A 72,089-nucleotide genomic window follows, 5' to 3' on the forward strand; every position below is an offset into this window, starting at 1 on the left:
AGATAACTGTTTTTAAAAATAATAAATAAATAAAAAATACGTCCAAATAAAAAATGGGCGACTTTCTAAGAAAAACACGGATCTCCGAGGTGGAGACGTTAACCTTAATATCGTTTAAAAATCAATAAAAAAAAAACTATATATATATATATCTATAATACTAAAACTCTGTCGTTCTTGGTTGTTTGCTTGTTTGCTTGCGCAATTTCCTCCTGCTACTACTACTACTCTGCCTCTTCTTCTTGCTACTACTATTACTTCTCCTCTTTACAACTACTACTACGCCTCCTCTTCCTCCTCTTACTACTACTACTACTACTACTCCTCTTCCTTATTACTACTACTGGTTGACATGTATTTACCCTACTACTACTACTACTACTACTCTAAACAGAATGACTCATAGAAATCTATCTATATTTTTTTTCATTTTAATATACTTTCATAGAAATGTTTCTGTTATGTCAAAAAAAACCCTATTTTCTTTACGTCACAAGTGTCATGCTCATACATTAATTCCATAACTAATATAACATACTGACCCCTTAGGGGATGTTTTGCAACTATTCTATATTACAACTATACTGTCACATTTTTCTCACAAATAAATAAACCTGTTGACAACGTATTTTTCTTTTACTGTGTACGTTTTCAGCGGCCTAATTTTTTCTTTTTGCGTTTTAAATTATCCAAATAAACAATTGTTAATACTTTCTGCATTATTTTAAATCGTTCATTTTCGTATTACGTCTACGTTATTTTAACGCAACTTATAATTCAATGGCTGTAAGTTTTTTTTTTGTTTTTCCAAAATAAACAATTATAAACAGAACGACTCATAGAAATCTATCTATATTCTTTTTTCATTTTAATATACTTTCATAGAAATGTTTCTGTTATGTCACAAAAAAACTATTTTCTTTACGTCACAAGTGTCATGCTCATACATTAATTCCATAGCTAATATAACATACTGACCCAACGGGTCACGGGTAGTCTAGTATATATATATATATATATATATATATATATATATATATATATATATATAAATGTAAAGTTATTAGACTCTTATCTTATAAGATGTAAATCTTAAGCCTGTCTTCGATCTACCATTATTTTCACGGCAAGTGCTCGTCTCAGGTACATTTAATGCCCCTCGCCAAACTTTCACAAAACACTCGTCAAACTACAACCACTACCAACAATTACACCCATTCTCTATCTGTGCCTAAATCTAAACGCAAATAATATGAACAAAACTTCTTTCTTAGAATTTCCCGCTTGTGGAACTCTGTTTCAATGGTCTGCTTCCCAGCTCACTACAACAGGGTCGTCTTCAAGTTTAATGTGAACAAGATATTGCTATCTCGCCCCCTGAATTTATCAAAAATTTGGTTCAGTTATCACCAAAAATGATAACTGAACACCATTATCCTCCAGTGGCCTCTGGGCCTTGATAAGTGGTGATTCTATCGTACCCCCCCCCCGAAAAAAAAAAACGATTATCTTTGTTGTCGGTAACTTCCCTTATTATTGGTGGCTTCTGTGAGTGCCGGCGCCCCCACTTTCGCTCTCTTTTGCGACCGCTGATCGCTACCGACAACAACAATGCTGCCAGAGTCAGTACACAGTTCTTGTCATTATGCGTTGATAATCGTTCGTTGTCGAACTCGCACGTTCACGCTCGGAAACACCTTCGCCCCCGCAACAAATAATGCACGTCTCGGAAGGAACAAAACAAAACAAACAAAAAAAACAAAGAAAGAAAAAAAAAAACACACAACAAAAAAACAAACAAACAAAAAAAACAAAAAAAACACGAAATGTAAAATGGCGTTTTTTTCTTTGTTGCTGTTGCTGTTGTTGCTGTTGTTGTTGTTGTTGTTGTTGTTGTTGTGTGTGTATGCCTATGTGTGTGTGTGGGGGGGCGTGCGTGATTTATCGGTGGATTATGAAAAACAACAACAAAAAAACAACAGCAAAAAAACAAAACAAAAAAAAAAACAGCCGTTTCGTTACTACGGAAACTAACGCGTAGGATGAAACTAACTAAAATTTCCGCTGTTGCGCAGATCTACGTCGTTTGCTAACGGATTCGCGCAGCTATCGTTTTATCATTTTTTTTTTTTTTTTCAAATTTTACTTTTTATTGTTAGATCATTCTACTGCTCCAGAGATGCAAGTCTCTACCAATATGCCAAATACTCCCAAAGATGACAGACGACATTTCAAAGCACACTGACGATCAAGATCTCGCTTGGGACTTGAGGTGTGTGTTGCAGTAGAGAAAAAGTGTCTTGTTACATTTCAAACTTCAAAAACAAAGCATCTCTCCTTTCACTACTAACGCTCAGGTCCCTGTTTTGCCGCATTTGAGAATATCTCTCTCTCCCTCTCTCTCTCTCTCTCTCTCTCTCTCTCTCTCTCTCTCTCTCTCTCTCCTCTCGAAGAAACCTCTTATTATGATAATGATTTTGATTCCTTCGAGATCGAAAATGGAAGTTGGATATCCAGTCCATTGCTAAAGTTACGGCGAGGACAAAAAAAAAAAAAAAAAAAAAAAAAAGAAAAAAAAGATTGGATCATTCTCTCGCTCCAGAAACTACCTAACTTTTGATACAAATCTTCTATCTCTAGCAGAGCCAGCTACGCTCATAGATGGAATACCGCTATCACACGCGACACTCTTTCCTACTTTGACAAAATCGATTTTAACATTTACCAGAGGATGATCCCTTATCTTCACTACAATCCAAGAGACGTTACTAATCATCACTTTGGTCTATTGCCATTTCCGGGGATGGTGCTCGACTGAGCTCTAATCTCTGATTCCTTTTTGTAAGCTATTCGCAGAAACTTGTTCTTCTACCACACAGTTCCCCTCTAACTTCATGTATCTTGTTTTAGGAGAAATGGACAGAGCTTCTTTGTAAGGTCTTCCCGTCTATAGAGTACATTATAAAAGGACTGCTTCCCTGCAAGTTACAACATAGTTATCTTTAAATCCAATGTCAACAAGTACTTGTGAAGAACTGCCTCATAAGTAATAATCAGTTCATATTAGCTAGTGATGGGACGATACCATCCAATACAATTTCCGATTCTGTACTAAATTCCCGACTCCGATACAATTACCGATTCCAGTTCCGATTCTTATACAACTCTAAATATTTAACTATAGTGTTGTTATTTTTCCCTGATTACCGTAAAAAAAAAACCTGTTAAATATGCGGATATTTTATTAAACGTAAAAATACACTTGTAAGAGATAACCTATTAAATTTTAGTTTAAAATTAATGAATATTTATTATTTTGCTATTAGTACCAGAAGTGGAAGATTTAGCAAAAAGAGTTAACAAAATCAATTAAAAAACTACACTTAAAGGTCTCACGTTTGGCATCGGAAAATAGCGAAAAAAAAAATTTTCTTTTCTGATTCCAATACCGATCCCGACACCCCAAAAAGTCTCAATTGTTTCGATTCCCAATTCTGATTTCGATTAATCATACCAACACGCGTAGTGTCCATTCACCTTTCAAGCTCGACTAAACACAGGGAAAGAAATAACTACAACGCAAAAGTAAAATAGAACAGATATATTGAAAGCAAGAAAGTATCTACAATATTTACATAGCGTCCATTGCTATAGTCATGGAGAGACCATCCCTGAAGAAGGTGTCGGCTGGGTGGTCGTCGACTCTCGGTCTCGTGTCCGTCTCTCTCCCTGAGTCTCTTGATGGGTCTCTCCCGACTTTATAATACCAACCATATTTATATAGTTGATACTCCACATATGCTAATTAGGTAGATCCTACCACAACATAAACCCTTATCCTTGAGTGGTTCTTGGCTTTGATAAAGTAAGAACTCAATATAAAAAACAAACAAAAGAAACAAATAGGCATATTGCCACCGAAAACGCAAAGGGTTACTATGGTTGGAGCCAGATTTATGGAGGTAAATCTAGTTGAGAAGTTAGATGTTTGCTCATATTATATTGAAATTTCTTCTTATTAATGCGGTTGGAGATGCAGTGAGCAGGAAGGGAGCTACAATGGCAAGCGACACTAAGTAAAGGTTCAAATTCACCCCCTCCCCCGGGATGAATTTTGGGTCCTCTGAGAGTGGGGGATTTTTCAACCCATTTATAGTTTTAATTTTTCTTGTATTTATTTACAGAATTCGGAACCCATCATGAGTATAAAAAAAAAACAAAAACAAAAAACAAAAAAAACAACGAAAAGAAAAAAAAACGATCACTCATATATTGAATATGTGCTATACCGGCCTTTCTATGCATAAGGGAAATTACACCGGTTCTCACTATATATATATATATATATATATATATATATATATATATATATATATATATATATATATATATTTCCAGTAATGTCTACACCGGTGAGAAGGAGCGACAGTACTCCACTGCCTAGCTGAGCGCTAGTCGTTATACCCGTATTCCTACCTTTGTACCTGTGATGTTAATACACTTCGTTTGTTAAACCAACCTCGATGTGATTTTCTTCTTTTACTATTGTGTTACGACACTACACACACACACACACACACACACACACACACACACACACACACACACATATATATATATATATATATATATATATATGGATCCACGATATTGATTATCGATCTACGATACTGAATGTCGATCTACGATATTGAATATCGATCTACATCCATCATCATAAATGGAGAAGAAAGGCCCCAGTGTTTTATTTGTAATAAAGTTTTGCCAAATGATTCTTTGAAACCAGCAAAGATGAAGCAACATTTGCAAAATGTTCATACTCATCATTAGAGCTAGGACAACAGCATATTCTTTTCATTGTTTTGACTCTCGAGTGTGTATTCGTTGATATCTTATATGCTTTTATGTAGAGTAATGTGGTTCTCAGTTGATTAACTGTGTCTAACTGTGTCGGATATATTAGAGAGGCTCCTTCAGTCTTAAAATAATTCGTTGTCCACTCAGACAGATTAACGCCATTTGCTTGGTCGCAGGTGCGTAATAAGATGCTAGTCTACCATTAAATAGACATATATACTCATATTCACATTCAAACAGACACATACATACATACATACATACACGCATACATACACACATACATACACACATACATAGATACATATATACACACATACACACATACATGATGACTGCAACGTCTTGTCAGAGGAGTGCCACTCCCTCGGACACTTAAAGTCCATGAGCTCAAAAATGACTTCCATCGCCACAGGACCATTTCAATAGACAAATGCCTGAGGTAGTATCTATACACAGATGATGTTACAGAGTCTTAGCTTTGTACGACAGCTAAGTCTCTCTATCGATACTCACCGTATAGGTGCCTGCACATGAAATTTTTGTAGTATGAGTTTTTTTTTTTTTTTTTTTACACAGTGGTCACCATTTATCAAGGCCCGGAAGCCACTCAGGGATAAGGGTTATTGCAAGTACATTACGTTGGTGTGGAGATTTGATGAAGTGTTTACTTAAGGGGGCGGTTCATTAGGAATTTGTTAACGTTGGACTTGAACACATCCAAGTTGTAGTCAGGTGGGGAGCAGGCAGACGGAACAGAGTTCCAGAGGTGTGCAGTTCTAAGAAAGAAGCTTTGTTCATGGAATCCACGTTTTGAGTTAGGCACAGATAAAGAGTGGGGGAAATTTTTGACAGTGGATTCAGCTAGACGGGTGTTTTTCGTGAAAGATTGGCGAGGGGGGGACAAGAGATTGAAGTTCAGATGAGCACCTGCCATGGAAATAACGATAAAACAAGGATAGGCTCGCAATGTCTCTTCTGTGGAAGAGAGGTTGCAGGGTAGAGAAAAGGGCACCCCCACTAAGCCACGAAGTCTATTTTGTACTCTGTCAGGGCAGGATAGGCTGTTTTTAGCAGCTCCTGCCCAGATATGGCAGCAGTACTCCATCCTTGGATGAGGTTGGCAACCTCCAACCACACCTCTCCTGAGTCAACATTAGTGGCAAGTGAAATGTATGTTCAGGACAACTGGAAACAAATGCCGGGATAAGCAGGAAGTACATACAGCGCTTAGAATTCCCAAATGGTCTCGAAAGACAAAGGATACCCCCTGTACAGTAACCTGGAAGTCCCAAATGGTCACTCATCTGGTACTAACCAGGCTCAACGTTGCTTAACTTAGGTGATCTGATGAGAACCGGTGTGTCAACGCGATTGTGTCGGATATATACTCGAGAGTCAAAACAAAGAAAAGAATATGCTGTTTTCCTAACCCTATTCATCACAAAAAAAAGAAAATTGTTTTTGAACACCGTGGAAATGATTTCAAAAAGATGAAGCTGTTTTCAACAGAAGATTTGAACTAAGAAAACCAAAACGTTACTGGAGCTTCGTGTCTCGTAGCAGTTGAAATAGCAAAGGAGTGCACTTTTTGGGACAGGCAATCTTGGAAAGGGCAGAAAATGGGAGGGGGGAGGCAAGAAATGACATACTTACAAATGGCGAAAGGGTGTGTAGGCCAACCAAGGTTGAGAACTCCTGCCCTAGAGTGAAAGGGCTGGAATGTTTCTGTCAGTTGGGGGCGGGTATCTTCGTTGAAAGGGTACAACTGCAGTTAAGTTTATCCGAGCAAATTCTGTGGAATTTCCTGTGAACGAAACACAGAGATGAAATCCTGCTGCGATGCGACAGGTTCCGAACCTTGGAAGAGAGCGTAAGACTTATTATTTGTAAAGACTCTTTTTGTACAATCTATCCATGCGCTGGTTGATATAAAGCCCACATGTGACAGCCACGCGTATTAAAAGTATACTATTATAGAGTGTCTGAGAAAAAGCAGTATATTATCTATCTATCTATCTACATATATATATATATTAGTCCTCACGCGAAAGCGCAGGACACAAAATGTTTTAAATAATAATAATAGAATAACAATAACAAAGTCTTTCGCTAGCGAGGACTACTATTGAGCATAACCAGTTATATACTCCGTTCGAAATTTTCATCTCTATTTTTTTCGTTATCTACTGAATATTTTTGATGAAACCTATATGAAATATGTTCCTTATTAAATTGTAAAGATTTTTTATTCTGAAAGACGTTTAAAAAAAATTAATCTAAAAATGTTATTTTAAAGTTTTTGTTAAAAAAAATTCAGATTTTCTTATTATTCAGACATGTATGACAAAGAGAGAGTTGCAAATAAGAGTTGTGCAGTGAGGAGAATTACAAACTGAAACAGAGAGAATATTTAGACCTGTAATAATACAAAAAGGGGGTTGCAAAAATGAGTTGTGGTTTGAGGAGAAATACAATCTGAAATAGTGAGTAGGAGAGTTTTTATACATACATACAAAATCACATTCATCTATTTTTAAATCCAAATTAATAAATTAAATAAAATATAATCTTAAAAAGATAGGATACAAGTTAGAAACGCATTTCATCCAAGGCATGTATGTATGTATATATGTATGTATGTACAGTGTGTAACGGACAGTTGTCCTTGTGTGATTAAATTTGCATACCTTACTTTGTAAAATTTATAAAAGTACACTTTGAAGATAAATAAATTTCAAATTGAATTTTGTACCTTTATTTTTAAAGCCTATAGTAAAAAACATTTTGTTTAACAATTTTCATGCCTTGGATGAAATGTTTTTCTAACTTGTGTGTGTATATATATATATATATATATATATATATATATATATATATATATATATATATACATACATACATACATATATAATCATTTATCTAGTTATAGTTGTGTGGACAGGTGATGTGAAGCCACGTTTTGACAGGTTATCAAAACATGTCAACCTGTGACCTGGTCAAATTTGCATCGGAAAGTATCCGAACAGATGATCGAAAGTTGATGTGTCACATATCACGTGTTCCGGTTTGCTGAAGCACCGTTGAATTAGATTGAAGACGTGGGAGGAACAAGATGATCTCAAATGGGTCTCCTCGTGAGAGGGGGAGAGGTCTCAGAATGGAGACGTAGAAGAACCACCCCAACTCCTCTGTATATATATATATATATATATATATATATATATATATATATATATATATATATATATATATAAATTGTAGTCATTCAATGAATTTAAAAAATTTATGACGTGAAAATATTTCTAATATATTCTTTGTCTTATATAGAATAATAAAAATCTTATGATCTGAAATTCAAACATTTCACGTCATAAATTTTCAAATTTATTGAATGACTAAAATTTGATTTATTTGCTCTATCTTGTATATCGAGCAATTTTTATTTAGGTAAGATAGTACTTATAGAATATTACTCCCAGTAATATCTTGTAAAATTTATAATCACAGGTTTCCATACCAGCTGATTGTTGGATAATTTTATTCTGAAGTATATATATATATATATATATATATATATATATATATATATATATATATATATATAAACATACAGCATCTTGGTCTGTCTTGAAGCGTCTTTGTTTGAATAGAATCCATCTTCTGAAGATGGCTGAAGAAACTCCCAGAAGAAACAATAGCAGAACAGGTATGTCGTTATATATGTTAGATGTAATTATGTCGACACGCACGCATCAACACCACTAGACGAGATGAATCACACAAGGACAACTGTCCGTTACACACTGTACATACATACATACATACATACATATATACATACATACATGCATGCATACATACATACATACATACAAACAGACAGAATACATTCAAATATACACACCGTACGTTATTTAGATGTGGTTGTTTAATAACATTATTGCATTTAAATAGAACAGTTTTATTTCACAACTCTTAAAAAAAGCCTGTACTAAACGGGCACCTCAACTTTTAAAACCATACATATCGGAGTTTCATCCATGTTCATAATAATAATAATAATAATAATAATAATAATAATAATAATAATATATATATATATATCTTCTTATTATAAATTTTCCTAATGTCTGTGTGTGTGTGTGACACGGTTTATCTCAGCCTACAGGCAACCCACCCAGGCAAGTAAGGTACCGAAATGAAGTTTATGACCCAGCAGATGTTTTAGTGATATTTATATCCATGTTTTGGTGTATAGAAATGAAAAAAAAAAAAAATAAATAAATAAATAAAAACGATTTACTAAACAACGTTTTATTTACTGGATATTTTTCCGGTACAAGGACTCAAGTTTGCCCAGCTAGGTAAACTTGGGTTCTTGTATATAAAAACGGATAAAAACAATAAATCTACCGAACTTCATGTCATTTGAGAAAGCAATGGAGTTTTTTTTTGGATTCCGAAAGATATTAGAAATTTCATATTAGCGTATTTCAAATATACCAATTTTTATGATTTCAGAGTCAAATGAACGGCTATAGCAGAGATTGGAATACACCCTACTAAAGCCTGCTTGTCATAGTTGGTAAATTTCAAAAATACAATCTGGACGTGAGGACAATTAGAAGAACGATATGCAATAAAATTCTGTTGTAAACTTGGCAAAACTGCCACAGAAACGTATGGAATGCTTCAGACTGCTTTTGGACCATCTTGCATGAATAATGTATAAGATTTTGAGTGGCATAATATATTCAAGGAAGGCAAAGAGTCTGTGAGGGGTGATGAGAGGAGGGGGAGGAGTAAAGAAGTCAGAACAGCAGAGTTGATTGGACAAATAAAGAATTTCATGGATAAGGACTGTAGTGTATCAATAGAGACAATAAGTGTACAGTTTGATGTCAGTGTGGGAACTGTATGCACAATTATTCGTGAAGAATTGAGGATGTGAAAGATTAGTTCGAAGTTTGTCCAAAGGGTATTCAGATATTGTTATAGTAGTCTTCATCTTTCTATTACAGATAGCAATTGATAAAATTGAGATGCAAGTTTTGATTCGTTACTGCCAAACCACACACTGCCATGAAGACCAAAGACTAGTCGGAGGAGCTGGACGGCGTTGAGACTCTACCACATCCAGTCTACAGTTCTGACTGTGCTTTATCAGATTATGAATTTTCCGCTCAATGCAACACTTTTCGACTCGTTTGATGAAGTCTAGGAAGCATGTCAAGAATTCTTTGATTCGAAGCCGGCTGAATGGTACTTTGACCAGATCTGAAAGCTTGCAAATCGATGGCAGAACATCTTGGAAAATGATGGTCCTGATTTTTACGTTGAATTTTTGTTTCTTTTTTTTGTTATTACTTGGTGAGTAAAATTTATATTTTTTGCAAGTGTTTCCGAACTTTTGGGACAACCTAATATATATATATATATATATCTGCGAAAAACAAACACTGAAACAGTGTGAAAATGTTTCCCCAGCATGTAACTGATATCATTTCATATCTACCTTTTGAAAGTCTCTTACTTTATCCAAGTTGTGATCATTTGCTTCTTCAACTCATGCTGATTCAAAGAGGAATCGAAAACATTTGTGATACATATGGAAAATATCTTATTTTTTATGTTAATTTACACAAGAAAGATCATACCGAAAAATATAAAGTATAGACTCTTGACAATTGATCACAAAGAAAGATGTGATGACAGCAGGGAGATGGTCAGGCTGACCAATTAAGGTCCCGCAGTTCTTGATCATCTGGTGACCTGCGATGAAAGCTGGATCTACTGCTATGACCCAAAACTAAGAGGCAGAGTTCCCAATGGAAGCATGCTCGCTCATTCAAACCCAAGAAGGCCAGACAGAACAAATCCACCTAGCAACTTATGATGATTCTTTTTTTTTTTTTTTGATCTGCATGCACTGAGTTCCCACTGGCCAACCAGTCAACAAGGAGTATCATGTTGAGATTTAAAGGGAGTTCAGGAAGAGATTTCGTCGAAGAGGCCAGCACTCTTTAAATAGGGTCAGTAGTATTTCCACCAGGACAATGTACAACTCCATCCTTGTTACAGACTATTTGACCAAGATGGCCATCAAGACAGTTCCTCATACTCCCTATTGTCCAAACCTTGCTCCATGTGACTTTTGGTTATTCCATAAGCTCAAGGAGAACCTTAGAGGTTGTCGTTTTGAGAATTGAAAGAGGCTGTGAAGAGGGTCATTGAAACGCTCACACAAGAGAATTTCCATAGGGTCTTCCAAAAGTTGTTGGAACGGAACTTTGCATTGCAGCCGGAGGAGATTACTTAGAAGGGGGACTAGAGTTTCATGTGTGTACTATAAATAAAAGTGCCCATACGAAAAAAGTCTGGAAACTCATTGAAGGCACTTCGTATACATCATATATCATTTCTCACAGAGGAGACGTTGCAAGCCTGTCTCTGCTTTATCGTTATTTTAATGGAAAGTGCTCGTCTGAGCTCTAATCTCTGGTCCCCCATCGCCAAACTTTCACGAGAAACACTCGTCTAACTGAAAACACTATCAATAATTTCCCCTACTCTTTATCTAAACATAGATTCCATGAATAAAGTTTCTTTTTTTTAGCACTGCACACCTGTGGAACTCTCTTCCATTTTCCTGCTTCCCGACTGACTATAATATGGTCGTCTTCAAGTTCAATGTAAACAAGTTCTTGATGAGCCGTTTCCCATTAAGTAATGCAATTTACCAAATCTCCACTAACAATTACTTCGACATTGTCCCATTGACCACTGTATGCTTATTAACCCTTATCCTCGAGTGGCCTCTTGGCCTTGATAAGAGGTGACTCCTTGTAAAAAAAGCATATATATTAATATATTATGTATATAATTAATATATATATATATATATGTATATATATATATACATGCATATTTAAAGTTTCTCTTTTTCTCTCTCATTCTTTCTCTCTCTCATATATATATATATATATATATATATATATATATATATATATATATATATATATATATATACGTCCAAATAAAAAGAGGACGACTTTCTAAGAAAACACCTGATCTCCAAGGTGGAGACAATAACCTTAATATCGTTTTAAAAAATCAACAACAAAACTACGTATATATATATATATATATATATATATATATATATATATATATATATGAATAAATTTTATGTCGAGGCTATGAAAGTTGGATCAGCCTTAATTTGCAAGGTACCCGTGTGTTTGTTGGTTCTGACACTGATTCCGCATGGGATTAGTTTCGGCTGGTTGGCTTAACGTGAATAAAACAGTCCTGTGCGCTTTGACACACCTTCCTTATCTGCTTAACACGACTAACAAATAACGAATCAGCAAAAAAGAAAAAAAAAACTAACAGTCGGAAGGGGGGGGCGATAGAGAGTAAGGAGTGATTAATCGACACAATAATAGGGGAAGGAAGGGTGAAAGATAAGAGTGAATGTGAGAAATAGGGAGAGAGGGAGGAAAGAAAAGAGGAACAAAAAAAGGAAAGCTGAGAGAGAGAGAGAGCGGGAGGGAGGGAGGGAGGGGGAGAGGGGGTGGTATATATCAGATTATTTGATAACCCACAGGACAAAAGCTTCAAAAAATCCAAAGGAGATTACTGAACAGTGTTAAAAAATAGCTGGTTCATGGACAAAGACATACCTGCAACATAATAAAAAAAAAACCCATGTAGAAATAGCAGCATTATTTGGTTTAACCCACCATATAATAAAAGAGTAAAACAAACGTAAAAAACATATTTCTTAAAGTGATGAACAAATTGCAGTTTTAAATAATGGTTCACGAGGAACTATTTCGGGTTAAAATCTATTTAGCATTACGCATGTAATTTTAAGAACAACACGCGTTAAATGCTGAAACAAATACTAACGACCACTTGCATGAAAACTCAATTTTTAAGACGCACACACACACACGCGCACATACACACACACACACACACACACACACGAACGCTACTACTTAATATAGATAGATTGCATTTTATAAAGAATGCATTTAATTATTTTATATTATTATTTTTTTAATCTTAAAACCACAAACTAATAAAATATGTTTACATTTTTTACTAATAAAGTATTTTTTACTAATAAAGTATTTTTTACTAATAAAGTATTTTTTACTAATAAAGTATATGTTAATTTTTTTCATTATTGTTATCCGTTGTATCTTCTCAGCCATCCCTCTGATTCCAATCTCTCCCATTCTTCTTTTCAAAGTTTTTCGATATTGTTCCTGGTTCCTCTACTATTATTGGTGCTATCTTGACTTTCTCCTTCCCCAAAATCCTTTTCAGCTATCGAGCTAGTTCCATATTCTTTCCCCTATGGTTTGTTGAAACTACAAAATCTACGAACTAACGGGACTTTTCGCTCTTGATAACTATTATTATATCCGGTATTCTTGCTTGGATGGGTTTATCTGTTTGTATATTCATGTCCCATAGGATTTTGTGACCTTCATTTTCAAGTACTGCTGCCGGTTTGTTCTTGTATCATTTTTGTGGATGTTCAAGATGCAGGTGTCTGCATAATTCCCAGTGTACTGCTTTCCTATTATTATCGTATTTATTTTTATATTCTTTTGGAGCTACTTTGCCTCATTCGCACATTATGTTGTTTATTGTTTCGTCTCTTTGTCCACAGTGTCTGAAATTGCTGTTTGCCTATATCGTTCTTGAGTTTGGCTTTAATGTAGTTGGTTATCTTGTACGGCTGTTATTAGCGATTAAGTTTTCCTTGTGTAGGTTTTCTTTTTGCAGCCATTGGTAAGTGTTTTGTTAGTCTAATCTTTAATCCTCATGAATCGTCCGTATTCTTTTCCCACATTTCTTTTCTCGTCTTTTCCCTCGTCTTTTCTTTTTAGTCTTGTTTGTTTTTTCTTTTCAGTGTCTCTTACTGCAGTACTTATTCTTTTGGTGTTTTGCATTATGTATTTTTCTAATTATATTTTGTGTGTTATTTACGCAGTTTTCTGTACAAACCAGCCCTCTTTCTCTGTCTTTCGTTTTCACATAAAGTAGGTCAGTAAAATCCTTTGGGTGTAGTGCATTGTCATGAGTTCCTTGGTCTTCTGATGGATACGCTTCAGTTCATCTTTTGGTCCAACCTATGAACGATCCAGAGTATCTTACTAGTGATACTGCCTATGTTGTTTATACGTTTCATTAGGTTGCTATTAAATAAAATTTCGAGGAGTTTTTTTGTTCTTCTAAAGTATTCCTTTCCAATTTTCTCTTCCATATATAAAGTTCCGAGGTGTTTTTTTTTTAAAGTATTCCTTTCAAATTTTCTCTCCCATATATAAAGTTTCGAGTTTCTTTTTTCTAAATATTCCTTTCCAATTTTCTCTTCCATATATAAAGTTCCGAGGTGTTTTTTGTTGTTCTAAAGAATGCTATCCAATTTTCTTTTACATATATATAGGTTCGATGTGTTTTTTGTTCTAAATTATTTTGTTCACATTTTTCATTTGCATAAATAAAATGTCGGGGTGTTTTATTGTTCTTCTAAAGAATTCCATCCAATTTTCTCTTATATATATATATATATATATATATATATATATATATATATATATATATATATATATATATATATATCGTTTCGAGGGGTTTTGTTCTTCTAAAGTATTTATTTCCAATTTTCTCTTCCATATATAAAGTTCCGAGGTGATTTTTTTTTGTTCTAATGTATTCCTTTCCAATTTTCTCTTCCATATATAAAACCTAGAGGTATTTTTTGTTGTTCTAAAGAATGCTATCCAATTTTCTCTAACAGATATATAGTTTCGAGGTGTTTTTTTTTAAATATTCCTTTCCAATTTTCTTTTCAATATATAAAGTTCCGAGGTGTTTTGTTTTTTTTAAGTATTCCTTTCCAATTTTCTCTCCCATATATAAAGTTTCTAATTTGTTTTTTTTCTAAATATTCCTTTCCAATTTTCTCTTCAATATATAAAGTTTCGAGGTGTTCTTTGTTCTAAAGTATTCCTTTCCAATTTTCCCTCCCATATATAAAGTTTCGAGGTGTTCTTTGTTCTTCTAAAGTATTCCTTTCCAATTTTCCCTTCAATATATAAAGTTCCGAGGTGTTTTTTTTTTGTTGTTCTAAAGAATTCCATCCAATTTTCTCTTACATATATATCGTTTCGAGGGGTTTTGTTCTTCTAAAGTATTTATTTCCAATTTTCTCTTCCATATATAAAGTTTCGAGGTGTTTTTTTTTGTTCTAATGTATTCCTTTCAAATTTTCTCTTCCATATATAAAACCTAGAGGTATTTTTTTGTTCTTCTAATAAATGCTATCCAATTTTCTCTTACATATATATCGTTTCGAGTTGTTTTTTGTTGTAAATTATTTTTTTCAAATTTTCATTTACATATATAAAATGTCGGGGTGTTTTATCGTTCTTCTAAAGAATTCCATCCAATTTTCTCTTACATATATATAGGTTCGAGGTGTTTTTTGTTGTAAATTATTTTTTTCCAATTTTCATTTGCATATATAAAATGTCGGTTTTTTTAATTGTTCTTCTAAAGAATTCCATCCAATTTTCTCTAACAGATATATAGTTTCGAGGCGTTTTTTTCTAAATATTCCTTACCAATTTTCTCTTAAATATATAAAGTTCCGAGGTGTTTTTTGTTTTGTTTTTTTAAGTATTCCTTTCAAATTTTCTCTCTCATATGTAAGTTTCGAGTTTGTTTGTTTTTTTCTAAATATTCCTTTCCAATCTTCTCTTTCATATATAAAGTTTCGGGTTTTTTTTTTGTTGTTCTAAAGTGTTTTTTTCACATTTTCTCTTTCATATATAAAGTTTGGAGGTGTTTTTTGTTCTTCTAAAGTATTCCTCTCAAATTTTCTTTTCAGGATATAAAGTTTCGAGGTGGTTTTTTTTTGTGTTTTTTAAGTATTCCTTTCCCATTTTCTCTTCAATATATAAAGTTCCGTGTTGTTTTTTGTTCTTCTAAAGTTTTCCTTCCCAATTTTCTCTTCAATATATAAAGTTCCGTTGTGTTTTTTGTTCTTCTAAAGTTTTCCTTTCCAATTTTCTCTTCAATATATAAAGTTCCGTGGTGTTTTTTGTTCTTCTAAAGTTTTCCTTCCCAATTTTCTCTTCAATTTTTAAAGTTCCGTGGTGTTTTTTTGTTGTTGTTGTTCTAAAGGATTCCATCCAATTTTCTCTTACATATATATCGTTTCGAGTTTTTTTTGTTCTAAATTATTTTTTTCTAATTTTCTCTTACATATATATCGTTTCGAGTTTTTTTGTTCTAAATTATTTTTTTCTAATTTTCTCTTACATATATATCGTTTCGAGTTTTTTTGTTCGAAATTATTTTTTTCTAATTTTCTCTTACATATATATCGTTTCGTGTTTTTTTTTGTTCTAAATTATTTTTTTCAAATTTTCTCTTACATCGTTTCGTGTTTTTTTTTCTAAATTATTTTTTTCAAATTTTCTCTTACATATATATCGTTTCGAGTTTTTTTTTTTTGTTCTAAATTATTTTTTTCAAATTTTCTCTTACATATATATCGTTTCGAGTTTTTTTTTGTCCTAAATTATTTTTTTCAAATTTTCTCTTACATATATATCGTTTCGAGTTTATTTTTGTCCTAAATTATTTTTTTCAAATTTTCTCTTACATATATATCGTTTCGATTTTTTTTTTGTCCTAAATTATTTTTTTCAAATTTTCTCTTACATATATATCGTTTCGAGTTTTTTTTTGTCCTAAATTATTTTTTTCAAATTTTCTCTTACATATATAATGTGTCGGGATTTTTTTTTTCTAAATTATTTTTTTCAAATTTTCTCTTACATATATAATGTGTCGGGATTTTTTTGCTCTTCTAAAGTATTTTTCTCAAATATTCTCTTCCATATATAAAGTTTTGGTGTGTTTTCTTTCTTTCTTTCTTTTTATTTGAATATTATTCTTCTTTTTTCCGTCTTTCTTTCTTTCTTTTCATCTGAATACTTTTCGTTCCTTTTCCCTCTTTTTTTCTTTCTTTTTTATCTAAATATTTTTCTTCCTTTTCTTCCTTTCTTTCTTTTTATGCGAATATTTTTCCTTCTCTTCCCCTCTTTCTTTTTTCTTTCTTTTTATGCGAATATTTTTCCTTCTTTTTCTTTCTTTCTTTCTTTGTCTCTGTCTTTTTCTCTGAATATTTTTCTTCTTTTCCCCTCTTTCTTTTTTTCTTTCTTTTTATCTGAATATTTTCCTTCTTTTTCCCTCTTTCTTTCTTTCTTTTTATCTGAATATTTTTCCTACTCTTTCTCCTTCTTCCTTTTTTCTGAAATATTTCCTTCTTTTTCTTTCTGTCTTTCTTTCTTTTTATCTTAATATTTTTCCTTCTTTTCCCTCTTTCTTTCTTTCTTTCTTTCTTTCGTTCTTCTTATGTGAGATTTTTTCTTTTTCCCTCTTTCTTTCTTTCTTTCTTTTTATCAAAATATATTTCTTTCTCTTTAATTCATTTTCTATCTATTCTTTACAGTTTTCATTTCTTGCTCATAAACACGAATTCGTAGACGACTGGCGCTCACTACAATTAGCAGACCGTAACCATCTTCAAAATCGAAAAGGAAAAAAAAAATCAGACTACGTAAAAGAAATAAAAAAAAAAATAAATTCTCAGGTCAACCCGTTGTCACGATTTGCCTTGCCACAAAACCGCATTCCTCAAATAGTCGTGACTTTCGTCTAAATCACGGATATTTACCCTCCGGAAAATTTGGCCAATTATTTTTCTAAGCAATATCATTGACGATTAGTTTATCCCGCGTTACTCGGGTGGAGATCAGAGGCGTAGCTAGAGTAAACGTCACCCGGAGTGGTCTGCTCAAATGTCACCCCACTGCCATTGTGTCACCCCTCTTTTGCTGTTACCCAGGGCGGATCGCCCTCCTCTCTCTAGCTCCGCCACTGGTGGAGACAGAGCCAAAAGAAAAGTAATTCAGAATATATTGAGAGACGTTACTAGTCTGTCTTTACTCCATCGTCATTTTCATGACAAGTGCTCGACTGAGCTCCAATCTATGCCGCCCTTGCAAAACACTCGCCTAGCCAAAATTACTATCAATAACTTTCACCACTCTCTATCCGTATCCAAACCTAAACGTGCACTCCATAAACAAAGCTTCTTTCCTAGAATTGTCCGCCTGTGGAACTCTGTTCCGCTGGTCTGTTTTCCAGTTGACTACAATATTGTCGTCTTCAAGTTCTTTAATAATCTAATCATGCCCAATTTCCACTTTTAACGATTAGTATGCTATTGCCCCATTGACTATCGTACACATATTCACATATTAACCTTTATCCTCGAATAGCTTCCGGGCCTTGGGGTTGACTTTCGAAAATATCAGCGAAAAAAGCGATCCCTCCCTGTAAAAAAGTGCCCAGTTGAGGGTGAAGCAACTAAGGCTTTAAGCCAATTTTCCAATATTTGTCATTCAAATGGTCGAGCTTCAAAACGATACCAATCTCATACAAATCTGTCGCCTCTGTCGACATACATACATACATACATAAATACATACATACATGCATTTAAACAGACAGGTGAGATTTATATTATAGACTAGCCTGGATGCCCGGCGTTGCCCGGGTGTTTGGAAGTGTGCGTTGAGCAAAAAAAAAAAAAAAAAGAAGTTGTAGTTGGCAGGCAGGCTCGAACCCATACCGCGAATGAGGAAATGAAAATGAAAAAAAAAGGCACGTGTTAGCTGTTGCGCCTTATCGCCAAACTGGAAGTAACCTAGGTGTAAATTAAGGCAAGACAACGGAGAAGAGGCGATGACTTTCGAAAATATCGGCGAAAAAGCGACCCCTTCCCGTAGAAAAGTGCTCAGTTGAAGGTGAAAGAATGAATGTTTTTAGCCAATTTTTCGATATTTGTCATCCGAAAGGTGGAGTTTCAAAATGATACCGATCTCATTAAAATCCGTCGCCTCTGTCGAAAGTTTTAGGCATACATACATACATACATACATTTAAACAGACAGGTGAGATTTATATTATAGACTAGCAGGGCTACCCGGCGTTGCCCGGGACCGTATAAACAATGAAAAAACAAAAGCAAATATTGAACATATGTTTTATTCTTAGGGGAGAGGAATCTTTAAGGGTGAGAGAGAGAGAGAGAGAGGATAAAGAGTGTGAGAGAGAGGCAGAAGAGAAAGTTGTTCCATCCTCTTTCCCAAATTTGACTACTGTTCACGTTTGAACTCTTATCGTCGAGTTGATCCTCGAGTTGCATATTGGCCTTGATAAGTGCTAATATAGAGAGAAGAGAAACAGGGTTAGAGAGAGAGAGAGAAGAAAGAGAGTGTGAGAGAGAGGCAGAAGAGAAAGATGTTCCATCCTCTTTCCCAAATTTGAATACTGTGCACGTTTGAACTCTCATCGTCGAGTTGATCCTCGAGTTTCCTATTGGCCTTGTTAAGTGCTAATATAGAGAGAAGAGAAACGGGGTGAGAGAGAGAGAGAGAAGATAAAGTGTGTGAGAGAGAGGCAGAAGAGAAAGTTGTTCCATCCTCTTTCCCAAATCTGAATACTGTGCACGTTTGAACTCTCCTCGTCGAGTCTATCGTCGAGTTGCCTATTGGCCTTGATAAGTGCTAATATATAGAGAAGAGAAACAGGGTGAGAGAGAGAGAAGATAAAGAGTGTGAGAGAGAGAGAGAAGATAAAGAGTGTGAGAGAGAGGCCGAAGTGAAAGTTGTTCCATCCTCTTTCCCAAATTTGAATACTGTGCACGTTTGAACTCTCATCGTCGAGTTGATCCTCGAGTTGCCTATTGGCCTTGATAAGTGCTAATATAGAGAGAAGAGAAACAGGGGTTGAGAGAGAGAAGATAAAGAGTGTGAGAGAGAGGCAGAAGAGAAAGTTGTTCCATCCTCTTTCCCAAATTTGAATACTGTGCACGTTTGAACTCTCATCGTCGAGTTTATCCTCGAGTTGCCTATTGGCCTTGATAAGTGCTAATATAGAGAGAAGAGAAACAGGGTGAGAGAGAGAAGAAAGAGAGTGTGAGAGAGAGGCAGAAGAGAAAGATGTTCCATCCTCTTTCCCAAATTTGAATACTGTGCACGTTTAAACTCTCATGGTCGAGTTGATCCTCGAGTTGCCTATTGGCCTTGATAAGTGCTAATATAGAGAGAAGAGAAACAGGGTGAGAGAGAGAGAAGATAAAGAGTGTGAGAGAGAGGCAGAAGTGAAATTGTTCCATCCTCTTTCCCAAATTTGAATACTGTGCACGTTTGAACTCTCATCGTCGAGTTGATCCTCGTTGCCTATTGGCCTTGATACGGGCTAATATAGAGAGAAGAGAAACAGGGTGAGAGAGAGAGAAGATAAAGAGTTTGAGAGAGAGGCAGAAGAGAAAGTTGTTCCATCCTCTTTCCCAAATTTGAATACTGTGCACGTTTGAACTCTCATCGTCGAGTTTATCCTCGAGTTGCCTATTGGCCTTGATAAGTGCTAATATAGATAGAAGAGAAAGAGGGTGAGAGAGAGAGAAGATAATGAGTGTGAGAGAGAGGCAGAAGAGAAAGTTGTTCCATCCTCTTTCCAAAATTTGAATACTGTGCACGTTTGAACTCTCATCGTCGAGTTTATCCTCGAGTTGCCTATTGGCCTTGATAAGTGCTAATATAGAGAGAAGAGAAACAGGGTGAGAGAGAGAGAGAAGATAAAGAGTGTGAGAGAGAGGCAGTAGAGAAAGTTGTTCCATCCTCTTTCCCAAATTTGAATACTGTGCACGTTTGAACTCTCATCGTCGAGTTGATCCTCGAGTTGCCTATTGGCCTTGTTAAGTGCTACTATAGAGAGACGAGAAAAAGTGTGAGAGAGAGAAGATAAAGTGTGTGAGAGAGAGGCAGACGAGAAAGTTGTTCCATCCTCTTTCCCAAATTTGCATACTGTGCACGTTTGAACTCTCATCGTCGAGTTGATCCTCGAGTTGCCTATTGGCCTTGATAAGTGCTAATATATAGAGAAGAGATACAGGGTGAGAGAGAGAGAGAGAAGATAAAGAGTGTGAGAGAGAGGCCGAAGAGAAAGTTGTTCCATCCTCTTTCCCAAATTTGAATACTGTGCACGTTTGAACTCTCATGGTCGAGTTGATCCTCGAGTTGCCTATTGGCCTTGATAAGTGCTAATATAGAGAGAAGAGAAACAGGGTGAGAGAGAAGATAAAGAGTGTGAGAGAGAGGCAGAAGAGAAAGTTGTTCCATCCTCTTTCCAAAATTTGAATACTGTGCACGTTTGAACTCTCATTGTCGAGTTGATCCTGGAGTTGCCTATTGGCCTTGATAAGTGCTAATACAGAGAGAAGAGAAACAGGGTGAGAGAGAGAGAAGATAAAGAGTGTGAGAGAGAGGCAGAGGAGAAAGATGTTCCATCCTCTTTCCCAAATTTGAATACTGTGCACGTTTAAACTCTCATGGTCGAGTTGATCCTCGAGTTTCCTATTGCCCTTGATAAGTGCTAATATAGAGAGAAGAGAAACAGGGTGAGGGACAGAGAAGATAAAGAGTGTGAGAGAGAGGCAGAAGAGAAAGTTGTTTCATCCTCTTTCCCAAATTTAAATACTGTGCACGTTTAAACTCTCATGGTCGAGTTGATCTTCGAGTTGCCTATTGGCCTTGATAAGTGCTAATATAGAGAGAAGAGAAACAGGGGTAGAGAGATAGAGAAGATAAAGAGTGTGAGAGGGAGAGGCAGAAGAGAAAGTTGTTCCATCCTCTTTCCCAAATTTGAATACTGTGCACGTTTGAACTCTCATCGTCGAGTTGATCCTCGAGTTTCATATTGGCCTTGATAAGTGCTAATATAGAGAGAAGAGAAACAGGGTGAGGGAGAGAGAAGATAAAGAGTGTGAGAGAGAGGCAGAAGAGAAAGTTGTTTCATCCTCTTTCCCAAATTTGAATACTGTGCACGTTTGAACTCTCATCGTCGAGTTGATCCTCGAGTTGCCTATTGGCCTTGATAAGTGCTAATATAGAGAGAAGAGAAACAGGGGTAGAGAGATAGAGAAGATAAAGAGTGTGAGAGAGAGAGGCAGAAGAGAAAGTTGTTCTATCCTCTTTCACAAAATTTCACTACTGTGCACGTTTGAACTCTCATCGTCGAGTTTATCCTCGAGTTGCCTATTAGCCTTGATAAGTGCTAAACTTTGGGAGAAGAGAAACAGTGGTAGAGAAAGTGAGAGAAGATAAAGAGTGTGAGAGAGAGGCAGAAGAGAAAGTTGTTCTATCCTCTTTCCCAAATTTGAATACTGTGCACATTTGAACTCTCATGGTCGAGTTGATCCTCGAGTTGCCTATTGGCCTTGATAAGTGCTAATATAGAGAGAAGAGAAACAGGGGTAGAGAGAGAGAGAGAGAAGATAAAGAGTGTGAGAGAGAGGCAGAAGGGAAAGTTGTTTTATCCTCTTTCCCAAATTTGAATACTGTGCACATTTGAACTCTCATCGTCGAGTTTATCCTCGAGTTGCCTATTGGCCTTGATAAGTGCTAATATAGAGAGAAGAGAAACAGGGGCAGAGAGAGAGAGAAGATAAAGAGTGTGAGAGAGATAGGCAGAAGAGAAAGTTGTTCCATCCTCTTTCCCAAATTTCACTACTGTGCACGTTTGAACTCTCATCGTCGAGTTGATCCTCGAGTAGCCTATTGGCCTTGATAAGTGCTAATATAGAGAGAAGAGAAACAGGGGTAGAGAGAGAGAGAAGATAAAGAGTGTAAGAGAGGCAGAAGAGAAAGTTGTTCCATCCTCTTTCCCAAATTTCACTACTGTGCACGTTTGAACGCTCATCCTCGAGTTGCCTATTGGCCTTGATAAGTGCTAATATAGATAGAAGGGAAAGAGGGAGAGAGAGAGAGTAGATAAAGAGGGTGAGAGAGAGAAAGAGAAGAGAAAGATGTCTAGAGAGAGAGAGAGAGAGAAGAGAGTGAGAGAAAGAGAGAAATATGGTGAGTCGAGTTGATCCTCGAGTTGCCTATTGGCCTTGATAAGTGCTAATATAGAGAGAAGAGAAACAGGGTTAGAGAGAGAGAGAGAGAAGATAAAGAGTGTTAGAGAGAGGCAGAAGAGAAAGTTGTTCCATCCTCTTTCCCAAATTTGAATACTGTGCACGTTTGAACTCTCATCGTCGAGTTGATCCTCGAGTTGCCTATTGGCCTTGATAAGTGCTTATATAGAGAGAAGAGAAACAGGGTGAGAGAGAGAGAAGATAAAGAGTGTGAGAGAGAGGCAGAAGAGAAAGATGTTCCATCCTCTTTCCCAAATTTGAATACTGTGCACGTTTAAACTCTCATGGTCGAGTTGATCCTACAGTTGCCTATTGGCCTTGATAAGTGCTAATATAGAGAGAAGAGAAACAGGGTGAGAGAGAGAGAGAGAAGATAAAGAGTGTGAGAGAGAGGCAGAAGTGAAAGTTGTTCCATCCTCTTTCCCAAATTTGAATACTGTGCACGTTTGAACTCTCATCGTCGAGTTGATCCTCGAGTTGCCTATTGGCCTTGATAAGTGCTAATATAGAGAGAAGAGAAACAGGGTGAGAGAGAGAGAAGATAAAGAGTGTGAGAGAGAGGCAGAAGAGAAAGTTTTTCCATCCTCTTTCCCAAATTTGAATACTGTGCACGTTTGAACTCTCATCGTCGAGTTGATCCTCGAGTTTCCTATTGGCCTTGATAAGTGCTAATATAGAGAGAAGAGAAACAGGGTGAGGGAGAGAGAAGATAAAGAGTGTGAGAGAGAGGCAGAAGAGAAAGTTGTTTCATCCTCTTTCCCAAATTTGAATACTTTGCACGTTTGAACTCTCATCGTCGAGTTGATCCTCGAGTTGCCTAATGGCCTTGATAAGTGCTAATATAGAGAGAAGAGAAACAGGGGTAGAGAGATAGAGAAGATAAAGAGTGTGAGAGAGAGAGGCAGAAGAGAAATTTGTTCTATCCTCTTTCCCAAATTTCACTACTGTGCACGTTTGAACTCTCATCGTCGAGTTTATCCTCGAGTTGCCTATTGCCCTTGATAAGTGCTAATATATAGAGACAAGAAACAGGGGTAGAGAAAGAGAGAAGATAAAGAGTGTGAGAGAGAGGCAGAAGAGAAAGTTGTTCTATCCTCTTTCCCAAATTTTAATACTGTGCACATTTGAACTCTCATGGTCGAGTTGATCCTCGAGTTGCCTATTGGCCTTGATAAGTGCTAATATAGAGAGAAGAGAAACAGGGTGAGAGAGAGAAGATAAAGAGTGTGAGAGAGAGGCAGAAGAGAAAGTTGTTCCATCCTCTTTCCCAAATTTGAATACTGTGCACGTTTGAACTCTCATTGTCGAGTTGATCCTCGAGTTGCCTATTGGCCTTGATAAGTGCTAATATAGAGAGAAGAGAAACAGGGGTAGAGAGAGAGAAGATAAAGAGTGTGAGAGAGAGGCAGAAGAGAAAGATGTTCCATCCTCTTTCCCAAATTTGAATACTGTGCACGTTTAAACTCTCATGGTCGAGTTGATCCTCGAGTTGCCTATTGGCCTTGATAAGTGCTAATATAGAGAGAAGAGAAACAGGGGTAGAGAGAGAGAGAGAAGATAAAGAGTGTGAGAGAGAGGCAGAAGTGAAATTGTTCCATCCTCTTTCCCAAATTTGAATACTGTGCACGTTTAAACTCTCATGGTCGAGTTGATCCTCGAGTTGCCTATTGGCCTTGATAAGTGCTAATATAGAGAGAAGAGAAACAGGGTGAGAGCGAGAGAGAAGATAAAGAGTGTGAGAGAGAGGCAGAAGAGAAAGTTGTTCCATCCTCTTTCCCAAATTTGAATACTGTGCACGTTTGAACTCTCATCGTCGAGTTGATCCTCGAGTTGCCTATTGGCCTTGATAAGTGCTAATATAGAGAGAAGAGAAACAGGGGTAGAGAGATAGAGAAGATAAAGAGTGTGAGAGAGAGAGAGAGGCAGAAGAGAAATTTGTTCTATCTTCTTTCCCAAATTTCACTACTGTGCACGTTTGAACTCTCATCGTCGAGTTGATCCTCGAGTTGCCTATTGGCCTTGATAAGTGCTAATATATAGAGAAGAGAAACAGGGGTAGAGAGAGAGAGAAGATAAAGAGTGTGAGAGAGAGGCAGAAGTGAAATTGTTCTATCCTCTTTCCCAAATTTGAATACTGTGCACATTTGAACTCTCATGGTCGAGTTGATCCTCGAGTTGCCTATTGGCCTTGATAAGTGCTATTATAGAGAGAAGAGAAACAGGGGTAGAGAGAGAGAGAAGATAAAGAGTGTGAGAGAGAGGCAGAAGAGAAAGTTGTTCTATCCTCTTTCCCAAATTTGAATACTGTGCACATTTGAACTCTCATCGTCGAGTTTATCCTCGAGTTGCCTATTGGCCTTGATAAGTGCTAATATAGAGAGAAGAGAAACAGGGGTAGAGAGAGAGAGAGAAGATAAAGAGTGTGAGAGAGAGAGGCAGAAGAGAAAGTTGTTCCATCCTCTTTCCCAAATTTCACTACTGTGCACGTTTGAACTCTCATCGTCGAGTTGATCCTCGAGTTGCCTATTGGCCTTCATAAGTGCTAATATAGAGGGAAGAGAAACAGGGGTAGAGAGAGAGAGAAGATAAAGAGTGTTAGAGAGAGGCAGAAGAGAAAGTTGTTCCATCCTCTTTCCCAAATTTCACTACTGTGCACGTTTGAACGCTCATCCTCGAGTTGCCTATTGGCCTTGATAAGTGCTAATATAGATAGAAGGGAAAGAGGGTGAGAGAGAGAGAGTAGATAAAGAGGGCGAGAGAGAGAAAGAGAAGAGAAAGAGGTCTAGAGAGAGAGAGAGAGAGAAGAGAGTGAGAGAGAGAGAAATATGGTGATAGAGAGAGTTAGGAAAGTGGTAGAGAGAGAGAAGAGAGTGAGAGAGAGAGAGGGAAAGACGGCGAGAGAGAGAGAGAGGGAAAGACGGCGAGAGAGAGAGAGAGAAAGACGGCGAGAGAGAGAGAGAGAGAGAGAGAGAGAGAAAGACGGCGAGAGAGAGAGAGAGAGAGAGAGAGAGAAAGTGTTCTTTGGAAAACTGTGCACGCGACCTAATTTTCGTTTACATAAGCGGCCTGATACTGATACCCACCCCTCCCCCTTCAAGTTTAACAGAGTTAGAAAGTAAAAAGAAAATGGCGAAAGCTTTGTTTACATGTTTTACAAAGAGCAAAGTCACCTTCGCCGGCAAAAAACTTCAAGCAAAAATAAAAACATTTTCCCTACGTCAATTTTCGTGTAATTTTGGGATTTTGATTTTTGGGGTGCGATAAATCCGTTGGTAATAACGGTTCGAGTCGAAAACTGATATTTAACTGTGTTATAGTATCAATTTCTCCTCCGAAGGCAGTTTTTATGTACCTCAGCCGCAGCCGACATTTTACTGAGCTGACGTCACGTCACGTGACACGTAATGAATAACGTTAAAATGACAGGGTTTTTTTGGGGGCCCCCCTGGGAGAAAAACGATCAGTTGACCCCCTTCTACTGGTCCGTTTGACGTGAAATTTCGATATTTGTCATCCGGGTGATGGGGCTTCAATATGATACCTAATTTGTCAAGTCTGGTTCCGTCTTTCAAAAGTTTTAGCGTTACAAACAAACATACATACATACACACAGACAACAGCAAGAATAAATCCAACAACAACAACAACAACAACAACAACAACAACAACGCGGCTTTGGACATTACAACACAAACATTTTATTACAAGAAGAAAACACTTCATCAAATCTCCACACTAACGTAATGTACTTGCAACAACCTTTATCCCTGAGTGGCTTCCGGGCCTTGATAAGTGGTGATCACTGTGTAAAAAAAAAAGAAAAAAGAAGCTGCAGATTTTTTCACTCTCTAAAGATGGATCTGTTACGGCACGAAATGAATAAGAAATGCTTCAACTATAAAGAAAAGAAAGAAAAAATTGAATCGTATTTTCTTCCTTCTTTTAATAAAATATTGGCACTTCTGCATGCCAGTAACATGAAGCGAGTATTTTATTTTCAAGAACCGCCGACAGATGTCACTTATCAGCCAAAGAACAGGGGTCAATAACTCTTCCTTTTCTAAACTGCGTGCAAACTAATATATATATATATATATATATATAACCACTTAATTTACTCACATAAAATTAATATACGAAAGTATAGATTTATGCGTAAACTTTAAGTATTTACTTCAAAAGTGCTCAATACGTAGGTAGAGCTAGTTAGTAAGTTATAAAATACATTTTATAACTTACTATATATATATATATATATATATATATATATATATATATATATATAGTAAGTTATAAAATGTATATGGCGAATAAGCTACACTGAATATTCCGCATTTCATCCACTCTAGGATTCTTCAGGCTTAGGCGCCTAAGCCTGAAGTATCCTAGAGTGGATGAAATGCGGCATATTCAGTGTAGCTTATTCGCCATATACATTTTATAACTTACTATATATATATATATATATATATATATATATATATATATATATATATATATATATATATATAGATGATGAGAGTTCATATAGAAACGTTGTTTTAATTTGAATAAATAAAATACGCAACAAGTGCGCTTGAAAGCCAAATCACAACGTAATATTCTTATACAAGCTTACCGTAAAAAAATAAAAATAAAAATAACCAAAAATATTCTAAAAACAATAAATGTTTCAATATTTTTATCGTATTTATTATTTTGTTTTCACTTATGAATCACTCATTGAAAAGAAATTATATTAATACATTTAAATTCTATTTTGTACATTTGTTTTCCAAAAAATGTTTCAATTTTCATATATATTTGTGTTCTTTATTTCGTTATTATATACTTTTGCGTCATCGTAAACACTTTTGTATATTTGAGGTTCACATAATGCCCGCTAGACGTCATTTCTCTTTCGAAGAACAGGGATCAATAACTCGTTTCTGTTGCTGATATGTCACTGTCCTGCAGAAGTGCCAAAATATTTTTGCATCTTTACCGTGCTCTAGAAACACTTTTATCTGTTTGTTTGGTACTTGTACAGTTAAATCAAAACATTAAAAAAAAAAAATGAAAATATTGAAAAGAAAAAATTATATTGTACGTACCTGTTATGGAATGAAGTTCTCCGAAAAAAAAAAATTCACTTAATTTGATCAAGTAGTTTCTTTTTTTTTTTTTTTACAGCGGAAAAATACTTTTTTATGACAGCGACCTGAAGGTAGCCATGTTTGAATTTTTAGACCACGCGGAAGGGAAATGATACGCCACGGGGAGATAACTTAGTCTAAAGTGCCAACACCAGCTCTCCATGTTAAATAATAGCTTTTCTTCCTTCCTCGTTATATAAAAATCGAAACATGGCTACCTTTTGCTCGGTGTCATAAAAAAATTGTTTTTGCGCCGTAAAAATAAACAGAATAAACAACAACAACAAAAAAACTTCCATAACCGGTACGTACAGTATAACTTTTTTCAATAAATTTAATTTTTTAATTTAGATAAAACTCTACAAGTATCGTTTATTTAAATCTTCTATGTATGTACGTATGTATATCATATGCTACTAGTACCATGTAACCCAGTACTACCTGCCTCATGGTCGGGTACCCGGCGACTAAATTGGTTCCCCCACCAGACTTGTTTGGTGAGGAGGACGGCTAGTCTCCCTGAAGGATTAAAAACAAGACATTCCAAAGGGCGAATGAACCCTTTTTCGGGGTACACGGCCAACTAGAACCGTGTATATTTGTGTGTATGTATATATGTGTTGGGGTGGAGAGGGCTGCCGTAAGCTGTGATGAAGGCGACCTTTCTAGGAGAAGCAAATCTCTGATTTAAAAAACTATAAAGCGGGAGAACAGTACTTGCATTAAGCTGGTCTACAGTTTAACTTGTTGCTGGCTATCTTGCTCTTGCTTGTTGCTGGATCTCAACATTTTTAACCGAGAGAGAGAGACTTAGCTGTCGTAAAAAGCTAAGACTCTGTAACATCATCTTCCCTCAGGCATTTAGGCTCATGGACTTTAAGTGTCTGAGGGAGTGGCACTCGTCTGACAAGACGTTGCAATCATCATGTATGTACGGTATAATCGCGTTGACACACTGATTCTCGTCAGATCACCGAAGTTAAGCAACGTTGAGCCTGGCTAGTAGCAGATGGGTGACCATTTGGGAATTCTAGGCGCTGTATGTCCTTTCCGCTTATCTCGGCATTGTTTTCAGTCGTTCTGGACCTTCACTTGCCACTGGTATTAAACAATATCGACTCAGGAGAGGTGTGGTTGAGGATTGCGCAACTCTTGCCACAAAAATTTAACACGCGTAGGCACCCTTACAGTGAGTATCCATAGTCTGTTAAGACTGAAGGAAGCCAATATGTATGTATGTATGTATGTATGTATGTATGTATGTATGTATGTATGTATCAGATCTTTTTGGAAGGTTACAAGATATAATCTGGTCTGACGGTGATCTAACTGTGACAACTAAAATTTCAGTATATCAAGCATGTGTAGTACCATCTCTACTCTACGCATCTGAAACTTGGGCCTTGTACCGGTCACATATAAAATTGATCGCGAGGTTTCATCAGCACTGCCTTAGACACATTCTTGGTTTAAAGTGGGATAGCTTTGTCCCTGATACATATGTCTTAAATAAGGCCGAAACAACCAGTATTGCTACCATTGTTATTAAGAACCAGATGCGTTGGGCGGGTCATCTCATCCGGCTTGAAGACTATCGACTCCCAAAACAGTTGTTCTATGGTGAGCTCTTTCTTGGAAAAAGACCCCAGTACAAGCCCAAAAAACGTTTTCGTGATAGCATCAAGGAGAGTCTGGTGAGCTTTCATATTCCTGTTGACAGTTGGGAGTCCCGAGCATATGATCGCAAGCAGTGGAGGACACTGATATACAGAGGCGCAGAACACTTTAAAGCAGCCAAAATAGACCGAGCGAAGCTCAAGATAGCATGTAGGAAATGCCAAACCCTGCCTCCCAACCATGGAGATCTTTGGATCTGTGAGGTGTAGATCTGTGAGGTGTGTGATCGGGCTCTGTTGTCTAAGGCAGGTTTTATTAATCACATGAAAGCGCACGATGATACAGCTTCCGCTGCTGTTAGTTTCATGCAAATCAGTGAACGTTTTCAGTGTCATGTCTGCTTGAGGATGTGCAAGTCACTGGCTGGGCTGAAAAGTCATCTTCGGGCACATGGACTTTTAGTGACTGAGAGAGTGGCTCTCGCCTGACAAGACGTTACAATCATCATGTATGTATGTATGTATGTATGTATGTATGTATGTGTCTGTTTGAATGTGAATATGAGTATGTATGTCTATCTAATAGTAGACTAGCATCTTATTACGCACCTGCGACCAACCAAATGGCGTTAATCTGTCTGAGTGGACAACGAATTATTTTATCAGTTGTCGCTGCGCCATTATTACCATTATCGTCTCGTGATGTATCTATAGATTCTATAGTTTCAAGTACATTGTGTCTTGAGACACACACACACACACACACACACACACACACACACACACACACACACACACACACACACGCGCGCACGCACACACTAAGCCTCCTACCAGGAAAGTTATATTTAAATCCCGTTAAGTAAAAAGGCATTTTGCTACGTTGAGCCTGCAAATGCCTGCAAGAAACGCTCGTCCACGGAAAATTTATATGTACTAAAAAATATTATATATATATTTTTACAATTTTTAGCGATGAAAAAGTTTTAGTTATTTTGAATATAAACAAAATATCTGTAGTCGAATTAAATTGTCGCTCTTGAATTTTGGCAAAAGATAGAACAATATCGCCACGTCCAGCCTCCTCGTAGCTTCCTAATATAATTTGAATTTCTTTATTCATTATTGAGATGAGTATTATTTATTAATTCTTATTTATTGCGGATTATTATCCTCATCTTTCTTAGGTGTTGTTTCACGACGTTTCGGCCAGCATTTCAGGGATAAACACATGACATTTTTTCCATCGCAACGGACAATTTTTATAGACAAATGCCTGAGGAAGTATCTATACAAAGATGATGTTACAGAGTTTTAGCTTTGTACGACAGCTAAGTCTCTCCCTCGGTTCAAAATGTCGAGATCCAGCAACAAGCAAGAGCAAGATAGCCAGCAACAAATCAAACTGCAGACCAGCTTAATGCGGGTACTGGTCTCCCGCTTTATGTATTTTTTTTTTAATCTGAGATTTGATTCACCCAGAGGGGTTGCCTTAACAGGGCTTTTGGGAGTCCTCTCCACCCCACACACATATTGAAATACAGATATACACGTACACATACAAGCATGCATGCAAACAGATGCACACAAACATACATACGCCAAAACAAATACACATGACAACATGCACATACACTCATACATTCATAAATAGACGCATATACATACATATGTACGCACACGTACACATACACGTACATGTAGAATATATATGAAGGAGCATTTATGATGACGACGATGATGGTTGTTACGAATAGGTGAATTCAACATGAATAAAAGAGTAAAACAATCCCAAATACACAATACATACATACATAAATATTACATACATACATACATACATACATACATACATACATACATACATACATACATACATACTTACATACATACATACATACATACAGGTAAGATTTATATCATAGAAGATGAACAATTGCCGAATTTTAATCTATCTGCACATATTAAAACTCTGGGTAAAAAATATTAATAAGATTTCTCTCTCTCTCTCTCTCTCTCTCTCTCTCTATATATATATATATATATATATATATATATATATATATATATATATATATATATATATATATATATATTAAGTCAATCACGACTTTCTTTATTATTTGTGTCACTCAATGCGCGAAGTTTTTTTTTTATTTTTTTAGGGCAAGACGAAAACTGACGTGAACAGGAAACACGTTTTTGTAACCAGAAAAAAAGAAGGAAAGAAAGAGAGAGAGAGAGAGAGAGAGAGAGTGAGTGATGAACGCAGAAACCAGGATAAATAACTACGATAAAGATTGTGTAGGAGCGGGATCTTATTGATAAATCGTGTCGTGACTAACAATTATAAACACAAGCCACGCTTATATATATATATATATATATATATATATATATATATATATATATATATATATATGTGTGTGTGTGTGTGTGTGTGTGTGTGTGTGTGTGTATGTGTGTGTTTAGGAATCAGTAAAAAGAGAAAATGAAGGCATATAGGTATATACAGATTTATTCATTTGCCTCCATATATATATCTATAATATAAAGCTGTGTGTGTGTGTGTGTGTGTGTGTGTGTGTGTGTGTGTGTGTCTGGTCACGAATAGACTCCTATATGGTTGACTATTTTAGAAAAAACTAATTACATATAATGATAGAAGATGTATCGAGACACAGGGATAGATATGTTTGATCTGGCAGAACGGTGGTTCATAAAAATTTTGGAGTCTGCGTACGCGCCTGGTCCACAAAGTATGGAAATAAAAAATTTAAAAATTAAATAAAAAACGTTTACAGGTGTTTTTGATATAGATGTACATAATAATACTTTGATAAGTATGTTTTAACTTAAATAGGGATGGTATAATAAAATTGTGGGGTCTGCGTTCGCGCCTGGCCTCCATAGAATGTAAATAGTCACAAACTTTAATAAAGACTTTTCATATTTATCTGTGTAAATATAGTTTGATATAGGGTATAATAAAATTGTGGGGTCTGCGTTCTTGCCTTGCTTCTATAGAATGGAAATAAGCACAAACTTTAATAAAGACTTTTCATATCTATCTGCGTAAGTATACTTTGAGAATTATGTTTCAGTTTTAAGAAATATGGTATAATGAAATTATGAGGTGTTCGTTCACGCCTGACCTCCATAGAATAAAATATGTCAAAGTTTAACAAGGTTTTTTAATATAGATTCACAGAATATTGCAATAAGTGTTTCAGTGTGAACAGGTATGGTATAATAAATTATGGGGTTTATCTATTTTATTTTTACTTTCATCATATTTTGCTTTGGTTTTGATACCCCCGAATTCGAAGCTATCTCTTTACAACCCTTCCTTTTCATAACCTATCATACTTTAATAAATCAGAGTCCATTTTCTGAAGGCTGTTTTTGAACCCAGTCAACGACGGGTACTTTTGCTAGTATATATATATATATATATATATATATTAAGTAATGTGATTTATAATTTAAAAGTTTTAAAATTTTTAAAATTTAAAAATCAAAATTTAATTAAATTAAAAATCAGTTTCATAAGAAGGAACAACAACAAAGTCAATTATCTGTACGATCGTTTCGGAAATCCGTGCTTTTTATTTGTGGTATACATGAAGTCACGTAGAATAATTATACATAGTTTTTTTGGTAAGCACGGTCTCCTCATCAGCAAATGTAGGAGGATTTCTATTGAATTGAAAAGACACCAAATATATATATATATATATATATATATATATATATATTCTAGCTGTACCCTGCCACGCGTTGTTGTGGCTCAAATTTGCACAATGGAAAAAGTTCCAAAATGAGAAAATGCATGTTTCGTATAGGTTTAATTTTCCATTTCGTATGGTCACACAGTTTTTGTTGTTCCATTTTCTTAGCTGATATAGAGATTTTCTGGTTTGGTGATTCTTGAACATGTAACATAAATTGTCCGTGTGAAAAAACAGTCAGTGTGTAACTGTAAGCCACACAATTGTAAAGATTGTTCACTGAGCTTTGTTGACGGTTATTGCAAACGACAATAAAATTGGAAAGTGCCATTTCCTAAATTGTAATAGTGTATCCGGTGTAATCATAGGAATGCCTGGAATGAAGATATATTCATCTGTGAAATGTCCTGTTTAGATTGTTGTTTCAATGATATTGTTTGTTATTTTTTTACTGCAAGCCATGTGCCGTTGCAAAGCTTGGGTTGGTTTATATTTCACAACATGATGATTATTACGCCAATTTTCAGTTGCAGTACATGCGGTGGCATCCATGGCAAATCTAGCTGTTAGATATTTAACCACGTTATATGCGTCCACAACTGTGTCGATGGATTTGTATTTGACTACCTCACTTGGAATTTTACGTTGAATAATAGCGTTAAGTTCATGGACGTCTTTGTATTGAGTTGCAAGAATAGCTCGTTCACTCAGTCAAGTGGAATTCGTATAATTAATTTAAATATCTTGAAAACCTTTTTAACCAACTCTTCTTTTGAGGTAATAAAATTACAGAAGTTAAGAATAAAAGAATTTCGCCCTTAACTCGAATCAGGTGGTACTTTTCCGTCCCCAATTTCCAACAAGTGATGCAAAAATTTCTGTGCGGATCGAGCAGTCTGCAACTGGATACGCATACTAACAGGTTAAGTTTAATGTCTTCACATGGCACCAAAAAGTAGAGTATTTGAGGCAAGCATTTATTTCATCTGCTGGTGTTGATTGAGGAATTACAGGTAACATTTGTCTGAAATCTCATGCAAGCAATATTACTGAATTCTCATATAGTCTGACATTGCCACGCAAATCTTGCAAGGATCGACCAAGAGCCTCAAGTGATTTTTTACGTGCCATTATGCATTCATCCTAAACAATAAATTTGCATTTTTGCATTATTTTTCCACATACTGGATGTTTTGGAGATGTCGAACATGAGGTTTTTGAAATATTGAATGTTTCAAAGTAGAATAAATAGCTTTTCTACTTGGTAGCAAGGTTGGAGGTATTCCGCATGCAGCAAGGGCTAAGACTATGTCATTTTGTCACCGAATGGCTGCCAAAATCAATTTAATTAGAACGGTTTTAGCAGTTACTCCTGGTGCTGTTCAAGGTAGCAGTAATTTCCAAACAACGTCTATTCTCACAGTCAGTAATTTATGTGACTAAAATAGGATTTATCCATGTTTTGACAATGTCTTATTCACTGTAATTGATTTAGGAAACCAAAATAGGATGAGGGATTAGAGATGGACAGATAGAGAGGAAGATCTATAGATAGAAAAGAGAAAGTGAGAGGGAAATAGAGAAAGAGAAGGAGATAGAGAGATAGAGAGGTTGATAGATAGACAGAGAGAGGGGGAGAGTTAGAAACAGAGATGGAGCGAGACAGGGGGAAGGGGAGAGAGATAGAGGGAGTTAGAGAGAGAAAGTGACTCAAAGAGAGATGTAGAGGGTGATATAGAGAGAAAGATAGAGTGGGAGAGGGAGAGATGGATGGAGAGAGATATTAAGAAAGGAAGAGAAAGAGAGAGGGGAGAGAAACAGAAGGTGAACTACACTTCACCGTTTTTTCCTCGATCAGTAGAGGAGAAATCCTCGAGACTGAGGCAATTTTTATTTTTTGTTACTATCAAGATTACCCTTTTTTTCGGGAGCTAGATTTTCCACACATTAGAAACCGACCAGGTTATCTGTACTTTCACCTAACAAATTAATACACAAAAAGATATTGTAAAATTTGAATTTAACGTGAAAATACTATTTTAAAAAATAGCACGATAACATAAGTGCATAAGTGCCACTTTATTTTAAATATTTATTTTCCAAATAACTTTGAACTTTGAAGGATAGTTTATTATTGGATTTTATATATAATAAACTATCCTTCAAAGTTCACCGCAAAACTACACACAAAAATGATTACATACATTTCTATTCACACCATGATAATAAAATAAAAACAGGAATGATAATTGGTTTCTTCTTACGCGCTTTCAGGATTAGCAGTTTTGAATATCTGGACGAAGAATTCAAATACCTCACAAACATTTTGAAAACCTTGCAATATCCGACATATTTCATATTGAATGCTAAGAGAAAAGCCACACAAATATTTTCCAGGATAAATAATTAAAAAAATCATATACACCATATACTTTCTCTCATAAACAGACACCTTCTTTTACCTACACACACCAATAATACAATAATTTGTAACACACTAAACAAACTAGAAATTCCTATCGTACAAACCACATCTCTAAGCATAAGACAAATATTAAAAACTACGAAACATCTCCAAAACAAACCAGTTTACAATGGAGGTATATACACTATTCCTTGCCAAAATTGTCATCATAAATACGTTGGTGAAACCCAGCGTAAATTAGAAAAAAGGCTCAGTGAACATAAAAGAGATATAAAAAATAGCAATTCTCGAATTCTCTTATCGCAAATTCAAGCACAATTAAACAACGTGCAGGTTTCTATAACATAGCGCCATTAATAAGTAAACTTTTATTAAAAGAAAATAATTTAACTGTAGACACATGTTAACTTTCTCACACCATTCAAACACCCCCTGTAATAATTAATACATATAATCTTAATCAATAAATTACATAACAAAAAAAACACTCATTTCATTTCTGTTACAAACCTATATTTGAATTTCATCAGATATATTTCTTTCCAGTAAGAATATTAACTGCGTTCATATCTTTTAAAATTACATTAACGACTATATGACGTCACTAAAATTTCCCTCTCTTTAACAGCGCAAGCCCCCCCCTCCTTTTTGAATTTCCAACGTCTTTTTCCGTTTTGTCTGAAATAGAACAGTGTCACACTCTGCACATTAAACATTTTCAAATATTTTGTACTGGTGTTTTTTGTTTCTTAATCTCATTCATCCAGAGGAAGTCTCGAAATAAAGACGAAACGTTGATGAACACATAAGACGGTTTGTACCTTTATATATATATATATATATATATATATATATATATATATATATATATATGGGAATACTTCACTTGGGATATTTGGGCAAAAAGGAAGTTCTTTCAGCATATGGATGAATGTGGATGGATGAGGATGAATGTAGGCGGACACCCAAGTTTACATCTATATCTTTTATTATTTCCATACTTTGTGGACCAGGTGCGTACGCAGACCCCAAAATTTTAATGAATCATCATTATGCCAGATCAAACATACTTATTCCTGTGTCTCGATACATCTTCTATAATTATATGTAATCAGTTTTCTATAATAGTCAACCATATAGGGGCCTATTCGTAACCATGCACACACACAGGCATTCAGCTTTATATATATATATATATATATATATATATATATATATATATATATATATATATATATAGTGTTGGGACGATTATCCGGAATAGGAATCGGGAATGGAAAAAATTGGACTGTTTGGCGGGTATCGGAATCAGTATCGGAATTAGTATCTGTTGTGGTGGCACACATTCATTTGCATATGTGGATAGTAATTACACATAAATAGGAAGACTCAGTTAGTCTGAGTGTGTGTTCACCAGAAGCCACCGAAGGCCGCCGAGAGCAGATATGTTTCTCCAGCAAAGACTCTCTTATTTGACACCATTATGTAAATATCCTATAGATATACCTTTTCCTAATACACTTCTTATTCGATCTACCTTTGTTTGTTGAGTCGTCATTTGTATTGCTTTCTACGTTACTTGTTTCAACCTGCAAACTTAACAGTATCGAAATCGGAGAAAATGTATACATATTTTCTGATGCCAAAACGATTCTTTTAATTGTCTTTTTATTTGAATGTGTGTAAAGCAAAATTTTCCTTTGCTATTAATAATAATGAAATAATAAATATTTATTGATTTTTAACTATTTTTATTATTGAAAACATTTATATAACTCGACATCAGTCAGTTCTCAAAAGAGACACAGGTTTAAATGGGTTCATTATCTTCGTACAGAAGGCACACTGCAGAAAAAAAACGCCCCCTGGGACATTAAGAACAGTAAGAACCCAATATCACGTGAAGCGCGTTCGAGAATCTATTCTCAGGAGTCCGAAGCGATCTGTTCGGAAACATTCTGCCGCCGTTGGAATCAGTGTTTGCGCTACATGAAGAGCTTCACTTCCATCTATACAGATTAGCCATCACATAAAATCTTCAGCAAGCGGACTATGAGAAGTGGTTTTACTTTCCACATTAGATGGAATAGATCTTTTGAAACAAATGACAACCTTACTACCAGACGTAGGCCAGAGGAATAGTCGGCCGAAACGTTGCGAAAGAACAACTAAGAAAAGATGAGGATAATAGTTCGCAATAAATAAAATTAATAAATAATACTCATCTTAATAATGAATTAAAATAATATATACCATTCGGTACGGACCCGATCATGGAAGATCAGATACTAAATAGACATGAACTTATAAGACCAAAAAATTCAACCTTGGTCGCCCTTCGAAGCCCGTGGCGCAGTGGATAGAGACGTTGATCTCTACGATTCCAGGTGAGAATTGTCTAAAGATAGCGGTTTCAATCCTACCCAAAGCCGGCCAGAGGCTTAGTTGGCCAAAACGTGGTGGGACGACAAAACCTATGGATGGCAGTAGTTGCTGAGAATGGAGTTAGGAGATTCGGAGTTCCTATCCCGTCGCGGTTACCACCTGACGAAGGCCAGAGGAATAGTTGGCCGAAACGTCGTGAAGCAACAACTGAGAAGGGGGAGGAGGATAATAGTCAGCAATAAATAAAAATTAAAAAAAAAATTAATAAATGACAACCTCATTTTTTAAAAATGAGTGATGAAGCCCATTTTTATTAGAATAGCACAGCTAATCAATAGAAATGTTTCTATTGGGCTGGAGAAAATCCTCAAGAACTGTATGAAAAGTCACTGCATATTAAAGAACATAACAGTGTTTTGTGCTATAGGAGAAACTGAACTGATTGACCTTATTTTCTTTGAAACATCAATATTTTCTTTTTAAGACGAAATCGAATTCCAATTGGGTGTGTGCTGTTTCGGCAGGACGGGCCGACAACACAAACCGCCAGGAATTCAAAGGACGTTTTGCGACAAATTTTTGGCGAATGGCTCATTTTCAGATTTGCTGAAAATCCGTAGCCTCCCCGATCCCCCGACTTGTTTAAATATGATTTTTTTTTTCTTGTGAAGATATGTTGAGGAATGTGTTTATCAGATAAAAAAAAAAAAAGCCACGTAAGATTGAAGAATTGAAGGAAAAGATTTGTCATGCGATCGCAGAAATAGACAGGAACCTGCTGCAGAGAGTGGATGCCAACTTTCACAAACGCATTCAAACCTGCATCACCGAAAATGGACATTACATGAAAGATATCAAATTCCACACTTGACTTTATAAAATGGCAAACATTTTTGAATGAATTGACGAAAAAATATTTCATTTTCAATAAAACGTTATATCTCATGATTAAACACACACACACACACACACACACACACACACACACACACACACACACACACACACACACACACATACACCTGTTATTCCTGCCCCACCCTGTATAATAGTGAACTCCTACCTACGAATTGAAAAAAGCTGTTTTGGACTTTGCAAATAAACGCCTAACACAAAGCTTTACCTTAACGACCAGCACCAGCCCTAACCCTGTAACGCTGTAAAATAAGAAATAATATTACGACCATAACGTAAATCCTAGTGCAACGCCCCTATAACACAGCGAACAGAAGATAGGAGGATTAATCCTAACCCGATTAAATTAGACTTAAGTGTTTAAGAACCAATCGCCAATTTTAATCTATGCCTTCTAAAATTGTTTCTTTTTTCTTTCTTTCTTTTTCTTTTTTTGTTTTTGTCAGGCATTCATTGTTGAATCGCCAAAAGAAGATATTGTAGTGAACGAATTTTGCTGAAATCATCACTTTTTGATGAGTACTCATTTGTAATATATAACATAATATAATATATACTATAAAGAAACTAGCAAGGAGATCCGCCGCTGCCCGGGAGTGAATGCGGATCAATGAATATTTCACACTTCCAAAACTTTTATTGTCATTAAATAGTTAAAAGCGCCCATTTTTCAATCAAACCAATTGACGATCTGCTCTAGTCGTGGACCCATCACCGTGCACCGGAAGGAAGCTTCACGTGCCTTCCCACGGTGAATTAGTCCATCGTAGTCTACATTGCACTGTAGAGAACCTACTGTTGATTTTATAAAATTATGGTTGAATAATTGCTCGATTTAAAGTTTAAAATAGAAAGGGCTTTGTTGTTGTTGTTGTTGTTCTTAACTGGGAGAAAGACATCCTTTTCACATTACAAACGCAACAAATATTGTATTGGTTGTTTATTTTCTTTACATTATTCATCCCGAGAAAGTCTTGAAATAAAGACGAAACGTTGAAGAATATATAATTTAGTTTGCGGCTTTGTCATTTCTCTCTCTCTCTCTCTCTAGCTCTCTCTCTCACTCTCTCTCTCTCTTTTATATATATATATATATATATATATATATATATATATATATATATATATATATATATATATATTGACAGCAAGTCTGATTGAACACGACAGAGTTCTTTATTTTTCCGATTTTGTTGGATATCTTTTCAATTCGCCGAGCGGTCTTTTTTTATTTCGACTGGCCTGTTGTATATTATGGACCCCCAAAATTGTTGTTCACATTCACATATATATTCCCAGTGCAATTTATAGATGGAATCAGGGAAACGGGGAATTCTAGCCAAAACCAGGATTTGAAATTAATTATTATTACTAATGAGTTTCTACTTACGAAGCCTAAAATAAGGAAACACGTTTACATGTGTGTAGACAAAAATATTTGTATCAATAAAAATATTTGTACACATTAAACTAGCTCTTTATTATTGAAAACTTTTATATAAACACAGTAAGGGTTCTCTAGACTTTTACACTATGAATGTCAATTTCACTGGATCGATTACAATATCTCTCTCTCTCTCTTTCTCTCTCTCTCTCTCTCTCTCTTTCTCTCTCTCTCTCTCTCTCTATATATATATATATATATATATATATATATATATATATATATATCTATATAAGCATTTTTGTCGGTACATAATATTATGACACTTTTAAAGGACACCGAAAGTTGTATCATATTTAATTGCTGAGGGTTTAGGGTTTTTTTTTTTTTTAATTTATATAGTTTAAACATAAACCATTAAAAAACACTTTCGAAAAGACCAAAATACACTTCTAAAGTATATTTCACCTAATCATAAATTAGATAGAGAGGATAAATAAGGGGTGAGACAGAAAAAAAGCTTATCAAGACGTCTTTCAGCCAACCATTTTCAAGATTAACGTTGGCAGCGGGAGAGAAAACATCGTTTAAAAAGGTAACATTTTTAAATTAATAACGAGGGTAAAAAAAAAAAAGTGCATAGAGAATAGGAGAGAAAAAAAAACGCTGCAAACGTTAATCTTGAAAAGGGTTGGCCGAAAGATGTTCTTTCGGATTTTTACAATGTTAAATCACATTTAAATTCCTTTTGAGGGATTGATTGTTGCTATTTCTTCTGATGAGTTAAGGGCATAATAGATTCACTGATTGATATAATAATTAAGTGATTGATTTTGCGCTACGAAACAGATACCGTGAAGAATTGTATAAGTCAACTGAATGAAAGGAATAAATTATATAAATCATGAATTTTGGAATATAACTTTTTGTCATTTAGTCTCTATATTGCTCTGTAATTTACATTGAGCTTCTTATATAAGGATTGATATATAATAAGAAAATATATTTCTACATAAATATATATATATATATATATACATATATTTATATATATATATATATATATATATATACATACGGAGACCAATAAGTAGAGAGAGAGAGAGAGAGAAAAAGAGAGAGAGAGAGAGAGAGAGAGAGAGAGAGGGGGAGGGAGAGAAAAGGCGTTGGCGGGAATTTCAACTCGTAAATACCAGAACTGCTAAATTGATAATTGGCATGACAGCCGTCGTGGTGTTGAGAGAGTCAGGATCGATAAAGCGCCGATTTAAACGGATTAGCGTATTTGAAGGATGCAAATCCGTTAATCCGAGCGATAAGAGGAACGCGATCCAAAAAAAAAGCGACACCCAGGTGGATGAGGTTACACTCAAATCGGCGCACCCGTAATAAAATCGAACGACATGATTTTTTTTTTTAAGTGAACATAATCATGGGAAAATAATCAGCGTTATTGTTTGAAATATTGATTTGTTTTATTTCGTTTTAAAATCTTTCTTTTCTTATTAATGCAACGCATATATATATATATATATATATATATATATATATATATATACATATATATATATAAATGTATATATATGTATAGAAATGTATATACATATATATATACATTTATATATATATATACATACATACATACATATATATATATATATATATATATATATATATATATGATTGTAACGTCTTGCCAGACGAGTGCCACTCCCTGGAGGAAGTATCTATACAAAGATGATGTTACAGAGTCTTAGTTTTGTACGACAGTTAAATCTCTCCCTAGGTTCAAAATGTTGAGATTCACCAACAAGTAAGAGCAAGATAGCAAGCAACAAATTAAAATGCAGACTAGCTTAATGCGGGTACTGGTCTCCCGCTTTATAGTTTTTTTAAATCAGAGATTTGCTTCTCCTAGAAAGGTTGCCTTCACCACGGCTTATAGGAGCCCTCTCCACCCCAACACATAGATACATACACACAAATATACACGGTGCTAGTTGGCCGTTGACCCCGAAAAAGGGTTCATTAGCCCTTTGAAAGGTCTTGTTTTTAATCCTTCAGGGAGACTAGCCGCCCTCCTCACCAAACAAGTCTGGTGGGAGAACCAGTATAGTCGCCGGTGACCCGACCATGAGGCAGGTAGTACTGGGTTACATGAGTAACATATGACATGACCTCACACACACACACACACACACACACACACACACACACACAGAAACACACACACTCACATGTTCACACTGAAACACTTATCACAATATTCTGTGGATCTATATTAAAAAATTTTGTTAAACTTTGTGACATATTTCCATTCTATGCAGGTCAGGCGCGAACGAACACCCCATAATTTTATTATGCCATATTTCTTCAAACTGAAACATAATTATCAAAGTATACTTACGCAGATAGATATGAAAAGTCTTTATTAAAGTTTGTGCCTATTTCCATTCTATGGAGAACGCAGACCCCACAATTTTTTATACCATTCCTATTTAAGTTAAAACATACTTATCAAAGTATTATTATGTACATCTATATCAAAAACACCTGTAAACGTTTTTTTTTATTTTTAAATTTTTTATTTCCATACTTTGTGGACCAGGCGTGAACGCAGACCCCACAATTTTAATGAATCATCATTATGTCAGATCAAACATAGTCATTCCTGTGTCTCGATACATCTTCTATCATAATATGTGATCAGTTTTCTATAATAGTCAACCATATAGGAACCTATTCGTAACCAGACACACACAGACGTTCAGCTTTTTATATATATATATATATATATATATATATATATATATATATATATATATATATATATATATATATATATAGCAAAGTCAGCAGAGGTCGTTACACCACCGAGGAGCGGATATTTATGATAGAGTAGTATTTTTGGTCGAATTCAAATTTCAAATCCGTTAGCTTCTTTTAGGACACACAATATATATATATATATATATATATATATATATATATATATATATATATATATATATATGTATATAGTGTGTGTGTCCTAAAAGAAGCTTAATATATATATATATATGTATAAAACTTATAGAATTATATCATTTGAAAATTTTCAAATACCAGCATTTCTTCAGACTTTATGAATAAAAACACGCTTGACAATAGAACATTGTTTGAAGCGAGAGAAAAAGAGAAAAAATTCCCTTAACGGAAAAAGCATGTGAGACACATTCACTCTTGGGGTAACCTCCACGTAAAGCCCATTTAAATATTGATATATCTACTAATTTTCGTATCCTTATTTAAGAACAAAGTCATAAGAATTTTTAACAAAACCTTTAGCTATTTATTTCTAATTCTCCTGCACTATTTGAAAAAAAAAACACTTATATTAGCAGAAGACGAAACTGACTTAACACAGTTGGAAATTGAAATTATAAAAATTGCCAGGAAACCTTAATCAGATATAACGGTGAATTGTGGACTAGAAAAGATAGAGAGGGGCATTTGGCATCACAATGAGTGCACCAGACTCCTCGTTGGTTACTGACTTGGTTGGTATTTATTTACTATAGGAGATAGACAAGAAAATTCCAGGGTTAAATGGGGGACTTTACAGGGATGACGCACTTTTCGTAGTTAATTCTAGCGATCGTATTACGGAAAAATCAAGAAAAAACACCATAAGTTTCTTTAAGGAATTTGGATTAGAGATAACAATTGACAACAATTACAAGATAATTAACTTTCTAGACGTTACTCTCAACTTAAACAATAACACATACGAACCTTATCACAAACCTAACCAGAAAACATTCTACATAGATTACCGATCGAACCATCCGAAATGCATGAAGAAAGCGCTGATCCCAACATTTCTAAAAGAGTTTCAGAACTTTCTAAGAATGAGAGTCCTTTTTGATAAAAACAAGGAATACTACAATGATGCCCTCATGAGATCGGGATACAACAGAAGAATTGAATATAATAGGACCAATAATAGCAATAACAACTAACGTAACTCCACAATCTTGTATAAGGACCAATAATAGCAAGAACAACTAACCTAACTCCACAATCTTGTATAAGGACCAATAATAGCAAGAACAACTAACCTAACTCCACAATCTTGTATAAGGACCAATAATAGCAAGAACAACTAACCTAACTCCACAATCTTGTATAAGGACCAATAATAGCAAGAACAACTAACCTAACTCCACAATCTTGTATAAGGACCAATAATAGCAAGAACAACTAACCTAACTCCACAATCTTGTATAAGGACCAATAATAGCAAGAACAACTAACCTAACTCCACAATCTTGTATAAGGACCAATAATAGCAAGAACAACTAACCTAACTCCACAATCTTGTATAAGGACCAATAATAGCAGGAACAACTAACCTAACTCCACAATCTTGTATAAGGACCAATAATAGCAAGAACAACTAACCTAACTCCACAATCTTGTATAAGGACCAATAATAGCAAGAACAACTAACCTAACTCCACAATCTTGTATGAGGACCAATAATAGCAAGAACAACTAACCTAACTCCACAATCTTGTATGAGGACCAATAATAGCAAGAACAACTAACCTAACTCCACAATCTTGTATGAGGACCAATAATAGCAAGAACAACTAACCTAACTCCACAATCTTGTATAAGGACCAATAATAGCAAGAACAACTAACCTAACTCCACAATCTTGTATAAGGACCAATAATAGCAAGAACAACTAACCTAACTCCACAATCTTGTATGAGGACCAATAATAGCAAGAACAACTAACCTAACTCCACAATCTTGTATGAGGACCAATAATAGCAAGAACAACTAACCTAACTCCACAATCTTGTATAACATGGCAATAAGAGCTAGACATAAAGCAAATATCAGGAAACGTTGAAAGTGATCAAAAGAATAGGAACGGTGGGGGTAATAATAACAGCAGAACAGGTAAGGATAAGGGTGATGCCATAAATAAGAGAAATAGACGCAAGAGACAGGTTTGGTTCAATCCACCATTCAGCGAGCATATCAAAAACAATATACCTAAGGAATTCTATAGAATAATAGACCAAAACTTCCCCCCAGAGAATAAATTAAGCAAAATAATAAATAGAAACCTTGTAAAATTATTTTTCTCAACGTCCAGAAACTTAACTAACCCTATAATCAGCTCCAAATTTAATTGCAGAATACCTGGGAATTGTCCGTTGGGTGGGAAATGTCCAACCTCGGAAATAGTGTATAAATGCGAGATAAAAACCGACAACACTAAGAAGATATATCTGGGGGGGGGCACGGGAACTATGTTTAAGGGCAGATATAGAAATCACGTAGTATCATTTAAAAATGAACCTGAGATAGAAATTAATAGGGATGGCGTAAACGATAGCAGGGGGGGGATACAAAAATCATCATTAAAAATAAAAACAAAAAGAGGAATACAACTGCATTAGGTGATTGGGTCAGGGAACTTAACAGAAATAATGAAGATTTTGAATTAAAATGGTCAGTAGTGGACAGGGGGGGGAGTATATCCCTGGGAAATCAAAAAGGTGCAATCTATGTTTATTGGAAGCCTTCTACATAGTGAATTCTAAAGAGGAAATTTTGAATAAAAGACTTGATGCCACACAGGGATGTCTTCACAGGAATAGATATCTGCTATCACGCCTTAAATGTAACTGAGGTATAACTTTTACAACAATAAGGACCATCGGATGCTAGGATTAAATTTTAATGTACAGTTAAATAGCTGGGAATGATATAATCTAAATAAAGGATCTAAATCTAACAAGCAAATATAGTTTCTATTATTCTAAACTGGGTAAAAAATATAAAGAAAGTATAAAGCTCATCTAAGAACATAATTTTTTCCATAACGGTGAGTATTTTTTGTATTCAGTTGTAGCAGTATTGATGGTGAAATAAGTGATACCCTCTTCAAATCAATAAAACAACTTAACAATAAACTAGCAATTATTATTAAAAAATTAAATGAGCAATTTGGGGATTGGAAATTAATTTAATTGATTTTGTCATCTGACATCTTAAGTTTGTAGAATCCATACTGGTTTATTTATTTACTTACTTTATTCTTTGTTCTAAATGTTTTTACGCATAAATGCAGGGGTAGACATCTTCTCATCGGAGTGAAACACATTTGTAACTACTGGGTGGTTTTGCTGTTAGAATAATAATTAGAGGATATATACCATTTTGTTTAGATACCCAAGAATACAACACACGAATTATAATTCTGGCTTTGAAGACATGAGCAACCTAAGTTGTTTGTGGATTAATAACAGATGTGGGTTAAACCTATGGAGAAAAAACAGTTTTTCAGATTAAAAACATAATTTATATATTTAATTTGTTAAATAAGCTATCGTAACACTTCTAAGTCTGTTTGATTAAATTAATTATTAAATCATAGACGCTTTCTAGTAATCACTAGACCGAAAACATCAAACGGCCTAAATTATCTCCCTTTAGCTGTTATGGGAAATAAAATCGACTCTTTTCCAACAGAATTAACTATTAGCAATTAACAACATAATTGGATTATCTCCCTTCGTTATTGTTTTTTTAGTAACGATATGAAAACATATTTAATTAGAATGATAATGAATTTTACAACATTAAATAATGATAAATAGATTAGAATCCTTTACTCGGAATGATGTATAAGGATTTATATATGTAATGCAGTCTTTTCTTTATTCTCATATTCAATTAAACTTTAAACCTAAAATGGTCTTAATTCTAAGTACTAAAATAACGATAATCTGTAAACATTACTTGCCACTAATACGAAACTAAAATTAACCGTAACGTTAATGCAAGGTTGTTATGGCTATATTATAAAAATAGAAATAAAAATTAAAAAATTCTTTATAAAAAAATTTATTATGTGAAATAAAGAAATAGTAAAATCTAATTTAGGAACGAATGGGATATATAATTTTTTTTAAATGGTTAAGGGTTTTAGTGAAAACTTCTTATGACTTTTTTCTTGAATAAGGATACAAAAATTAGGTGATATATTAATATTTAAATGGGCTTTACGTGGAGGTTACCTCAAGGGTAAATGTTTCTCACGTGCTTTTTCCGTTAAGGAAATTTTTCTCTCTTTTTCTCTTGCTTCAAACAATGTTCTATTGTCAAGAGTGTTTTTATTCATAAAGTCTGAAAAAATGCTGGTTTTTGAAAATTTTCAAACGATATAATGTTTGAAATTGTCGACTGGACATGGAAACAATTGTAACGTAAAATGAAATACATTTTTTGTTGCCATTAACACCTTTTTTGAATATCTTTATTTTGCTTACACAGTATATATATATATATATATATATATATATATATATATATATATATATATATATATATATATATATATATATATACTTTTTTTGTTTTTTACTTCGCTTATTCTTAGCGACACCCAAAAACACCCGGGTACCCACCGATTTTTTAAATTTTAATATCGGAACAGGCTTATTAAGCCATTTTTCACGTGTTCGTTTTTCTGTTTTCATCGTTCGTTTGCCTTGCGTTAGTTTTTTGTGTTTTTTTTTTATTGGTTGATCGCCGCGTAGCGGGTAAAACAGAAACTAGCTTCCGCAACTTGACGTTGTCGCACCTGCTAATTTCGGTTTATAAAAGTCAACTTAACACACTTATCAATTCATCTGTTCCCGTGGTCGAGATGGTTAGGTCGCATGGGTTTTATTTTCCATTTCCTTTCCACCTCCGCGTCAAACGTTCGGGGTTCAAGCTAAAACTATCTATCGGGGTTTTATACTAAAACTATCTTTTTCTTTTACACCCCCAAACAACCGCCCAACGTTTTTTTTTTAACAGGGTTGTTTTAATCTAACACACACACCTCCAAACACCCGGACATCGCCGGCAACCCCCGCTAGTATATATATATAAAAGGCAAAATGTGTGTGAGTGTGTGTGTAAGTGTGTGTATGTGTGTGCGTGTGTGTTTGTATGTCTCGCAAATACTTTCGACAGAGGCCACGAATTTTCGCCAGACAGGTATCATTCTAAAGCTCGAACCTATGGTCGACAAATATCGAAAAATTGGGCAAAAACATTCATTCCTTCGTCCTTAACTGCTCTCTTTTTTACAGGGAGGGTTGAATAAAAAGGGTATCTCCATGAGAAAATAGCTTTACGCATGCGTCAATACGCGCAAAAGACGTTGTACACTGAATTCGTTTTATATGTTATAAAAAGCGACTTTCGTCCACGCGTCTATAGCGCGATGGTTAAGTGACAGCGTCGTTATCTAAAGATTTCAGGTTCAATCCCAGTTATCAGACATACTTTTATTCTCGATTTTTAAACATTTAATATTGAAACGAGGTTATTTATACCATTTTTTTCGCTGTTTTTTTTTTGTTTGTTTTTTTTCCTTTTTTTGGGTTTTTGTTTATCAGATTGTTTTAAAGAAGTTTTACGTCCGTTCGCTGTTTTATTTGGGTTTTTTTCCCCCGAGTTTTTAAAAAAAGTTTAAACAGTTAATTCGCTTATTCTTTGCTCCCCGTCTTATATACACACCTCCAAAAACCCGGGCAACGCCGTCCATTTTTTGGGGGAGGGAGTTTGTTTTTCCGATTTTTTTAGTAGAAGTTTTACGTTCGTTGGCGTTTTTTTTTGAGGGGGGGTCCGATTCTTTACCCCCCCCCCCTACACACACCTCCAAACACCCGGGCAACGCCGGGTACCCCCGATAGTATATATATATATATATATATATATATATATATATATATATATATATATATATAGATAGATAGATATAAAATATATATATATATACATATATATATATATACATATATATATATATATATACATATATATATATATACATATATATATATACATATATATATATATATATATATATATATATATATATATATATATATATGAACAAATTCTTGATGAGCCATACCTTTAAGTAATCCAATTTACCAAATTTCCACTACTAAAGATGACTATGGCATGTTCCCCGTGACCAGTGTACACTCATTAACTATTATCTTCGAGTGGCCTCCTGGCCTTGATAAGTGATAACCTCTTTGTAATCTCTCTCTATTTCTCTCTCTTTCTCTCTCTCTCTTTCTCTCTCTCTCTCTCTCTCTCTCTCTCTCTCTTGATCTGATGCAAGAAGGAACAGGCTGATTATACAAACAAGTGCGTTTGAGAAGTTTTATCACCGCACAAGCAGAGAAGCTCAGCATATAAAATCAACAGTAGTTTCTTTGATATATATATATATATATATATATATATATATATATATATATATATATATATATATATACATATATATATATATATAATTTTATAAAATCAACAGTAGATTCTTTATAGTGCAATGTAAACTACAATGCATTGTGGGTCCCCACTTAGAACTGGCAATCAATTTGATTTGATTGAAAAATGGTCGGTTTCACTGTTTTCAATGACAATAAAATATGGGAGCGTGAAACATTCGTTGATTCTCATCCACTCCCGAGCAACGTCAGGTCTCCCTGCTAGTTGTGCTGATAATCTACAGCAATTGAATTTGAAATTCATCCCTGTCATGGATAATCGATGTCGAAACTAAGTTTAAAAAAAAATATATTTATCGTTTGGAACTGTGGCGGGCACTATGATCTTGAACGCAATTTGAAATTGGCTCGAACTTGTCTCAACCCCACGATAAAATGTCCCGTCTTTGACTCGACGATTGAACAGATTTGAAAATCACAGGTTTTATTTATTTCATTTTATTTTTTTAAATTATTTTTTATTTTATTATTTATTTATTTTTTACTTTATTATATTTTATTCTTTGTTTATTACTTTGTATTTTTTTACTTATTTTATTTAATTATCGTTTTATTATTTATTTATTTTATTTTATTATTTATCCATATTATTTCATTTATTTTATTATTTATTTTCTTTGATTATTCATTTATTTTATTATTTATCCATATTATTTCATTTATTTTATTATTTTTCATTATTCATTTTGTTTCATAATTTATTATTTTTATTATTTATTTTATTATTATTTTTTATTTTTTAAAAATTTATTTATTTATTTTTATTATGTATTTAATCTATTTCATTATTTAATTGTTTTATTATTTATTAATCTTATTTTATTTTTTACTTATTTTATTATTTACTTTTTTATTTTATTTTATTATTTATTTTATTTGATTATTCATTTTATTTTGTTTATTCATTTATTTTATTATTTTATTGTTTATTTCATTTTATTTTTTATTTATTTTATTTTATTTCATTATATATTTTATTTTATTTCGTTATTTATTTTATTTTATTATTTATTTTATTTTATTATTTATTTCATTTTATTTTTTTTATTTATTTCATTTTATTTTATTATTTATTTTATTATTTATTTCATTTTATTTTATTATTTATTTCATTTTATTTTATTATTTATTTTATTTTATTTCTTTATTTATTTTATTTTATTATTTATTTTATTTTATTATTTATTTTATTTTATTTTATTATTTATTTTATTATTTATTTAATTATTTATTTAATTTTATTTTATTATTTATTTTATTATTTATTTCATTTTATTTTATTATTCATTTTATTTTATTTCATTATTTATTTTATTTTATTTCATTATTTATTTTATTTTATTATTTATTTTATTTTATTATTTATATTATTATTATTTCATTTTATTTTAATATTTATTTTATTTCATTTTATTATTTATTTTATTTTATTTTATTATTTATTTTATTTTATTTCATTATTTATTTTATTTTATTTTATTATTTATTTTATTATTTATTTCATTATTTATTTTATTTTATTTATTATTTATTTTATTTTATTTTATTATTTATTACTTTATTTTATTATTTACTAGCGAGTGGTACCCGGCGTTGCTCGGGTGTTTGGAGGTGTGTGAGGGGGGGTTAAGAAAAGTAACTATGAGGATCGAACCCGAACCGTTGAGGCAAAGTTGTAAATTAAAGTGTGAAAAAAAAAAAAGTGCGACGTTAACCATTGCCTCACCGCGAGATTCTAAGGGAAACACATATGAATGGATTTGGCAGTTGCCCATTTTAATGAGTTAATGAGGTCAAGTTTGACTGCGGGATTTTTATTTTATAATTTATTTATTTAAGAAGAAAAATCACAAATTTTACAAAATTTTAAAATTAAAATTATATAAAATAGGTAAGTAATCTTTTTAAATGTGGCATGAGGCCAAAAAGGGTGTGGGGGAAAATGGGGGTCTGGGTCTCCACTTGTCTATTCCCTATAACTAGTTGCATTCACCACAATACCGCATTCACTCTAGGGGTTGGATCTACTTTAGCCCCAGATGATAATATATACAAGCTTTTTTTTATTATTTTTTTTCCCCAAGATGTTATAGGAAAAAGACTAACCCACATGCGGCGAGCGACAAATGTTGAATATTTATCTTCCCGAAATCGAGCAAATTAAATAGGCAGGCGAGCTTCGTTGTTAACTGTGAGATATTACGATTTATATGTGATATAAAAAGTTTTAAAAAGTTGTGAACCGAGCGACTGCTTCTCTGAAAAAAACCTTTTGTAGACACACAGAAAAAGCGAACACACATACATACATACATACATACATACATACATACATACATAATACATACATACATACATACATACATACATACATACATACATACATGTTCGCTTTTATATTTATAGATTATATTTTATTATTAATGATTTTGTATCGATGCTATGTGGAAAAGTTGTGAATGTGACGTAAAAGAAAATGTTCGGTTTGTATCAATTTTCTGAATTAAAGACGTTGTTTAATACATTTGTTTAATTACGTTAGTTTCCAATCGGTGCTGATCAAAGCGGATTTCGCTGAGATTTATTCAAGAATACGAAACCATTTACCGAGTCAGTAACATTTCTTCCTTTCTTTTCCAAGATGGCGACCAGCATATATACACAATTTCTGTATATAAAATTCAATTTTTGTATGTATATTCGCCTGTTTACTATAAGAAAAAGAACATTTAAAGTATTTGCGTAGCATCTAGAAAGTTATTCTCATACAAATTTGACCTGGGAAGAAAATGGAAGTGTTCATAAAGCTCAGATTTCATCGTTAATAGAAGCAGCGCGTGACCCCCTAAAAACTTGAAATGTACCGTATTTGGATGAAATTTACATCATATATATTTAATTCTACGGGGAAGACAACAGAAGTGGTTATCAATTTCTACTATGTGTTAAATATCTACGCGTAAATGACCAATGGCAACAGAACCCCATCTTAAAACTTCAGATAAGTATACCCAATTTTAATGAATTTCAAACCATGTGTATAACACACGAATTCAGCTTCTTCCAATTAGGAGTCAAACGGAAAGAGGAGGAGGGGACCATTAAAAACAAAGAAAATAATGTCGTGTCATGAAAAGAAAATAGTGAAAAAATATAGTTATGATCATTATACAATCCTGAGCAACGTCAGGTCCCCCTGCTAATCTAATATATAAAAAGCTATATGTTTGTCCATCTGTCTGTTTTCATATTTTTAAACTTTATCACCACCCGAAACTAAAAGTCGCAGAGCTGCGCTAGGGGCCTCAAATGATTGGATTTTTTAAAGGGTTGTTCCTTTATGGATCCCTAACCGGTTAAAATAGTTTTTTTAAGGGGTTTAAAATGTGTTTATATATATATCACCTTGATACAGTGGTAACGTTACCAGCTTTGAATGCTACAATTTTGCTTTCGGTTTTGATTCTAGCTGATTGCACCCAAATATTTTTTTTTTACTTTTGAAATCACGACACTATGATTATATATACGAAATCTGGACAAATTAAAATATCATATTTAAGCGTATTTTACGACGGGGCAAAGTTGGGCGCCCCCCACCAATTGCTAATCAAATATATATAATTGATTTTTTTTTAATTTGTTTGAACATGTAATTAAAACAAGAAATGAAAAGGTTAATTAATAGACACTGAGATAATTATCTGATGATGATGGGAGTTAAATTTTTGATTAAAAAAATAATTTCACTTTAGGGACTACGCTTATTGTTAGCTAGTTTTAACTTTGAAGTAGTATGTCGTTGTTTTTTGTTTGTTGTTTTTTTGTTGTTTATTTGTTGTTTTGTGCTTGTTGTTTTTTGTTTGTTGGTTGGTTGGTTTTTGCTTTTTTGTTTGTTTATTTGTTGTTGATTATTTGCTGTTTTTTGTTTGTTTGTTGTTTTTTGTTTGTTTCTTAAATCATTTCTTTTAGAGCCTTTTTTTGCTCTTTACTTAAACAGGAGAGGGTGATAAATATATGTCCCTATTTACTTGACTCCCCGCGAGGGCAGAGTTAGACACAAAGTCGGTTTTTAATGTGGGCGAAATTCTATCCCCCCCAAAGGGCACGCTGGATAGAAACAAAAATAAAAATTGCCTAAATCCAGGTCAAAAAAGGTATCAGAACAGATCAGAACAGATACTACACTTTGAGTTATATATTTTTTATTCACTCTGAAAGTTTACAACCAAAATAGAAATAAACAAAAAAATTAGGCACAAGGCCACTAAAAAATGGGGGAGTTGGGGTGTCTATGGTCATCCTCGTCCCTGTATCATTGCTAGTCTATGCTTGATTTTAGCAAAAGTTCTCAATAACTCAAGCACATCGGGAGACGTCCTTGGCCTTCGGGCCAAGAACGTCTGCTCATGGGGGTTAGGCGAGAGAGTAGGCCAGCGTAACGTCACTTCCTGATCAACTTGTAGGTATAGAAAGTTTCCGCTATTCAACCACATGGTCACACTAACAGGCATCAAAAATATGGCTATGTTCTAAAGAGAAAGAATAATTCTCCATTTAGATAATAATTATTATAATTGCACATTTGGATAATTTTAATCTAACAAAATATAGTAAGTGAACTCGTTTTTTTAACTTATTTCTATCAGAGAAAGTCGAATATTTCATTTTTTTTACTGCAAAACAAACAATTTTTATATAATATTTTTTTCAGTCCGTTCTTTAATAATAAATAAAACTTTTCACTGAGTATTTCCAAATATTTTAAAGTTAGCATTTTTCAAGCCAGTGTTTTTTTTTACGATCAGTGAATTTTCAATATTTTAGGAACAGGGATAATTTATTTCTTTGAAATATATTTAAAACTTCAAGTTTTTGTTTTTAATAACATTTTAACTTTAAATAATTCACATGACGTGTTTGTTTTACTATACACATAGATTCGAAAAAGGTGTCAAAAAATAAATATATAACAAATAAATGTTATCAAAGGTAATATAAGTTACTTTTCTACCAAACTGGTGAAATTTTTAGTGTTATTATTTAATGTAAAGTGTTTATTCGGCTTAAAAAATAACAGCATACAGATGTATTTAAAAAATGCAAATGGCGGCATGCTTGCAGTTGCACGGTAAGTTTGGGAAAACGAGTTTAAACAAAAAAATTATACAAAATACTGTTAGAAACTCGCTCAATATATGTTACCGTTATATAGGCGGACATATATTCGGTGGGTTTCTAACAGTATTTTGTATAATTTTTTTGTTTGAACTCATTTTCCCAAACTTACTGAGTTCAATAGCGAGCATGCCGACATTTTTCTTTTTAAAATATATCGATAAACATTGTATGATTTTCGATGCGTTTTTAAAGTGAATAAAACTATTAAAAACCTTTCCAGATAGGTAGAAGAGTAACTTATCTTGCTTTTGATAACATTTATTTGGTATATATTTGTTTTTTGACAACTATTTCGAATCTATGTGTACAGTAATACAAACCCGAAATTTAATTTAACTTGGAAATAATATTTAAAATATACATGCGTACACTGCACAAGCACCCTTATTACGAGGGGCGTGCAATAAGTAATGCTCCTGACCCACTTCCCATAGAAGTAGAGCAACGAAACTTGGCACAGTTATTAGTCTTTCTCTACAAAGGAACCACGCAGAGTTATGCATTTCTCCCATCGTTTGATGCAGCTTTGGAGACCGTTTTTGTAGAACACTCCAGGTTGGTCCTCACACCACGACGTGACTTCAGAAATCAAGGCTGCATCATTTGGGAAACGCTTTTCTTTAAAAAAACAACTTCATGGCTGGGAAGAGGTGAACGTCAGAGGGTGCAAGGTCAGGAGTGTAGGGAGGATGGTGAAGGATTTCATAACCACACGCCCGTGCTTCTGATCTGGTGACATGCGAGTTGTGGGCCGGAGCGTTGTCCTGCAGGAGGAGGGTACTTTGCTGATCTTGCCTAGCCTCTTGATTTTGATAACTTCCCTTAATTTCCTCAAAAGTGAAGCATAATAGGCTCCTGTAATTGTGGTACCCTTCGCCAGGAAATCTGTCATCACTACTCCGTCCTGGTCCCAGAAGACTGTGAGCATGACCTTGCCAGCGGAGGGCTGAACCCTTGCCTTCTTTGGAGGTGGTGAGTCCAAGTGCTTCCACTGTATTGACTGGGCTTTGGTCTCTGGATAATAGTGATAGACCCAAGTTTCATCCTGTGTAATCAGTCTTTTGAAAAAATTTGACTCATCTTCTTGACACATCTCCAAATTCATCCTCGAGCACTTGACGCGTTCTCGCTTCTGGAATGGTGTGAGCAACCTGGGAATCCATCTGGCAGACATCTTATGCATATGCAAATGGTCAGGAATGATAGTTTTCAGAGACTCTGTACTAATGTTGACATCTTGGGCTATTTGGTAAATAGTAATGCGCCGATCTTTCAAAATGGCAGCCTCAACTTGACGGACAGATTCCTCATCAATGGCAGAAGGGGGGGGGGTGACCAGGTCTGGGAGCTGTTTCCACAGACTTCTGGCCATGTTTGAATTCACAATGCCAGCATTTTACAAGGTCATATGATGGGGCATTATCACCATAAGTTTCTTTCATTTCATCAAAAGTCTCCTGTGGTATGCGTCCTTTCAAATACAAAAACTGGATCACTGCTCGACATTCAACAGGCACCATTTCACACCTGACTTAGTTCAAACACCTGTAAAACAGAACCCACAATTAGTTCAGAGCTGTAATTTGCCACATAACACGTAGAGATATAAATCATTGAACATGCAAAATTTCAGCTAGATCAGACAATTGGAAGTGGGTCAGGGGATTTACTTATTGCACGCCCCTCGTATTATCATAATAATAATAATAGCAAAAATAATAAAAAAAACTGGTGACATCGATTGGCGCAACACCAACTAGTTGTGAAGGGTCAGGGAGGATGGAAAGACCGAGGCGGGAGAGTACTAACCAAATCTCCACTGGAAGTGTGCAGCTCAAATCTGGTACCTTGGGGAGGTATTTTGTTACCCAAACCCCAGGAAACACCAATGGCCGATGCCAACGAGAACTCAGTGACAACGGCTGTTGCGATAACATGCAATCATCTGCACAAGTGGTCAAGAGGTGGAGAATACCGGAAATTTGGGGGGACTTGTTGTCACTTCGTCTCCAGGGAACACCACAGATTACTGCTCGTGAGCGATCACTGATGATGGCCTGTGAGACAACTAATACGCTACACATTTTGATATAATTTTTAAAAAAAATTCTTAATGCTGCAATATTTTAAGTTATAAATTTATTATATTTTTTACTATAATATCTTTCCTTTTCTTTTCCAGTTTTAACAACTAGTCCTTTACTTTTCCATGTTTAAGCTTAACCATATTACTTTTCATGCTCACATTTTTCTATTGTAATCCATGATTTTTCCAGGCTACAATAAATTCACTTGTTCTTATTTTAATTTCAGTCTTATTTTTTTGCCCCCATAAACATAACATACACATATGTAATAACAATGTACGACACTCGTCTGCTTTCAATAAAATCCCCCCAATTATTTCCCTTTTATTCTTTCATTCTCTCTGCTTAACTTCTTACTTCTCGTGTCAGGACAGCAGTGAATTGGTAGAAATAGTAGTCGCTGAAGCGATATAGTTGCTATAGAAACCAGTCATAAAAAACGTCGCTCACCTCCTTAAGTCTTTTTTTTTACGATTTTGCTACCAGTAAATCCATCATAGCTTTTGTTTTACTGAACGAAAATTGAATAAATTTTTTTTTTCACAATATAGCTGAGAAGGTGATCTATAAACTGTAAACATTTTTTTGAAATTTGGTCTAAAAAATGAGTGAGCAGTGAAGCTTTAAAGCAGTTCTAAATGACTAAAGCTGTCACTTAACCATATATTCAAATACCGTAGTGTTTGAATGATTGATACATATATATATATATATATATATATATATATATATATATATATATATATATATATATATATATATATATATAGGATGACCCCCCCCAAAAAAAGCAAAAAAACAAAAGCTAAGTGGAGGCCATCTAGAACATATGCTGTAGAACGGAAAAAAAGGCCAAAGACCCTAGTGTTTTGATGTGATGTTTTGAATATAATAAACTAGTTATGACCAAAGTTTATTTAATTCGGACAAAACACTAAGAAACAGGGCCTAATTAGAGTTGGGACCCGTTTTTTGGGTCACCCTATATATATATTGTTTTAACAAAAGCCAAGATTTCAAAGAATGGGTTGATAGCAACAAATAGTGTATTTCATCGTAAGTTACAATTGTTTCAAGACTAGTCGGACAAATCCAAACATTATGCCGTTTGAAGATTTTCGCAAGAACAGCCTTTCTTCAGACTTATTTGAATAAAAAAACACTTTAACAAGAAAACATTACGGAAACCATTCCGCTTATAAGTAAAAGAAACAAGCAGAAATATTTTACCTATATCCCATCCTTGCAAAGTATTTTTTTTTATAATAATGATAATGAACGAGTACTGAATTATATAACCCCAGTAAAATTCGGAATACTACAAATTAGACATATATATATATATATATATATATATATATATATATATATATATATATATATATATATATATATATATATATATACTAGTATTTCAGCCCGTCGTTGCCCGGGTGTTTGGAGGTGTATGCTGAGCAAAAACAAAAAAAGGGTTAATTTTTTAAAAACTTTGACCCCTAATGACCTCTTAAAATTTATTGTTTTATGCTCAAATCACGTTACTAAGTTAGATCCATGTCCAAGGAACCTATATCTAAAATTTCAAGTGTGTAGACCCAAAATTGTCGAAAGAGTTAGGTAGAGTTCTCAAAGGTCAAATCGTTGAACTTTAACGCCTTAACAGCGAAATTTCTGGCCGAATACCGATCAGGTAGATTTTCCCAAATCTCAGTATCCTGTATATCAAATTCCAAGTCTGTAGACTGAAAATTGACAGAGTTATTGCGTAGGGAAATGTACACAGACAGACACACAATCACACAGACACACAGATAAACACACAGACACGTTCACTTATATATGGTACTTGTCCATAATTCCTCCAATATTAAAACCAAAAATAAAGGCAAATCTTTATCATGTACATACTCACTAAAGAAAGAAATCGTATTCCAAAAATCACTTATGTACCACGCCCAGAAACAATACGTCCAAGGATGGAATACTGTTGCCACATATGGGCAGGAGCTGCTAGAAAAGACTTGTCCTGCCTTGATAGGGTTCAAAATAGACTTCGTGGCCTGGTGGGAGATGTCCTTTTCTCTTCGCTGCAACCTCTATCTCACAGAAGAGATTTTGCGAGTTAGTCTCTGCTTTATCGTTATTTTCATGGAAAGTGTTCGACTGAGCTTCAATCTATGGTCCCCCCTCGCCAAACTTTCACAAGAAACACTCGACTAGCTGAAAACACTATCAATAATTCTCCCCACTCTTTATCTGTGCCTAAACCTAAACATAGATTCCATGATCAAAGCTTCTTTCTTAGAACTGCACTCCTGTGGAATTGTCTTCCGTTTTCCTGCTTTCCAGCTGTCTATAATATGGTTGTCTTCAGGTCCAACGTGAACAAGTTTCTGATGGGCCGTTCCACTTAGGTTAACAAATTTACTGAACTTCCATTACTATCGATTACTATATTGTCCTTTTGACTACTGTACACTCTTTAACCCTTATCCTTGAGTGGCCTATCGGCCTTGATAAGTGGTGACGACTATGTAAAAAAAAAATTGACCAAGTAGTTTTATTTTCATAAAGAAAAACATTTTAAACCGAACTTGCGTTTTCATAATGTCTTCCTATGTCAAAGCTGTTTTTTTTTTAAATCTCCCAATAAAATCTCTTTATATTCTTGTCCAGCGTTTACAGATTGACCTTTTTAATGCTAAATTTGAAGCAGTTTAGCCTTGAAAAATTGTATTTGGTCTTTTTCAAAGCGTAACGTAACTAATTAATAGGGCTATGACAACAGCATATTCTTTTCATTGTTTTGACTCTCGAGTGTGTATCCGTTGATATCTTATATGCTTTTATATAGAGTGATGTGGTTCCCGTTTGGTCAACTGTGTCTAACTGTGGCAGATATATACTGGAAAAGAATATGCTGTTGTCATAGACCTACAAACGAAATATATTTAAAAAGAAAAAAAAAAAGATAATGTTATAAGAATAGCAATAAACGTATACAGGGATGATCTTCATTCAATCCCGAGCAACGCCAGGTTTTCCTGCTAGTATTTTAATAATTTTCAGTTTCAAACACGGGACAAAAAATGCGTGAAGCTTGTGTTCAAAACGTCAGCATGGACATTAATTCTAATCAGATTACTGTCGTCCGAGAATCGGATCTATTTTGTGTAACTCCACCCCAAGTCAAATCTTCCCCGCCCGACGGCTTATGTACCACGCCCAGAAACGATTATGCAAATGCACTTAGACGGTAGTGGTTTATCAGAAAGAACAAGATAAGCAGTTGTCTACGTCAGGTGGAAGATTATAATAATAATAATAATTGCAGAAATTACATCCGTTAGTTGTGTTTACTAGTCAACCTCAACGTACACGTTTACACTGGGTAATCTCTCTCATACTCGCATCCTCTCTGTCTGTCTCTCTTTATATATATATATATATATATATATATATATATATATATATATGTATATATATATGTATATATATATATATATATATATATATATAGTCATCGACATACAATCCTGTTTCGTTATATCACAACTCATCAGTGCCGCTAGACTAGCACCTCTCCCAAGTCAAGGATTGAACCTAGAACCGTCGTGATGGCAGTCGGCAGTTCTACCCCCTCAACCGCGAAAGCGATGCCCGCAACTAATTTCTCCGAATGTCTATTTAAATAAACATCCGTCCGCCTCTTGTAAAGTGCTCAAACCGCTTGTTTGTAAATAAACCGCGAGCTTAGCATTTTTCAGCCGAATTTAATAGCGAGTAAGATTATTTACGACAGTGCTCAACCCAAAGAGGGGGGCTTTAAAACATTGTTGTAGTGATCGACATACAGTCCTTTGGCGGCCACGGTAAGCACGCAAGGCTGAATCTTCTATGGAATCCGACATTAGGTTGGCATGCATACTTCTTTCTAAACAAAATATTCTATTTTTTTCTGAAGAGTACGTGCATGAAAAGATTCGATACTGACATAATAATAATATTTCTACGTAACGAAACTGATTTGTAAAAAAATGTGCGAAATTTTTAAATGTTAAAAAAAATTGATAAGAAAAATAAATATTTGGAATTGGACTACATATATATATATATATATATATATATATATATATATATATATATATATATATATATATATATATATATATATCTTAGTCATTCAATAAATTCAAACATTTCTGACGTGAAATCCTCTGAAGAGATGATAGACATCGAAGTCGTACAGGATAAGGAGTTATAATATTTCAAATGTATTCTTTGTCTTACATAGAATAATAAAAATCTTTTGATTTGAAATTTAATCATTTCAGGTCATAAATTTTTAAATTTATTGAATGACTAAAATTTGATTTATTTGCTCTATCTTGGTCATCGAGCAGTGTTTTTTTTTTTTTAGATGGGATAGTACTTATAGAATATTACTGCCAATAATATTTTGTAAGACTTATAATCACAGGTAAAGTATCCAATGACGGTAAAATCCAAAAAATTTAACTAACTTTTTTGGATTTACATTTTTGGATTTTACCGTCATTGTATACTTTACCTTTCATCATATTCCCTCTGCTTCACTTTTTGTTATCAAGTAAGATCTTTGACTTACTTGCAGTGTCATCAAATACTTTTGTGTGCAAAATCCGATCCCGCATTTTGCTAATTCCTACCCTTTGATGAGAAGGAAAGTATTTCTTTGAAACTCCGCGGATTAAGGACTATCCACTTATTTAGTGTTTCCTTTTCAGATTAAATATGTTTTTAACTTTTTTCAAAGGGTTTTAGCATTAACTGTTTGTTCGTATTATAAGCTATATCTCCTATTTGGTTTTATCGAGCTTTTACATCTGGTTGAGATTACTTTATAAATATTAATTCTTAATTATTTATAATTTACTTTAGTTTTGCCATCTTGGATCATTTTGGTAAATTTTATTGTAATTTTTATTATATTTTTATTTTATTTTATATGTATATATATATATATATATACATGTATATATATGTATATATATAGTTTAGTGAAAATGGTAATTAATAAAAACTGAAGAAAGTGCTCAATACTGTTGTAGAGCAGATATGCGTTTTATTTTTTATTACCGTATCTTTCTGTTAAGTTACATTATTGTTTCAGCTACCCGGCCGTTTTTTTTGGCCGTCTGTAGCTTCCTCAGACTTTTACAGTCTGAGGATGCTACAGACGGCCAAAAAAACGGCCAAGTAGCTGAAACAATAATGTAACGTAACAGAAAGATACGGTAATAAAAAATAAAACGTATATATATATATATATATATATATATATATTTTTTTTTTTTTTTCAGAATGTGAGAGATTGTATATACTCGAGTCTTGGACTTCCGGTTCTTTGACTGTCATGGCTTTTGTGGGCTGCGACGTTGTTTGGCTTTGGAATTTATATATATATATATATATATATATATATATATATATATATATATATATATATATATATATATATATATATATTCAAGCATGCCTGATTGAACACGACAGAGTTATTCTTTTTTTCCGAACCTGTTGGATATCTTTTCCATTTGCCGAGCGGTCTTTTCAATTTCAGCAAGCTTGTTATATAGAATGGCGGCCAAAAGTGATGATTTGACCATATTCTTCTAAAGCGCTTTCAATCGGTGCATCCGATTACTTTCAGGAGCGATTGTTATTGTTTTCTTTTTCTTTTCCTTTGGGGCTTGGTGTATTTATAACTTTATTATTTTTGTTTTAATTGGCTATAAGGTGGGTGCAGGTGTGTTAGGGGCGAATTATTTTTATTTTATTTTATTTTTTTTTAATTTCGATTTTCCTATTTGATAGAACTGATAGAAAGCGCTTGAGAAGAATTTGGTCGAGCAACAGTTTTGGGGCGCCATTTTATATATATGCCCGCTGAAATTAAAAAGACCGCTCGGCAAATGGAAAAAAATATCAAGAAAGATCGAAAAAAATAATAATACTGTTGTCGTGTTCAATTAGACGTGCTCGATTAATGACTTGCTGCCAAAGTGTATATATATATATATATATATATATATATATATATATATATATATATATATATATAACTACTTCATTTACTCACATAAAATTAATATACGAAAGTATAGATTTATGCGTAAACTTTAAGTATTTACTTCAAAAGTGCTCAATACGTAGGTAGAGCTAGTTAGTAATTTATAAAATATAAATGACGATTAAGCTACACTGAATATTCGGCGTTTCATCCACTCTAGGATTCCTCAGGCTTATGCGCATAAGCCTGAGGAATCCTAGAGTGGATGAAACGCGGAATATTCAGTGTAGCTTAATCGCCATTTATATTTTATAAATTACTATATATATATATATATATATATATATATATATATATATATATATATATATATATATATATATATATAAGTGAAAGTGAGTGTGTGGGTCTGTCCGTCTATGTATATTTCCCTACACAATATCTTTTGACCTTTGAGAACTCTACCAAACTCTTCCGCCAATTTTCGGTCTAAACACTTGAAATTTCAGATATAGGTTCCTTGGACATGGATCTAACTTAATAACTTGATTTGAGTCCAAAACAATAAATGTTAAGAGGTCATAATAGGGGTCAAATGTTTTTAAAAAATTGACCGCTTCTTCTTTCTTCTTTTTTTTTTTTTTTTGCTCAACGTACATCTCCAAACACCCTGGCAACGCCGGGCTCAAATGCTAGTATATATATATATATATATATATATATATATATATATATATATATATATATATATAGATAGTTAGATAGATAGATAGATAGATAGATAGAGAGAGAGAGAGAGAGAGAGAGATGAAAAAAGAACAAAGAAAGTTATATACTTATCAAAGTTTTGTCTTTCTTGTAAGACTTCTGGGTGAATAAATTGAAGAAAATAAAATACCAGTGCAATATTTTAAAAATATACTTGCTTTTCAAGTATGATTGTATTCTGTTTAAGAAATATTTTAAATTATACTCGTTGTAAAAAGGACCACTTTGTCCTTTTTCAGAACGAAAATAGTTGTTGGAAATTCAAAAATGTTTTAGCGTTGTGCAGCGATTTTTTAACGTCATATAGCCGTTAATATATTTAAAAACGATATAATGTATTCTATAACGGAACTCACGCCCCTGACATATTTAAAAACGATATAATGTCATTTATATTTTTCTTGGAATAAATATGGCCGTTATAATTCAAATGTAACCGAAATGAATTAGGTGTGTTTCTGTCATGTTATTTATTGACTACGGGACTTTTCTTTATAATAAACTAGCAGGGCTACCCGGCGTTGCTCGGGACCGTATAAACAATGAAAAAACAAAAGCAGATATTGAACATATGTTTTATTCTTAGGGGAGAGGAATCTTTCATCTCAAGTTTTAGCGTTACAAACAAACATTTGTCTTTCATATATATAGATAATGACAGGTTTTTTTTTGGGCCCCCCTCGAAGATAACTGATCAGTTGACCAACTTCTAGTGGTCCGTTTGACGTGAAATTTCGATATTTGTCATCCGGGTGATGGGGCTTCGATATGATACCAAATTTGTCAAGTTTGGTTCCGTCTTTCAAAAGTTTTAGCGTTACAAACAAACATACATACACACAGACGTTTGGCTTTTATATATATAGAAGATAAGGAAGCTTCATTAATTAAGATAGAGGGTGGGGCAGAGCAACGTGCTTATTTGGAATATGAATTAATTTTCAAACGAGCTTGACCAGATTATTTTTTTCCTACAAAATACCTTGGAGAAAATGAAGTTAAGGAATATTCATTACTTAGCAGGGAAATCAGTGCAAGTTTATTTTTCCAACAAGCTTGACCAGATTATACTCCTACAAAATGTCTCAAAAACTGAAGGTTAAGAAATATTCATTACTAGGGCTATGACAACAGCATGCTCTTTTCATTGTTTTGACTCTCGAGTATATATCCGACACGGTTAATCAACCGAGAACCACATCACTTTATATGAAAACATATAAGATATCAAGGGAAACACACGAATCAAAACGATGAAAAGAACATTCTGTTGTCATAGCCCTATTCATTACTTAGCAAGAAAATCTGCGGAATGTGAAATAACTTTATCAAAACATTTAAGGACTAGCAAAATACCCGTGCTTCACGGGCACCCTTGCAGTAAGTGGATGCTGTAAGAGCAACTATTGCTTAAGGTGTTAAAAAAAATTACCTCCTGAAGTGACTGAAATTCAACTATTATTTAACCTATATGCTTTCAAGTTCAAAGTTGACACTTATGGTGTTACACATAAATTTTTTTTAAAAATTACGAAGAATCACAATGGTTAACATTTTGTTTAGAATCACAAACTTATTTTTTTATCAAAGATAACTTGACTTTGATATCGCTTATAAATTTTTCATTCTGCGATGGTGACGAACCCTAACTTGGGTGTGGAGGACCATCATCATGCCAGGTTTGGTCATGATCGGTCCAGTGGTGTAGACTGTACACACACACACACACACACACACACACACACACACACACACACACACACACACACACACACACACACACACACACAAACACACACATCACTACTTTACACAGGGTAAAACAGAGCAACGAGCTCATTTGGAAAATCAGTTAAAACACGAGTAATACAGAGTTATACATAAAATTTTGGAAAAAATTACAAAGAATCACAATGGTTAACATTTGTTTAAAATCACAAACTTATTTTTCTTATCAAAGATAAGTTGACTTTTATATCGCATAATAAGTTTTTTTATGGAAGTAAATTTGCGGAGGAGGGTGATCTGATTAAAATTCAGAAAGAAATTGGTCGGCACCATAGTGACGGTCCCTGTGATGATATCGAAATCCAACGTGGTGTGCACCAGCCCTAGGTGGGGGCACAATCATCATACCAGGTTTGATCTGTAGGAGAGTTGTACGCACACACACATTACTACTTTACGCAGAGTGATACAAGGCAACGTGCTTATTTGAAAAATCAATTAAAATACAAGTGATGCAGATATACATGTATTTCTTTAAACTGCACTAGGACATCATTTAAATTTTATTTTTATTTTATTGTTTTTTTTTACCAGTTTAAAAAATTATATCAGTAAAATGGCGTCCATTCTTCGCTATACACTGAGTCAATCAAACTCTAAAGTTTCGGGCCACTTTTTCCAGCATATCGATAAGTATGTTGGCAACAGCCCGACGAATGCTGTTTTTCAGTTGAGCCAAGATGCTAAGATGATCGTTGTAAACAACTGATTTCAGACATCCCCATGAAAATAGTCACATGGTGATAAATCAGGGGACCATGTTGGCCAATGCAGATCGCCCCTCAAACCTTACCCAACAGCGAAAGCGCGTTCCAACTTTGTACACACCAAGATGCTCACTGGGGTTTCTGAAAAATAAGCAAAAAATAAATAACGTACATTAATAGTATCCTTGGAGCAACCATCGTTTTAGGGCGCCAAATTTAAATAAGCAAGTTGCTCTGCCCACCTTATATAATATTTATGCATATTTTACGACCGGACAACGCCGGGCGGCAAACTACTATATATGTATATATATATATATATATATATATATATATATATATATATATATATATATGTGTGTGTGTGTGTGTGTAAATATATATAAATATAGGATTGATATGTAGTTTGATTGAAGCATTGTGTGGGATAGGTATGTAGTAAAGATTGAGAAGGCTGTCACAATGCGAGGAATGAAATATAGTCGTTGTTGGTAAGAGAAGACGAGAACAAGTGGCGATTTACAAATCAATAAGTACATACACATATGTTTATATATACATATATTTATTCAGTTGTATTAGGTAAAATGTCTTACTTGTTATGTCTGCGACAAATTCCATTATTAATTTCGGAAAAATTCCCTTTTCAAATGGTAAGCGTAACAGATCGATTCAAAGCATGCTAGATGATGGAGCGAAAGTTAGGTGGCTATGTGTATATATATATGTGTGTACATATATAAATATATATATATGTGTACATATATAAATATATGTATGTATATATATGTGTGTATATATGTGTGTGTACGTATATATATATATATATATATATATATATATATATATATATATATATATAATCCAAACCAGATGTAAAAGCTCAATAAATTCAACAGAGAAATAGAGCTTAAATAAAATATAAAATAAAAACTTTCATATTGAACATTTATTCAGATTAAAAAAAACTATAAGGAAGGTATACAGAAGTGTAATTATTCGACAAGGAATACAAATAAAACAAGAAAAAAAACTTATTCCATGGAGTTTTGAATAGTGTAATTCTTCTCATCAGAGGGGATAGGTTTGCAAAATATACAATAAATTTTGCAGGTTAATGCATCACTTATAAATAAATAAATAAATAATTTGAAAACGAGAAGCAAATGAACGAATGAAAAAACGAGTTATAAAATAAATACATAGAACTTATCAATAAGATAGATGGATAATGTAGTCACTGCCAGGAAAAAAAATCATAAAAACCAAAGATAGGGAAGTTAACAGCGACGAGGGCATAATATTACTTAAGATCAAAGCAAAAACTTAGGTCTAAAAACAACCACCAAGTTAAAATAATACCAGTACCTCCCTCCGCTGCTACAGCTTGACACCATGGGATCGTACTTCCCCCTCTTCCCTCAACCCCTTACTCCCTTCCATCACCTCCCTCCAAAACTCCTCTGCTCATATTCACAAATTATATACCACACTTTCTTCAAAGCGGAAACCATTTTAGCGGAAATTTTATCTTGACTGTCTTTTCAATATTGCTCTTTTTTTTTTGATGAAGTGGTCTCCTTGAATTAGGATTCCACTGAAACATGTATGCACATATGTAACAAATAATGTTTGTATAATTAACAGACTATATAGCAGCTTTGTCGGCTATTGAGCACTCTTAAAAATCTTAAATCACGTGGGTTTCATTTGATTTACCTATAGGAAACTAATCTATACAACCATTATATATATATATATATATATATATATATATATATATATATATATATATATATATATAGTAAGTTATAAAATATATATGGCAATTAAGATACACAGAATATTTCGCGTTTCATCCACGGTTTATGCCTGGTGAATCCTAGCGTGGATGAAACGAAGAATATTCTGTGTAGCTTAATTGCCATATATATTTTATAACTTACTACCTAGCTCTACCTAGGTATTGAGCACTTTTGAAGTAAATACTTGAAGTTTACGCATAAATTTATACTTTTGTATATTAATTTATGTGATTAAATGAAGTAGTCATGTATATATATATATATATATATATATATATATATATATATATATATATATATATATAAATGTAACTCTTGGTTCGTTCGGAATTAATAGTCTAAAAAACCACTCGACGGATGACTTTCACGTTTTCGTATATGTTTACTATATCCATGTGTGTTTTCATATATTTCTTTTTAATTATAACATTATACTTAATTTTTCTATGATAAAAAGGTGGATTTCTTTATACCGAGAGGCCATTTTTTTTATTTAGGGACAGTTATTTATTACCGCTTCCTGTCACGTGACCAGTGTTACAATTTAGCGGTTTTCCTGCTAGATCTGGAGATTTCGTTTGCAATCTAGCGGGGAATTCTAGAAAATCTGGAGATATTTGGCACCCACACACCCGCATTAGATTATTAAAATATAAAGAAAAGCGCTTGAAAATACTTTAAAACATAAAATAAACTCATTCATGTAAGTAAAAAAAAGTAGCATTTATTACCTTTGGTAACAATTATTTATTGATTATTTGTTTTGTTTTTCATCTTTTTTCGACTAACCATTCTTAAATCTCACTATAAAATCGATTTTTCCAAGTACATTTTAGGTGTGGGGGGCATTCCAACCTTCGAAGTTTAGTTTAAAATACGATCTAAAATTGTAAAAAGCAAGAAACAACACAAAAAAAAACAAAAAAAAAACTGATACCAATATAGTATGCTAAACAAAGTTTTTTGTGTTTTATTTTTCTAATTTCAAAATATGTTGCACCATTATTTTGATGTTTAATTTGCAGTATATTTCAGTTTAACTTTTATTATAAAAAGTTTGAGTTTATGATTTGTTTCCTGCCAAAAAAATACCCTCTCTGAAAAAAAACAGGCAAAACTAGCTGATAAAATATGTAAGTCTTCTGGGGAGCTAACCGCTTCAATATAATTCCAGAAACATATAGTGAGAAAACACGGACCATTTTATATATTGAATATACTATATTTATATTTTTTTTATTCTAGGAAGTTAAGATATGGAGTTTTTTTTTGGGGGGGGATTAGCGATTTTTGAAAATTTCAGACGAAATAAATTAAAAATCTAGCGATTTTCTGGACATTTCTTTCTGCTGATCTCGCGGGTTTTTTTTAAATCTCAGTTGACAACATTGTATCACTAAAAAAACACTACAGGCTTAATGTAAACAGAATGTGTTTACAATATCGGTAAATTTTCAATGGGTTTAATTACATGATTATTCATAATGTAACCATGTGATTGAAATTTAATTTAAATTAACCACACGTGGTCGCTTGGTAGATACTCACAAAATAAATGCCGACGCTCAAAGTGTATACACATTTTGACTCCTCCCTTTACTTAAAAATTCACAAAAAATCAGGAAATTAACGAATTTTAATGAAAATTGCAGTATTTTTCAAATAATGATCGCAGAATATAATGAACTAATTATTTTTACTTAACTCTTAGTGAAAATGTTTTATTCTGTTTAAACAAAAAATACCTTTACTAAAGTTATGGTTTTCAGTAGTAAATAAAAAACGTAAGAATTTATTTTTTCTTTTTTTAAAGCATCGTAATTTGTAACAATAAAAAAATAATTTTTACAGTAACATTACGAAAAAAGCCCCTACAGTCCGTATTAATGAATTCGATATAACTCGAAGAAAAATGAATTCTCGCATACTATTCAGGAAATTAAAGATTCAATTAGATTCCTATTTCAGTCACCTAAATTATTTAGGGTGAAATGAGTTTAGGAATTTATAGCCAAACCTAAATATTTGTTTTTGGTAAATATCCAGATACGCTACCACAGAACACCGACCACTCTAATTTGTTGTGGGGAGGGGGGTGATGTTGGGGCGCGCGTGCGCCCCAACATCACTCCCCTCCCCCCGCTCGCGCCCCCAATGTACAAAGTAAAATCTTCGGAAAATGTTAAATGGTGTTCTAATTGGTAAATGTCAGTGCGTTACCTACGGAAAATTTGAAAATTCTATGTTCCAGGTAAAAAATTTAAAAAAACAGATAAATTACCCCCCTACTCCAACTTGGTGTGCTTTCCTTTTCTTATTTTATGTCTTTTTCAGCTAATTTTAAATTTTCCACCCAAAAAGCGCTATGATGTATTTTTGAAAATTAGAAAGTTCTATGTCCTGGTAAAAAAATCCCCTCCCCCCAACGTAGTTTGCTTGGTGAAGCCGTCGTTTATGCTACAGCGTGCATGCGCGTAGCATAAACGGAAGCTGCAAAATGGTAGAAAGAAGTTCGTGGGTTCAGGGGTAAATACCATGCAAACGGTAAATTTGCCCCAAGTTTGACTATCAGATTCGTTGTCAGCGACCTCAATTACCTATAAAAAAACAAATTAGAGTGGTCGGTGTTCTATAGTAGCGTATCTGGATATTTACCTTTTTTTTTCTTGCTTAAAAAATAGCATTAATACAGTAAGTTAGGTAAAAATTGCATAGAATGCTCTGCTTTACGGTTGTAAAAATGAAACGGAAATTTGAATTTCGTTCCTTTTTAAATTTGGTACATTTACGTCCAACTCATCGTTCACATTCGACACGTCAACTTTTATAGCTTTTCGGGTATTCTGGCAAGGTTAGGGGTGTCTATTCCGAAAGCCGTTCTTAACATGGGTAGATTGGTAGGTGTGTAAGAAATTTCGTGAAAAATATTGAATAATTCCACCCCGTCTTTCCAAGCTTATAACTCCTCGAAAAATGTAACTCAAGCCCTAATTTTTTTTCCAATTAAAGGAGCAAGGACCAAGGTTTCATTAAAAAAATTATCAAAGTATACTTATGCAGATAGATATGAAAAGTCTTTATTAAAGTTTGTGCCTATTTCCATTCTATGGATGCCAGGCGCGAACGCAGACCTCACAATTTTATTATACCATCCCTATTTAAGTTAAAACATAATTATCAAAGTATATCAAAAACATAGTCTTCCTTCTCTTATAGATAAGAAGAAATAATGGGAATAATTTACGTTACACTATTGTAACCTTGGTCGGTGTAACGTAAAATATTCCCCTGAAAAAATCCTTTTTTATCTATAAGAGAAGAAAGACTATTCTTAAGATCGTCAAGCCCAAATATCAGCTGACGTGATATTGTAAACAAACACGAACGGAATTTCATGAACAACATTATCATTATTTTTACTTATTTTTTATTTTTTTGCGAATTAGTCCACCGGGCAAATTATTCCTCGCTAGTATATAATATTTAATAGAGGATTTAGTTTATAATAATACAGATCCAATCTGCATAAAGTTAAAATATCATGTTTAAGCGTATTGTACAACCAGACAACGCCGGGCGTCCAGCTAGATTTTTCGTAAACGAGAAGTCTAATTTAAACTAAGTCAAGTTTCGTTTTTTTTTCCGTAAATGATCAGTAACATATTGTTTATCCAAACATTGCAATCGAAAGAGCATGGCTTTACACAAAAGATTGATATATTGAGACAAATGAATGGCTTACGGTGTACATATATTTTGCTAGTAGATAACAAGCCAAACCGGATTTTGTAACAACCAAGAAATCG

At 33.9% G+C, this 72,089-nt stretch overlaps 1 pseudogene; it reads left to right on the top strand.

The window, feature by feature from the left end:
• Window positions 1–29,006: 29,006 nt before the first annotated feature.
• On the top strand, window positions 29,007–29,123 carry LOC145261300 (5S ribosomal RNA; annotated as a pseudogene).
• Window positions 29,124–72,089: the final 42,966 nt, after the last annotated feature.

Source organism: Euprymna scolopes, chromosome 37, assembly GCF_053919585.1.
Source record: "Euprymna scolopes isolate OS-2025 chromosome 37, ASM5391958v1, whole genome shotgun sequence".
Classification (NCBI taxonomy): domain Eukaryota; kingdom Metazoa; phylum Mollusca; class Cephalopoda; order Sepiida; family Sepiolidae; genus Euprymna; species Euprymna scolopes.